Below are 69,145 nucleotides of genomic sequence, written 5' to 3' on the forward strand. Positions count from 1 at the left end.
TGGATGGGACCTCTTTAGCCTTGGAGAAGTAAGAACCATTTGATGACTCCTCACAACCCCCTAGGACTGCTTTACAGGCACGAGTAAGGAAAATGCAAATAAAACAAAACAAAACAAAACAAGCTGATCTGGAAACATAATAATTTCTCATTTGAACAGACCCTACAGCAGAACAAGTGCAACCTTTAGAAGCATCACCACCACACTTGGGCATTCACCTCTCTGGAAAGTGTCCCTTTTCTGGTGACCGTTGCGCCCCATAACTACTAACTCAGGTCATAATTATCTGGGGAAAGACTGCAGTTTTTAAAAAATTGCTGGTTTTAAACCAAAAGCTAAAACATTAAGAGAGATTCATAGACTTTTAAAAACCATAAAAAACATTTCTCAGATACAGGTCTTCAGGTTTTAGCATGGACTTCAATAACTGAATTCCTAAGAAGGCTTGAGGCATGACTGGAATGACTTTGGCAAGATTTCCCATCCTGAGCAATTGGATGTGAATTTTTACTCCCCAAACACAAAAAAAACTCTGCTATTGACTAAAATTAAAACCAACCCCTCCCTCATTTTTTACCCATCACTAACTAAGAGAAACAGGGTGAGGTTGAAGTGTTCTTGCAGCATGGCAAGAGGGATACAGAGCAACAGAAAGGGGATAAAAGTCATCATTTTGTTATCCTCCATACTGGCAACCACACCCCTGTTGCCCAATATCCTGCCTTCAAACCCACATCCCACTAGGGGGGAGCACCTCCAGCTCAGACCAACCTGTGCTAGGGGGACTACAAGAACTCCTCTGCATCAGAGCATCATTAGGCGAGTTTGGGATTTGGGAGAGGGCAGAGACTGTTGGAAATCACAGTTGCCTCTCCTGAGCAGTGAGATTCAGAAGGCATTTTTTTCTCCTAAGTAGAATGCTTTAAGAGGATTTTTAAGACCTGTTTACGAAAAAGAGGAATGGTTCTCAACGTTCTCCTTTTCGTCTTGCTATCCACCAAATGAAATACAAATTAACTCTAATCTGTAGCTTCCAATTTACACCTGCTTCTTTGATGTGCTTAGCACTGAGGAAGAGAAAGACCAGGCTGCCACCACCCTATGGCCAGTGAGAAGGTCAGACGTGGAGCTCTGCCAAACTTGTGCCACCGTTCTGCCTGCTGAAACCAGCCGGCAAACTTGGAGTCACCAAGGGTTAAAGCACCCGCCGGGACACAGGCTTGACTAACTGCTGTTATCCAAACAAATTGGCAGCAACTCCCTTTTCCACTGAAAAGAAAGGCTCCTGTGTTAGTTTTGATAACTTCACCTTTCATTTAACAAGTCTACTCAGTACGAAATGAACTGAAATGAGAATCCTGCATTATGGACTTAAAGCCGCCGGCTTTTTCATCAATTTTTTGTTTTTTAAATGATACAACTGGGCAGTACAGGGGTGCAGTACATTAGGCCTTAGGCAGCACCTAAGAAAGATGGGTTTCTAAGTCAGGCTCTCAGTTTGATCTGCTTCCTGCTTCCCAGCTGCTATATTCACTGTCTGTTTTGTTTAGCTTTTGTTGTAGTGTCTCCTCAAAGGGTGAATTCCTCCGCCCAGAGGTTGTCTCCCACTGTGTATGTGTGGAGCCCAGCAAGATAAACTTCCATCCAGGTCCTGCTGAAATACAAGGAATCTGCTAGTTTGATTGTAGCTGGGGATATACATCACGGAAACAATGGGATATAAACACTGACTTTCATTTAAAAGGGCTTGGAGAAATCAGTAAATTCCTCTTTGAGAACTGGTACTTGAAGTAAGAATTTCCAAAACATAGCACACAAACCCAAGGAGAAATGCAAGCCTAGCTAGAAACCTGAGCGTGGCAGGAGGTACTTGTCCGAGTCCTGCCTTGGGTAGGGTGGCGTGTCCCTGGGCCCTCCTGCACACGTAGGTGATGCCAGAGGGCCATGGAGCAAAGAGAGAAGGAAGCTCACCCTGAGCAAGTGTGGCAGCGTAATCATGAGAAACAACACCCCAGCGAGCAAAGGAGGGTGTTGGCTGTAGGAGCAGGGGCTGACGGTTTCTGCTCCAGTGGTTCTCCTGTGCTCAAGGAAGGACAACCAGCTTCTCAAATAAACAAGATCTGTTCCTAGCAGTACCTCTCTCGTTCAGCAGTTTCTCTTAAGTGAGAAAATCAACAAGATCCTGATTATTTGGCTAGATACGCACATCAAAGAAGTATCAATATTAACATGTTAATATTAATATCAATATTAATAATTTTTTTAGTGTAGCAGAAAAAGAAATGTCAGGACAAATAAGCCAAGAGAGATACACATGTGCTGTTTTTGTCCCTGAGTGACAGCAAAAAACAGGTGGCACAAATCCCAAACCCCCACTATTTAGAAAGCTTCTCTCCCTTGATTATCTGCTGCACTGTGACTTTTATTCTGCCTCTGCTGCATCAGCTCACACGTGATCAGTCAAAAAGAAACAACACTGATTTTCTGAATCTGTAAACACCAAAAGCTCTCCACGAGCACAAAGGAATGAAGAGCCACGGGTTCACGCAGCAATCCAGACCTGCAGAGACACCACGTAATTCTGCTTCTTTTTTCTCCCCTAGCAGGACGAAAACTAGACTTCCATCCTGAAAGAAGAGTCACCAAAGGGCGTGCTGGGAGACCCAATGGACCGTTGGCACCCAACGTCTGATTCAGTGCAAAGAATGCAGACCTGTGAATCACGACACCCAGCTGAACAAGCAGCAACACGGCAGGAGCCAAAAGATCTCCAAACATTTCCACTCTATCCGATGCCTTATCATTAGCATATAATGAACAGAAAAAGATGATGTGTTTGAGACAGAAACACAAACCAGAAGGTGTTGTGCCAGCCTGATGCCTCCAGCGCTATGTTTCCCCACCGAGGTAGCAGTCTTCAGGCTAAAGACTGCGTGGGCAGGGGACGGAAAAGAATCCCAACTGCGGTACCTTACAGGTAGGCGGAGGATCTGATTCACATTGCAATCATTTGTAATAGCCTGCAGCCACGAGGCCAAATACTTTCATCTCCTCGGGTCTCATAAGCTAAGCAGTGTTAGCCAGATCACTGTTTGCAGTGGAAGGTCTCCAGGTGGCACCGGCGCAGGCAGGAAGCGATGCTGATGGGAGCTGGGCTCGACCCAGCGCTGGGCCAGAACCGCAGGACGAGGCTTGGAAGGAGTTACTCTGGCAGCGTCGCCACTTCTTACGCTGGGCTGTAAAGGGCAGCCCTGGTGATGTGCGGTCTATAAAGGCAGCAGCCCACTTTCCCTCTGAATGGGGCTTCCTGATACCTTGGACAAAGTCCAGCCTATGCAATTGCGTCCTAACCCCCTGCCGCAGCTGCAGCTGGAGACAACACGGCTTCTCCCCGCTAGCAAACCCCATGCAGGTCCCTGGGCTTGCTTTATTTGATCTAATGCAGTCCAGAACCACAACGACCTGCCGTTCTAATTAACTTTACAGATTTAACAAGCTAAAGCTGCTAAACTTGGTCTGAAGTCTCAGACTGATTTCAAGAAAACACAAAGGATATGCTTAAGGAATGCGTTGGTTTTCTTGAGCTGTTGTTTCCAGTTGAAAATAATGTGTCAATAGATAATGCTAAGTTTGAAATAAGAATCTTTGCATATGCTTCAGCCTATTTTGTCTATTTCGGGAATAGCTAAAGAATTCAAGACTGAAAAAATAAATACAAGCAAAATACAGTTGTCTCCTTGTTACTGAAACAAACACCAAGTCATATATTATCATTGTCATAAAAAAGACTTCATCAGGACAAAGAGACTCAATGCTACAGCCTGCAGCAAAGATACCATTAATAAAATAAATCACATCATTCACAACTACAAGTGCTTCACTTTAAAGGCAAAAAATAGGGAGAATGGGACTGTGTGTACTTGGATGAAACAGTACAATCTGTATCAGTGTACTGCACACGTCAACACTGCTCATACAATGAATAAAGAGGAAATGCAACACAGCGAAATAACTTTATTAATCTTCTGCACAATGATCTTCTACTAAACTCATATAACCAAAAATCTACATACTATATAACCTATCAAATTGCTCCCCCGTGAATAAATAAAATTCCACATGAAAAAAAAAATGAGAATAAAAGCTCAATTACTGGTATTTTTTAAGGCTACTGGGCAAATAGTTCAATAAAATACAAGATGACTTGGGGCCAAATAGGAGCACACTGAAGTTTTTCAGCATAAGAAGCAAACTGATACCCCTCCTGTTAATACCAATTTCAGCCAAATTTGACATACTGCTTCAGATCATTTTTTTCCCTTCATGCAAATCACCTGGGTGGAGGACAGAAACCCAAGCAAATAGTCACAGAGAGAGGAAAAAATGGATACAACGAAGGAGTAGCCAGCTGACTAACAAGCGCATCAATACTGACCTGCCACTCAGCCCATCCATAACTGTGAATCAGCCAAAACGCTGCTGCTTGCCCAGAGGCATACAGAAAGGGAACGAGAAAGTCTTATTAAAGCAGAAGGAAAAGCAGTGTGGATATGAGCAGGTGATGGAGATACAGAACACAAATACGTAGGAAAACTACACTAGCTCTGCTGTTAACAGAAAACTTGCTTTTCTCAAGGATTTTATGGTTATGCTTTTCAACTCGGAAACGAACAGGCCAAACCCCTCATCCTGCTAAGGAGATTTGGTGGCAATATAAAGTGCACTTTTAGACGAGACAGAGGTTTCCGCATAGAGCATCCAGTGTCCAAGGAGACTTGGTGCCAGCCATCCTACAGCCCCCTCAAAGGAGGAAGATACGATGTGACAGGAGCAGGCGTGATGTGAAACATGGCCAGTCTTCCTTTAACACCAACAATTTGAAGTAGGTTAATTTTGGAGGCTGATTTTTTTGGACAGGAGAGGTTCTGAATTGCAGAAATACAATAATCTCCTTCCATTAGTTCTGAGGTATAGACTGGGACTTAGCAACATCGATTTTGTTACTTACATGCTGTCAACATGAAATGTGTAAACAAATACTTTTAAAATACTAACCAAACTCCCAGACAGTTCACAGGCACATTCGGAAACAGTGAGAAAATTTTAAAAAAAGTCCAGAGGAGTTGCTGAGAAAGCGGGATAAAATTGTCAAAAGATGACTTTACTTGAAAAGAAAGCTCTGCATGAAGTTTGAAGGCATAAGTAAAAGCTGAGGGCACAGCAAGCTCAGGAAAAGATGCCATCAATTAATTCTTTAAACAAGGAAGGCTTCTAAACTTTTCTAGATGAGCCCCATCAGGAGACGGAACAGGGCAAACACAACCCATCTTTACTGCCTTGCAGGGATGTAGGGAAAGAGACGGTCATTCAAGTGTCTTGGGTCTGGGACACTACAAGCACACGGGCACACGCAATTTCTGTGCCCAGCAGCAGAGGTAAGGGCACCCACCGGGCACCTACGCACACACGCGTGCAACTCACCCCCAGAACGGCTCTGCTCTTCACCCGACCTCTTTGTACTAGCAACAGCCCTTCCCAGGAGCGAGAAGAGCCCCCAGCCCAGAGTAAGGGAGCAGCCAGGGGCGTCTTCATGGAGGAGAAACAACCCTCCAAACCTCCCACCTGCTCCAAAATAGGATAAATGTGTTTTAGCTGCATTGGCTTCAGATGAATTAGAAAAATAAGGAATAATTAAAACTGACTTTAAATCAGTAAAGCAAAGAGCTATGATTACATGAATATATATGGACAATAGATCTGCTACAAAAGGGCCTGTTTCAAAGTCCATAAGGAAAGCTATTTCAAATAGGATTCTTCACAGCAGCATTCCCTTTTATAGCACAAGAAGAGATGTGCGGCTGTATTTAGGATATCCAAGCAGAAAGCCCAGAAGCAGAGTAAGAACCAAAGAGTTTTTATGTCAACAGAAAGGTATACTTTTTTCTCCTCTCCTTTCTTCTTCTTTACACAAACACATTATGCAGTGCCGAAAAAAAAAGAGAAGGAAATGAAAAGAAAATGGATCAGTTGAAGCCTCCAGGAAAGATAACCTTCAAAGGAAATTTAGCGGAAAATTGAAGAAAATAGAAGCTGAGATTTCTCTTATACCTCATGGCTACAGAAATAGATAAGTAGGAGAAAAGGCTGCAAGCAGTATTGCTCCTTTTTGTGACAAGAGAGAAAGCCCCAGATATATTCAATCAATTCCAAAGGGAGAAAGATAATGAGAAATTAGAAATACCCATGAATAGGTTTGAAGTCTACTGCTTCTGGACACACATCATTGACAAGAACATGCAATTTCGACACAGATGAGAGAGAGCGGGAATCAAATGATCCATATGTGACACACTTAAAAACTCATAGAAACACCCAAGCAAACTTTTAGAAGTTACCAATGTTATCAAACCTCCATTAGGCTTTCAGAAACTTTTCCCTTTTATTAGAGATCTATCTGTGAATAAGTAAAAAAAACCTATTACTTCATCTAAAACCCAACACTCCTGAGATCGTGGCATCTGAGTATAGCTACACAAACGACCAAAAATCAACGCTTCCTTCCATCAATTTGTTGCTGCCTGCACGGGAGAGGGAGAATCTGGAAAAGGAAAAAATCATGGGAAAAATCTGAGGCAGAAACATTTAACATTAATATTTCAGTTTGAAATTAAGAGCGATTCCAAGAGACAGAGGTTGTTTTGTTTTGGGTGGGTTGGGGTTGTTTTTGTTTGTTTGGTGGGGTTTTTTAGCAGAATACAGGCTGATCACTGGGTGAGCAGAGAGATTGGGTCAAGAACTCCGGTGTTCCCTTGGCTATCCCATCTTGATTTAGCATCAGGGAGAGACATCAGCATTTTCTTTATGGTTTCTGGGCTTAATTAATTTGCTTGTTACAGTGGTGTGTCCCTGAAGTGGGGGAAGCCTGCTGGAGGGTGAAGAAGGCAGAGAAAAAAACGTTGAGATTGCCTTCTTTAAAATGAGGGGGGAGGAGGAGGGATTAGCAGAGCCCAGAAAACAGGCGCTGCTGGTTTGTGCAAATATCCTGCCCCCGCCCCCTGCCTGAGACCAAACTGTCCCACCGCTGGGCAGCCTCTGGTACTTGCAGAATTAAAGTTCATCCCAACAGCAGGAATCTTAACAAACCGTAGCCATGGAAACAAGGCACTCCTACCAAAAAAAAATAAAAAAAAGCTTTTCTGCAACATCAAGGGACTTGTTGGTTACACCTCATTTTCTTTCATGCATTTCCACTGTAAACAAGAAAAATGAAGCACCTGCAGTTTTAAGATGACATTTGCAAATGACCTGAATCCTTCAAAACAGTCAGGTAAGGCACCCAGTTGGAGAAATAGTGGGCACTCCTCCCGTTGTCCAGCTTCCTTCCACAGATCCCGGCCTGTGATCAACGTTGTCAGCAGTCTCGCAAAACAAATAAATCTTTAAACAATAAGCTACAGATTAAAAGCCTGAGAGCCTCCCCTGTGGCCCATGCAGAAATAAGAGCATTACAGAGAGGGCTGGAGACCGGTGGTGCAGAAAGTTAAGCCACCGAAGACATGAGTTCATATTTGATGCATGGGTAGAGGTGAAACGGGCTTACGGCCCTCAAACACTTCAGGGATTTGTTCTTGCTGCAGCGCTCGCGCCGTAGCTGTTTCCTGATGATCAGTCTAAGGACTGGAATAATGGATGTGCCGTGGGCAGAAATAACTGAGGCTCAACAGCCGCGTTGTCTGGAAATCTGCACTCAGTACCTGCTTTGTCTGTTGTCAAAAGTACCATAAAGGACCTGTCATCTTGGTCTTTAAACGCCAGCTACCCTGGTGAGATTAGTGTAATACTAAACCTAGAGTGGATCATTTCTACCGCTGACCAGTGAAAGATGTGTATTGCCCTTTCTCCTTATTTCTTGCAGAATCAGATAAAGTGTCTGCATCGGCTGGTAACCATCCCTCTCAAGAGCGCAACTATATATTCCCCAGGACATCCAGAGGTATATAAGCAGCACAAGGACACGTGCTGTAGGGGACGGTGTGTATGTAAAGTAAGGTGTGCTGTCCCTGACTTTGCAAAATTAGAAAGGGAAAACGCAGGCAGTCCACGCATAGCTGCCATTGATGGGAAACAGATTCCACGCCAGCGTGATTAGAAAAGAATTTCCAAAAAACAGGGGAGTCAGTTGTCTTCTTCAAGAAGCTGCTGTTTCTACTGACAGCACACACAGCAAAAGGGAGAACCACAAGTCATTTTGGCAGCGGCCAGCCCTACACCATGACCTCGCCCAGCTCCAAGCACAGGAGAGGAGAAACCCAACCAGAGCCAGCGGCCAGGAGCAGCAGCGCTCTCCGTTTCTTTCATACGCACAGACGGCACCATCACGCACAGCCCAGTCCTCAGGGGAACCCACCGTCACATCCACTGACTCCAGAGCTGCTGCTGCTCAGGACCTCAGGTGCATTTGCCTGGTGACATAAGAATAATTTCATTTAAAATGTACTAACATCTCAAATCCAACTGGCTATGAAAAAGGAACACTGTCACAGGACTCCTACCTTGTATGAGGCATCGGATCAGTAATACCAGGTTCCTTTCTATTAAAAACAAGGCAAAAAAAATAGAGCCAACAATGTGGGTGCATAAATGGATTTTCCCCTACAGCTGACACTGAATCTAAATTAAACTAAATTGTTTTCATAATTTGCAACCTCTGGTTTCTCCATAATTACAATGTTGTGAAATGAGCAGGAACAGCTAGTATATACCCACAGGGAAGAATTACATTTAGTGACCCTATAATGATCCAGGATGAAGAAGATGCAATAAAGGAACCCACGGTATTCATTAATGAATAAGGTCAGTAAGAAAGTAGGAAGCTAGAGTTAATGAATGTATATAGGATTTTGATGTAGAAGCTGCAGGCAGAAGTAGCCAACAGTTTTATTCTAGCCATGGTCTTACTCATAAAACACTTCGTTAGAGACAATCATCTTCTAAAAAATCCCCAAACTCTCCCCATCTGCAGAATGCTGGACAAAAAACTATTTAAAAATATTTTGCCTTTAAAATGCAATGTAAAGAGATGTTATTAGCTATTACAGATGAAATATTACAGATTCTGCTAAAAGCTAATCTTAACCTCATCTGATTGCAGAATTGCTGCTTCCATCGGTTTTTCCCTTGCACTGCTGAAGTGTCTTTCTGTTGACCATCAAAATATAAACAATTTCTCAGTGATACTGTGTTCTGCTTTTTTCACCTGCTGTTATTCTGGAGCTATTCAGTGTTTATTAAAAAAAAAAAGTATAAACAATCCACTAACACAGGTGACTGGAAAATTACAGAATTACAGAAAGTTATAAGGAATTTCCCTTCCTACACACAGTCTTCCCTTGTTTCTTTCTCACAATCCTTTGCTCCGTGGAGAACGAGAATATACATAACACTGGATAAAGACAAGGTCAAAATCATCTGAAACTTATATTATGGTATCACTCAGATAACCCAGTCGTAACTGATGGCACAGCATATTGTGGTCCAAACATGTCTAGCACATGTTACGTACATACCACCCCTGTCTCCATAAGCTCATCTGACAATCTAGATAAGACTCAAACCACAATTTTACGGTGGGAAGAGCGCATCTAGTTAACACAGTATTCTGGCTCAAGCACAATTTGAGGGGTACCTCGTGGGAAAGGCAAGTTCCCCTTTGCCACCATAGTTTGCACTAATTAAATTGCGGTTGCACGTTTGCACCTGTGACTGATCTGTACCAACAATAATTTTGATTTGTGTTCACGCTTTGACATGCAGGTACAAAAGCAGAGAATAAGCTTTAGCCTGTGCCAGCATCATTAAAGAATGCAATATTTCATACGTGCGAACTCTATCCTGCCTACTTAACACTCCTACCTTACAGGATTAAATATACACTTGCTTCTAGTGAATAATTGCATCTGGTATCAAAAACTTGACGGTGTACTCTAACTGCCTGATAAAACCTAAGAGAAGGATGAGCATCATAGCCGCTGTTTTCTTACAAGTCCATCGCTGAGCAACTACATGGGAAAAACTTCTCCTTACCCTCAGGGACTAGGCATCCACCCGTGTTCTGAGCTGCTAGAAAAGACTAATTAAGAAAATAGTATTTTAAAGGCTTTTCAAAAAAATCTTATTTTTAGAAAATTATTCTTAGAAAATTTTCCTTCATTATTAAAAGTAATGTTCTGTTGATACAAAACCGTATTAAAAGCAGCAAACAACTGGATTAACACACATTTTCATTGTGTGCTAAATCTCCTCACTGATAACTAAAGAGAGTAAGACTTCTTTTAGAAAAGTTGAAAGCACAGGCCTTTCTTAGAGTCAGAGCTACCAACAGAAGTTAATAAGTATCTCCGAGACTCATTTAATCTCTCAGCAATCTGCTAGATGAAGGATTGCGAGGCCATTTATTTTGCAAAATCCCATTAGTTATTGATAAACTCTTTTAGACGAATGGTAATTTTGAATGATTCACCTGAACAAAATAACGCGCCCACACTTTCAAAATGCCATTGGGGTGAGGTCAGGCAGAGAATGAATCTGCCAGTGCAAATGAGTGCATTTGTCTCCTGCCAGGGTCCTTCACTTTGGGCACAAAAAGTATTTCCATTAATGGCTTGACAGAGATCGAGAAAATGGATTGATTTTTCATTTTCAGGAAGATTTCAAGGAATTTAGAATAATAGATCCTTTTAAAAAGCTTCAGATGCTCTGAGAGTACGTGAGCCTGTGCACGCAGGGGGAATTGCACCGCCCTGTGGGTTTTACTGATGTAGGAGAATAAAGGACCCCCCTTCTCTCAGCTATATATTGGTACATTATGTACAGTTGTGAACGTTTGCGGAAGTAAACATACTGTACCTGGGTTTCAAAATACAACACAGTCCTTGGCAGAGACCTCTAATCCCCTTTGGATGAGGGCTGCAATGCTTTTATCTAGAAACAGGCTTTGCAGAACAAATCAACCATTATACCCTCCCGAAACACACTCCTAAACCAAAACAATCTTATTCATTTAAAATTCAACCCTGCATTAAACCCTCTTTAGCAAATTTGCAAGTGGTACCAAAGGTTGGTTCTAAGGATATCCACTAAGGCCCTGGGACTAACTGCTATTACAGCCATGGGTAGTACCAGCAGATATTACAATAAATGCATCAGAGGGAGAACCATTTATGACCTGCCCATTGCCCTCAGATCCATTCCTCCTTGTCCTTCTCTTGTGGGGAGCAACAGCCCAGCCCCAGCTGACCCCGAGCCTCTCGGGCTCCACGTTTCAAGAATCCATCTTGCTTATATTGCTAAGAAGCTCTAAGCTAAGAAGCTCCAACTGGGACACCAGCAAGCCTCCTTGCCACTTCAGGACCAGCCTCTAGCAAATGGCAACCTTCCCTGTCTGCCTTATTGATGATCTGAGGTGCTAGTTCCAAATCTAGCACTGAAGAAACTTGAATTAACACTCAGTTACAGCATTGCTGACGTTGCAGTGTAGCTATGCATGAGCTTATATTTCCTTGGATGCAAACTGCAGGGCAGAGATGATCATCAGTCAGCAGTTACAGATCCTGTTTTCATCCCACACCTCAAATTCTGCATGGAGAGAACTAACACAAGACCCATTTCTCTAAGCAGCTGCTTAACTTATGAAGGCTGAGGTTTAGTGGAACTTCAAAGAGACAGGTATCTTTTGCGCAGTCATAAGCACCAGAATTTATTTCAGGCACAGGAACATAACATCTATACAGCAGTCAAACAAAAACGCACTGGATTGCCATTGCGCAATCTACGCAGTTTGGCTGGATTTTGAAGTGGTTACATGGAGCTCATCTACGTGAATGGCACCATTTCAACATACTTTTCAGATGACTGAACTTCACTTGATAATCTATAATGTTAGAGCTACAACACATTTAAGACTGTCACCAAAAAACACAGAGACAAGTGACTGTAATACCTGCAATTGCTTGCATCACCCAGGAAAACTTTCATCACGATACAGACCCGCTCCACAACAGGACCCTGTTGTCACTGTCATTCACGCTCTTGGTGTAGCAGTGGTTTAGAGCAGAAGCCTTCATGAATGAGCACTGCCAGGAGTTTAGTATCAGCATCATTTCTTTAGATGTCATTGTATTTCCAAGATCCCAATTCATCAAATGCAATTTCAGGTTATTTTAAAATCTATTGCGTACTGCAAAACATGAAGTTAAAAAGCCACACCTGGAATCCAAATAACTGCAGTGATCAGGCACAACATATTCTAGGCTCACAAAGTATATATTCCCTTGCTTTGGAAAGATTTGGGCACTTAATTAGTGGAGGACAGTGCCACTAAAGGATTCCTGAACAATTCCACGATACTAATCTTTTTTACGAAGATAGTTATAGGATAATATCATACAAAGCTGAATAAATTAACTTCCCCAAAAGCTTATCATAATCTAATCAAGCAGAATCAGATAGACCTTTCAGGGGCCATTTAAGAGTTCTTTGGAGAAACACTTGACTCCACTGCTCTTCCCCTTTTCAATGACTACAAAGTCCTTCTGTCTTTCCTTGATCAAAGTATGTCAATTTGCAGATTCTCTTTACAATAGCAAGATCTGATCCTCTAAACTTCTCTAAATCAGCTTGGTTTTTTGCAATCTGAAGCAATCGAAGCTTGATGCAATATACTGAAGCACACAATCATAGAATAGTTTGGGTTAGAAGGGACCTTTAAAGGTCATCTAGTCCAACCCCCCTGCAGTGAGCAGGGACATCAGCTAGAAAAGGTTGCTCAGAGCCACGTCCAACCTGACCTTGACTGTTTCCAGGGGTGAAGCACCTACCACCTCTCTGGGCAACCTGTTCTAGTGTTTCACCACCCTCATTGTAAAACATTTCTTCCTTATATCTACCCTAAATCTACTCTCTTTCAGTTTAAAACCAGTATCCCGTGTCTTAACTCTGCAAGTCCTATTAAAAAATTTGTCCTTGTCTTTCTTAGAAGCCCCCTTTAAGTACTGAAAGGCCACTATAAGGTCTCCCTGGAGCCTTCTCTTCTTCAGACTGAACAACCCAACTCTCTCAGCTTGTCCTCATAGCAGAGGTGTTCTGTCCCTCTGATAATTTTTGTGGCCCTCGCACAAGACCTGCTCCAATAAGTCCATGTCTTTCCTGTGCTGATGACTCCAGAGCTGGACGCAGTTCTCCAGGTAGGGTCTCACCGGAGTGGAGTGTAGGGACAGAATCGCCTCCCTTGACCTGCTGACCATGCTTCTTTAGATGCAGCCCAGCATATGGCTGGCTTTCTGAGCTGAAAGCACACATCACCAGCTCATGTCCAGCTTTTGCCAATCTCCTCAGCCCCCGGCCTGTCTTGATATCAGGGTACCCCCAACCCATGCTCAGGACCTTGCACTTGGCTTTTTTGAACCTCATGGGGTTCACATGGGCCCAATTCTAGAGTCTGGCCAGGTCTCTCTAAATGGCATCCCATTCCTCAGACGTGTCAACCACCCCACTCAGCTTGGAGTCATCTGCAAATTTGCTGAGGGTGCACTCGATCCCACTGTCGATGTCATTGATGAAGATATCAAACAGTACTGGTCCCAGTACAGACCCCTGAGGGACATCGCTCATCACTGATCTCCATCTGGACACTAAGTTGTTGACCACTACTCTCTGGACGTGACAATCCAGCCCATCCATGAACAGTCCACCCATCAAATCCCTCTCTCTCCAATTTCGAGAGAGGGATGTCGGGGCGGGGGGGGGGGGGGAGGGGGCAGTGTCAAAGGCCTTACAGAAGTCCTTATAGATGACATCTGTAGCTCTTCGCTTATCCACTGATATAGTGACTCCAAGATAGAAGGCCGCTTGGTTAGTCAGGCAGGACTAGCCCTTGGTGAAGCCATGCTGGCTGTCTCGAATCACCTCCCTGTCCTCCAAGTACCATAGCTTCTAGGAGGATCTGTTTCATGATCTTCCCAGGCACAGAGGTGAGGTTGACAGGTATCTTTCACTAGATCAGGTTGCTCAAAGCCCCAGCCAGCCTGACCTTGAACACTTCCAACCATACAACTTCTCTGGGCAACCAGCTCCAGTGTCTCGCCACCCTCACAAGCAGAGGCAATTCCCTCAGCCTGTACCTGTGTGCCATGTGCCCCAGCCCCCCGATCTCGAAGGCCCTGGGCTGGGCCCACACCCCATGTCAGTGTCTTTCTGGACCAGGGAGACCAGGAAAGGACAGAGGAGTCGAGATGCAGTCACCAAAGCACCAAACAAGAAAAGAGGAAAGCATTTTTACAGTTATTTGCTTGGGTGAGTGGTGGTGGGTTTGGTTTTTTTTAAATAGGGGGAAGAAATAGGGGATGGGAAAGAAGGGCTCACACCAGCCATGGCAATCAACATAGTAATTGTTGATGCCAGGAGATGGAATGAATGAGCCTGGAGGATGGCCAAGTGCGGAGGCTGGACCTCCCAGCTAATGGCACGCACTGGGCCAGGTGCTCCTGCGACATCTCTGCCATGGCATCATAGAGGGGAGCCCTGGCACGGCATAGTGGTGCCAGGGGAGCCATGTGGGAGGTGGATCCACTTCCATTAGTTGTTCGTGATCTTCAGATGGATCCACCTCCATGGGCTCCACACCACCAGACAGTTAGTACAGCTACTTGCCCATTTATTGACTAGGAAGAAAGTGGGGACTGTTGACCGGGTTTTCAGAAGCAGAACAGCAACTGAGCTTTTGTACAGAACTTTTCACCAACAGATCTCAGAACACTTCACAAAGGTGGCTGCACATCTCCACTTCGCAGTTATGAGAATAAGGCCCCAAGGTGATTTCCTGGACATATGAGAAAAACTGTGGAAGTCTGTGTGATTTTCAAGACCTAGGCCCATGTACCATCCATTAAATACTGCTATAAAGATCAGTTACAAGCTTTAGAAAACATGGTTGCCCCAATTACAAGCCCCAATTATAAACCCCAATAATTTCCAAGAAAACTGGTAATTCAAAAATACATGGGTAACAAAAAAGCAAAGGTTAAACAAGATTTGCAGCTTCATTATCTATGTGCTTTAATATATATAACTTGGGAAGTTAGGGATTACTTTATGCTTCCAGAAATATAAGAATATATTTGTTAGGGCTTGCCTCTTCATGCTCTACAGTAACACATGAGGAATTAGCTGGAACACACACAATTCCTGAATTTTCACTTAATTAACAAATGCATTCCATAGTCTCACATGATCTGTATTTTCCATAAATAATAAGCTTAGCTGATTGACTGATAAATGTCTTCATCTGCTTTTAGCATCTGCATGCTGCAAGAACAGGTTTCTTTGGCATTCCATACCTCTCTCAAAGTGACAGTGTTTCTACGGCAACGTTCACATTTATTAAGGCTGGATATAGTATCACTGCTGAACTTGTGCGCCTGAAGTGTAAGTGAGAACAGGCGTAGGAAAAAAACACCTGTTCTTACTTATGGAGCAGGCATACAAACCCTGGAATAATTATATCTCGTGTTAAAGATGCATTAACATAGCGTTACATGCTTTAAAATACAAGCACTGAAGTATTGACAGGTCAAACACCTTAAGGTTTTAATAGCTTATTTTCTTGCACCTTTATAAAAGAAAGTTTAATATGGCATTATGGCATTAAAAAAAAATAATCTCATATGGGAATCCAAGGCAATTCCTCCTAATTTGAGAAAAGGTTTCCATGATGGAAACATTTATATTATATAAGTAAACTACAAGAAACAAACAGGATTTTTTAATCACCTTGTTGGTCTCTACACATTAGAAAGTTAGGAGAGATATAGCCACATGCATCATGGGACAATGCAGTATGGCACAGGGAGCCAGCTACCACACGTAGGGTGAAATCACTCTTCTGAGACAACTGCTACCAAGCCTGTGTCAGATGAACCAGAAAAGCAGAATGCTCCTGCAACAGGGTTTTTACTGGCAGGTAGGTGCTCTCTGAGCAGGTGAACACCTGTCTGAATGCAACCTAGTAAACCAGGGAAGACTGGATTTACAGAAACAGGGGTTTTAAGAGCGGGTGCAGCCAGCGAATAAGTAGAGATGAAGGGTGAGCTACAGGATCCTTGAGGATGACCACATTTCAAAGAACCACATCTACTGTAGAATAAGAATTCACTCTTTCTCCTTAGGAAAATAATACATGTCAATATGGATCCAATTGTAAGGAGCCAGTGAACGCCATCACTTTCTACACGGTGACAACATCAGCTATACTAACCAAATAAACTGGGACACTTGCCTTCCAGGCTGGTATCAAATCTGTGCGTAACACACAGTAAATTAAGTGGAGCATTTCAAATTGCAGTTTTCAGATATTAGAATATCGTAAACAAGCAGAGATGCTGCTTAAGACCTAATAGATCGAAGCCTGGAGCATAGCTGCCATCTGGCACAAAGAACTGTACACTTGGTCTTTGTGACAAGATGTCTCATCATGTAGAGTGGCCTCCTACTGACAGGCACAGGAACAGCCTGAAAGATGTCAGAGCATGGGATAAGCTCTAGCACAGGCACGTACTTCTCTGCCAGCAGCCACTGAATGAGGTAGGAATGACATAGATAAGTTAACTGTTGAATCACAGAATCTTCAGAGTTGGATGGGACCTCTAGAGATCATCTAGTCCAACTCCCCTGCTAAAGCAGGATTGCCTAGAGCACATTACTCAGGGCTGCATCCAGGCGGGTCTTGAAAATCTCCAGAGAAGGGGACTCCACAACCTCCCCGGGCAGCCTGTTCCAGTGCTCTGTCACCCTCACCGTAAAGAAGTTTTTCCGTGTATTTGAATGGAACTTCCTATGTTCCAGCTTGCGCCCGTTACCCCTCGTCCTGTCACTGGGAACCATTGAAAAGAGTCTGGCACCATCCTCCTTCAACCCGCCCTTTAGATACTTGTAAACATTAATAAGGTCTCCCCTCAGCCTTCTCTTCTCCAGGCTAAAGAGTCCCAGCTCTTTCAGCCTTTCCTCATAAGGGAGATGCTCCAGTCCCATAATCATCTTAGTTGCCCTTCGCTGGACTCGCTCCAGTAGTTCCCTGTCCCTCCTGAACTGGGGAGCCCAAAACTGGACGCAGTATTCCAGTTGTGGCCTCACCAGTGCAGAGCAGAGGGGGAGAATGACCTCCTTCGACTTGCTGGCCACAGTCTTCCCTATGCAGCCCAGGATTCCATTGGCCTTTTTGGCAACAAGGGCACATTGTTGGCTCATGGATAATTTACTGTCTACCAGGACCCCAAGTGAAGTGAAGCTTGGACACCAACTTGGAGATCAGCTTTGATTTGGTGTGACCTGTTGCCATTCTGGTACCGCGTGTCCAGGCTCAGTCCTAACTAGGAATGAAGCTGGCACCAGGTCCCAGTCCCAGGTGCACATCACACAGACCTAAGAGCTGGAGGTCCTCGCAGCCACGTTGCAAGTGAGGCACCGAGACAGTGCTCTGGTTCCCAACTTCAGCGTGTGTCCCACCAGGAGTTCAAGTGCATACTGCAAGACTACAGCTATAGACGCAAAGCAGATTCACACCTAAACCCATGCACTACATTATTAAAACAGATGAATCCAGTGGGTTTTCATTGTGCCCACAGGTCCCACATTCTTCTGTTTTACAGGTAAAAAAGAGAATACTTTGCAACAAGCTGGGAAACCTCTGAAGTGACAATGCTACCCTCCAGAGTCTGAAGGGGTTTATGCATGCCTGCACCCTTCATTCACTCTTCCTGGCCTCAAAAAAGAATCTACTGCTACATGCTATATGCTTCTGCATATGAACAACCCTTTCGCGTGTTTCAGCAGGCACAGCTCAAAGAGGAAACTGGCCCCCTAGCACCACTGAATTCAATGGATATTGGAAAGAATGACAGAATCGCATCTGAAAACCAATTAAAAGCAGGGATGCCTATGCAACACGTCATGTTAGTTTTGGACAGTACATGAGATCTAGAGTTGTCAGCCACGTAAGTATTTAAAATCAAGGAAGGAAAAAAGTAAAGGTCATAGGCAATCTCATCTAGAGTGAAGTTTCTACACATTAATAAAATATTTACGATTTCTTATATAAAGTATAACCTAAGGACAACTAAGTAGAAGTAATTATTTATTCTTGCGTCTGAATATGAGTAACAGCAAAGTTATTCTAAAAGATCAGACTAAAAACTCATTGCTGAATTTTGAAATTCAAATTATCATTTCTGTAAAAGAAAATGGTTTCCTAACATTTCTAAATACAGGAGTTACATGACATTTCCAAAATTCGGAAGCAATTAAAATTCGAAGCATGATAAAATTTTTACAACTCTTTATGGTACTGTAAGATCTTAGAAAGAAGAGACCACATTTTTAATGAAAAGATGCTAGTGTGACCACCTGTTGTAAAAGTCTAGACCTTTGATCAGATATTACAGGGCAAACATGAAACATCAAACCTGAAAAACGTGAATAACATGTAGGAACAGTGAGAAGCACTATTCTGCTCTTGTGTTGGATAGGCTTAGTTTGTTCTGCTTCCTCCAAATGAAATTACAGTGAAAGAAAGAGCAAAATAGGGGCTTGCAAGCCACATAAACTGCAGATTTTATACCTATGTAAAGTAACTGTTTCTGACAACATCCAAATTCATACAACTCAATTATAAAATGTCTACAACCTATAGCTATAATAATTATGCTAATCTTCCAAAACAAAAGAACTCGCATTTTTGCTAGCAGCTCCATTGTATTCTTGGCAACTGTGGATCATTCTGGTGAAATATATTGCACTGATGCAATCAAAAAATGATACTCAGCGTTTCGAAAAGGTTAAAATTACAAGCTACAGAATACACAAAAAATCAGGCGAAATATCTAGTGAAATAAAATGGATATTTATGGCTTTGCTCAAACAAAAAAATGTACAGGCAAAGTCACAGTTACAATTTCCTGTATTTCACCTATATCCCTCTCTTAATGAACTCATTATCATGTCTTTCAAACAGGAGATCCTCCCTAGGCCAGCTGTACACAGCCAGATCTATCTCATCATGCTTTAGAAAAGTAAAATCTCTAGAGAAAAGGCAGTGTTGAAACAGATGTACTGTATTAGTAATCTGAGCTGTCAGCATCACCAAGCACTGGTTATACATAGCTAGGCAACCTGAAAACATACAAAAAACAACTGAAAGTAACCCCAAGAGTGGACCAAAATTACTCTGTATCGCTTTTATGACGAAACCTGCAGCACATCCTTTACATTCTTCCTCTCAATACTTTTTAAAAAAACCTCTATCAACATTTATTATCAGTTGTGAGACAGCACCCCCTGCTGCAACAACACATGAAAACTTAAAAAACTACCTTAATTTGTGACAGGGTGCAGCTAACTGACAGGTATTACTATGCGGATTACCCAAGATGTGGCTTAACTGGCTGGGTCTCTCCTCAACACTTTCCTCCAGCTGCAGCACTGTGCCAAAAAGCGCACGATGCAGAGCAAACGCCCCTCACGTGAGGCTTCACATTTCTGAGCGCTGTATAAAGGTACCTCTACAGAAACCACTTACAAATCTTTTTAAAGCTCAATATACAAACGAGGTTCCCCTATGGCCTGATTTGTTTTATATTACCTACCTTTGTGTTTTCTTGGGATGACCCCTTCCTCTCCTAGATAACCGAGAGTTGCCTATATCATGCCTGCCACCAGATAATTGTTCCTGTTTCTCATGTATCATCTAAATAAGACAAATATAAATCCTCATTGGGCCCTGAATAAAGAAATCTGGCCCTGACTGGAAGCAGTTCTACATTAGGAGCAGGGGCACAGGAGAAACCAGCTCCCTGCTACGCCAGCACTGCATCACGCAAGGATTTTCAAGAACTTTTAATGGAAAAGCAGCAAGTTTTCTTGCTCCATTTATACCTACTGGGAATTTATTCCCATTCTCATACAAGATTCTGAAATCTCAGGTGTGGAATAACACTACCTTACCCAAGCATAGTGTATGCAATGCATACTTATTGCTGCTCAGAAAATAGATTAGTAACCTCCTTGTACAAAGCTTTGAACTATACAGCATAGCCACAGCTTTCACTGAGTCCTGCTGTAATGAAAAAGCTGTAAGTGGATCCTAAAGTAGGACAGTCTGTTTAAGATGCTCCTTTGTATATGCAGAACAGTTCTCTGGTATCTAGGAAATGTTTTGCACCCCACTGATGTTGATCAGACACTTCAAAAACAATTACTTAAGAGCTCCCGTTCTCCTTAGAATGGCAGATTTTAAAGTGATCAGTGGTGTATCTGTGGTTCTCAGCTCTCCTATTTGCTCACAAATGCTAATCCTCAGGGAACAACAATAATCATACATCAACTTTCCTCCTATTCCCTTTCCCTGTAAGTGGTTGTGGCAGTTGTCGCAAGTCGGTTTTTTTAAGCTGTGACAAGGGAACTGACCACATGGCCCTGCCCAGGAGTGGCTAAAGACGAGTGGACCACCACTTTCAAATGACACCACCTAAGAATCCCGTCTGTGGGCACAGGCAAACACAGAAAATCTCTCTCAGTCATTCTTTAGAAAGAGGTGCTGTGAACTAGAACCAGGCTATTATCTGAGCTACTGAGCAAAAGCTTAGCCAAAACACAATAGGATATACACAAAAGGATAAAATTTCATCTCTGCATTATAGACATGAAATACGCATCTAACTTTTTTAGTGTTCAGGCTACTGAAAAAAATGCACACCACCAATGAAAACTTCTGTACAAGACCAATTCTGCAGGAGAACTACTGAAAAGCACGGCAGATGGAAAACGAATCCTAAAGTCATGGTAGCTTCTGCTGAACAGGTGTTTTCGTGTCCTTGCATAAAGTTCAGACAGCAAAAGATATCATAAATGAAGTTAAATTATGTGCCCCTCCCAGCTAACTACAAGTCACAAGAAATATGGACATCTGCACGTGCCAGGATGTTTTTCTATTCTCCAAGAAGGACGGCACATTGTGACTGAAACAGGGCTTGGATAACAGATACTGCAAGTCATCTTCCTCCTCCAAAAACATCCTTTCCTTAGCCGTGGTACGCAAGTCCATCTCATTCACACCAGTCAGTATACTGGTATATGCAGTTATAACTCAATCTCTTTGGTGTCCTACTAATCACAATGTCTCTGTGAAGAGATGAAACCATTCGCTGGAGTCCTAGGATTTTCTTCTCTCTTGATTTGGCTTAAAGTGATTGGAGAATAAAATGCCCCCCACGCACCCCCAAGCAGCATAGCAATATCCGTGGAATTTCACAGGAGAGCACATACCACATACTCCTATGCTTTTTTCTCCCATCACCCCTCCCAAATTATGAAGCACTAAGCAATTAAGATCACAATCTGATTATCTCTGCGATATCCTTGTGAATCTGGCATAACTTCACAGATGGCAACACAAAACTGCTGTCAGATCATGTAGAGACATAACTTCATTATCAAGGCAGACCGGCATATCCAGAGCTTCAGCTCCTCCTGGTATCATGTGATGCAGGGGTTGCAGCTCTCATTAAAAAGTAAAACAATGGCAGAACCAAAAAGGGATTTCAAAGCATGCAAAACAAACAGCTCACTCAGCAAAACCGTGTGCACCACCTCACTGATTTACTGTATCTAACATTTGCTGGAGTAAAAAAAACTGGACACCCCCCACTATAGCAAGTAAAGGTTTTAAAAATCCCATCATCGCAATAGTGTCAACAATATCTACTATTTATCCTCGAAACATACATTACTGTCACCTGTACATTTCACGACCATATTTGATGCTCACAGAAACGCCCAAGGTAATCAGAGCCTACAGAAGCTACTTCATGTTTTTTTTCTCTACTCAGACAAATTCATGGCAACAGCCATGCTTATCCTAAGACTTTCCTTTTTCTTATTGTATGTAATAAGCGTGAGGTGCGTGCCTGTAAGAAAATGGTAAAATAAACACACCATAGCTTTGGAAGTCGCATATTTCAAATCTAGAATATTTAACAAAATACATAGCCTTAGTGGGTGTACAGACTTGTCTGTACTAGAGGTGTGCACGCTGGAGTACAGTAACACAGACTTTGGTACTGTTAGATACAGCATGGCTTTGATGAATATGGGCTTAAAAAGTAACTACCACCAGCAGACTTCTATTGATTTTATTATTTTTCTGCACTAAAAATTCAGAATTGTGCAGCTGCATCAGTGCAAAGTTTTAGTCGTTAACAGATCTGCCCCATCTTTTACTATGGGCAAGCTACTTTCTTCTAGTACCTAAGCTTAAGGACAGGATTGGAAAGAAAAGTGAACCTAACACTTATCAGAACAGACCAAAGCTGGCAAAAAAGTAGTATTGAGAGGAATAGGTTTATTTATGTGAATGTCATATTTATGAGTGTCACTTATTAGCTCAGTTTTTGCATTGTACTTCTAGGGCTATTGTTTAGCCAGATAAAATACAGAAGCCTAGACTCTTTCATTTTAGAATTTACATGTGTGCTCCTTCCTGTACTTATTCAGAGTAGAAAATAAGTACTTTCATCACTGAGGCCTTACATGTTTTGGGAATCAGCTGTTTGGGATACTAACTCAGTTCTCTGCTGTCCTATTGGAGCAGGGCACAGCTGTTCAACTTCAGCAGCAGGACTTGCTGCCAACTGGAAGAGTACTGTCGGCTCTGGGGACTCTTCTGTAGAATTCATTGCTTACAACAATTTAACAAATTCAGAATTAATACTTAACAGATTCAGCAAGAAGTATTTTCAATCTAGCGGATTTATGTTTTAAACTACTGCTAGTTTGCATAACATTTAGTAGCCAAATGGCGTTAACTCACTTCCATATCCTGACCTGACCGTCACTCACAACTCCTCCTTTTCCGTAATTCCTCAACTTGGTTCAATTCCCTGCAAGATCATAATCAGTCTGAATCCTTCCTTCCTGAGTTTACACACGTGGCTAATGGCTGCATTCACTGAAACCACTGCTTACGTTGCTACGGCTTTAATATTGCACTTGTCTGTCTTTTCTGTATTAACTAAAAAATAAGAACACCACCAGCAATGTTATGTTACTGATGATAATGCTGTTAGGAAAGCATTTCCAAAATGAAGTTTAAGGTTCTACTACTTGCTGGAAAGAGCTGAATTTTGACAATCTCTTTTCTGATATTACAAGTTTGTCTGTGCCAAGTGATTACATTACTAAACCAACCACCTAGAACACCTAGAGCCTTTGATTTAGTTGTCAAATATCTACATTCTCCTAGGTATACCAGAGTATTTCAAGTATTTTAAGAGTCATGATCACAGATTCACACAATTCAGGCCTAGTCACTGTTGTAAACGCTTAAGCTATTACACACTCCCACTTTCTTAGAGTATCAAAATACCCCTGCCAGATATTCAATACTGATCAAACAATACAGAGTTTATAATTTACAGACAAAACAGTACTGGCATAATTTGTTTATTGTACTATGAGCATCAGTATATATTAGAGACAAAGGAAACATGACTTCCAGGACAAAGAAAAAAAACCTGGAGATTTAAAATTTTGCTCAGTATCAATCATGGAGAACCTATAAATTATCTGCTGGAATGCTTTCAGCTCAAAAGCTTGGCTTCTACAATTACAGAACACTGAAGAATATAAGATGTTCTGGATCCCAAAAGCCACATACCTAAGGTTAAATTGTAAAAGACCTGAAAAGACATTAGGTAAAATTTATAAACTTGTTTTCTTCTGAGACAAATTGATCTTATCTCCAAGACTCAGGGCCATTCCCTGTAGGGAAGAGAAAGAAGACATTCATGATACACAGATACTTCAAAATAACTTTATCTATATTAAAATGGAAGTTCTATATAGAGAAATCTATGAAGTTAGTGGCACAGAAATTAAAGTATTCCTAACTGTTCATGTATTTATATACATTATAGAGCACACCTTCTTAACACTAGGTAAAGGCTAGATCTACATGTGTTATTGAAATAATGAAATTTGAATGTGATCTAGCAACTGCTAAATCGTTTATCAATACAAAATGCAGAAAACAGAAAAAATGTAAGCCTTTTGACCTCCCACCAGCTGAAAGCATGCTGCCACTGAAGAAATAACAGCTGTCAGTCCCGTTACTGAAATTCAGCTGTTGGAAGTCTCAGTGCTGATGCTAGCACTCAGTGCACTAAAACTATAGAAAATAATTTAATCACAGAACCATATTAATATTGCATAGAAACTGAAGAAATCTCAAAAGAAACTGCACAAATAAATCCACCTAATCAACAACAGAATGATCAAAATGAAACTAAGCTGGCATATATAATTGAATGCAGTATTACGTAAAAATGCCACTGTAAACAAATCAGAAAAATTAAACCACTACGAAATCTTTAAAATGACATCCCAAACTAAATGGTTTTACAAGATGAATGTGAAAGTTCTCAGGCAGTCCTTTATTTAAAGGTCCCACTGTTTGAAATACTTTTATTGGTAGACTAACTTTTTTGCTATTAAACAGTTTCAAATTTTACACTCTTTTAGTCAGAACGTAGAAGTTCTAAAATCCAAAGCAGACTCATAGATGTACCTTTAGAAAATAACGCTGCTGAAAGAGACTTTGGAGTTTGCTTTGTTGTTTTTTTTTTAAAAGAAGCAGTGAACAGCAATTACATGCTGTAATCATAAAACTTCCTTGTTATATGAAATTGAAATATACAATTCAGTAGTAAACAGATCATGAAACCTTAGGGAGCATTTGCTCTTTATTTAAAAGCAAATCAAGTACATTATCTTATTAGCAGCGCTATGCATAAAATAAGTAAATCTTGGCCCAAAGGCCTATTTTGATAACGCACTAGGAGAGAAAGTGTACAATATGGTTTTAGGGTATGGTTACACCTAACTAAAAAGACTTTTTTGCCCCCTCACAAAATGTGTCTAAGATAGTTTTAAAAACTAAGGCTGAAGTTTCTATATTCTTCCCTAAAAACTTTCCCATTTAACAAATACTAGAAGCTATCGTCCAAAAGTTTGCAAGTTTTCTTAGGGTGCTCAGTACATTTTCTTAAAAATGATAAGGAGAAACAGTGCATTACCTGACTCTTGGCGCGGATTCGTATGTGACCAGTGACAGGTGCCTCTGGTCCAAGATGAATTGGCTTTTCAATGCTGACATTTGCAAGTGCATCTTCTCCAAATATGGAACGCGCATAAAGATTGGCTGCCATAAAGCCACAATAACCAGAAAGTGCCTACAAAAAGCCCATTTGAACTCTTTAGAAAGGCCAAAATACTTAAAATACATTTAATTCATCCTACATATAGCTAGGCAAATATCAGTATTTAACATTTAAACTTCTTTCTTTGCACACAACATTTTTTAAAGTGTGAGAATCGTGCGAGGGGAAGCAGTGGTGGCCTATTTCTAAAATTAATATTGAAAGATATCTAATCTACAATATTCACCAAAACAAGGTAGGATGGGATTTTTTGATCCAATTTAATGAACAGCAAAATGGTAAAGAAGCTAATTAGTAGCAATAGCCACTATACCTATTTTGGCTACTACACATATATCAGCTAATAACTATTATATATTTTATCTTAAAAGCAAATAGCTATTCTCTCTATATATTTTGCGTTAAAACAAAAAAGGCTAAATTGGCAAAAGAAAGGTAAATTTTGACAGAAAAGGACGGAACTTGGAGCTAATAAAAACCCCCACGCCTGTATAAAAACAGATGGTTCCACCAAATCTATACTCCAGCTTAGCTACTACAAATTAAAACAGATATTCTGATTTTCTAGCTGCGCAAGAAATAGCTAAAGTGATTAAGCAACACAGAATTTTGATAACATTAACTTGCTTTTACTCATTTCAGAGGACTCATTTAAAAACTTTTAAGTATATGTACTATTTCGTATTGTAAACAAATGTCTTTAATAATATTTATAACAAACGCATAACAAATTAAACAAAGCACACAAACTAAAAAGGGCTCACAGTCTTCAAGCAAATAACTCACCTTCTCTGGAGTCAGGCATTTCATATTGGTTGACTTCAGTATGTGCTGTAAGTATTCATTTAGATCAACGATGTTGGTATTCACCGTAACCTTCAAGAAGGGAAAAAAAAAACAAAACGGTAATTACTTTACTTGCCATCTCAGGCATTTCTAAGACCATCTCTTCTTCAGGACTCTATAAAGAAGATTACCACATTTCTTCCTTGAGGAACACCACATTCAGTAAGCTAGCTCCAAATCACAGTATGTGGTGGCATAATATAAAGTCTTCACCTCCTGCCATCCACTTGTTAAAGCAGGGGGAATTCCATGCTATTTCTAAAACGTACTAGGGGAATATGATACTTTGCTGAACACGTAGACTTCCTATAGCAACTAGTATACTTTTTGCCTGAATATAGCTTACACACTGCCAGCACAAGAAAAAATGGTATCTAGTCCAAAAGCTTGCTTTTAACCAATGATAAAAGTTGCTTTTACATTTCCCCCTTCTAGCAACAAAGCTCTCTGAGTTGCCTTGGATTCCTCATAATAAGTATTGTAGGTCTTGTTTAAGTTGCTATTTAATACATCTTTTAGGAGTAGTTTACAAATTGCTAAGGCTTCACATATTAAGGATCAAACTTTACTGTTTACAAGTTCCCTTTGAGGGAACTTAAATCCACTGTCAAGTGAATACACATAAATACACGTAGCAAACAAGGCTACAGTTTGTGTAAAAGATCTCCCATTCTGTTTTAATGTTTCTGCTCTGTTCTTAAATTACATTGCTCTGTTGCATTAGATTATCTCCTTTAAACCCTTTTTTAACAGGTACGTAACCAACAGTTTGGGCACCCTCTAATATTAAGTGTAGCTATCACTGTGTTGGTCTTACGTAGCATGCAGAACCACTCTGTGTGCTACAGCTGTACTGCAAGGTAACAGAGTGAAAGATGTCCCTGCCCATGACACGGGGGCTGGACTAAATGATCTGTAAAACATCCCTTACAAACCAAAACATTCTACCATTTGGGGGCGGGGGGGGGAGGGGGAGAGGGGGGGAACCAACCCCCCAAGACCCCCGACAACATAATTCAGAACCAGAGAGGCTAAGCAGTATGACCAATGCTGCAGTCTCAGCATAAATTTATACTTGTTGCTATCTCGCCTTTAAGCAAAAATACACAGCAATCACCAAGCAATTTGGACACTTTCTGTACAGGGGGTAAGGCTCAATGCACGTACCTCTTTTGTAAGAAAAAAGAATAGTTATTTCATCACTAAGCTTGTGAAACAGGTAAGATAACAATAACAGAATGAGTTACTTGACGCCAACATCCAACACGGATGTTGAATGAGGTTTATATTACAATGTTGATGTAATGAGCTGATGTCAAAACAAGACACAGAATTATACCTCATCAACAAAAACTCCAAATAACATACAAAAAATAAAACTAACTTTGTTTTCCCACTCAAATTCCGCCCACATCTGTCTAAACTCCGCATCCGTACAAGAAGCAGGCTGGATGTAATCCATGATGTCAATGTGAATATCACTGAGAACCACACAGTTTCTGTCGCTGGCTGCTCCAGAGACATCATACACTGCAATAAAACACACAAACCACCTTAATGGTTAAAAAAAAAAAAAAAAGTGAATTTGCACTAAATAAGGGTTACCACCTGCCAATGAACAACAGTCAACACTTGCTCAGCCTCATTGCTGACCTGGCCTCTTCAAGCGCTTCACCCAGTTGCCACAGAACTTTACGTATATTGGTGTTTCAGGCCAGGCTGCCCAGCTCATTGCAAATACAGAGACTCAGGCTCAAGTATCACGCTGACAATTATTCTAAAGGTACCATGTTCTACTATAATTCTAAGTAAAAGCAATATAATTTGTTTTAAAAATTATCACAAAAATATTCATACATTGTAGACCATTTCATTTCCTCTTCCAGTATGAAGTGTTTTAATTATTTTGAGCCCATTAAGCAGTTAAGAAATGGTACACATTAATGTTAATTTTGCACAATGAATTGTTTACTTACCAATATTACCAAAAATTATTCCGTTTTCTGTTGAAGCGACTTTGACATTGGCTTTAATGTTTGCAAAGTCATGTGGAGCGAGTGTCAGAGGAGATGGTTTTTCCACAAGTTTCAAGTCACCTGTGTAAAGCAATTGGGAGATGGGGATAAGGGAACATTAACAATATACAATGAGTTTAGCTTTTGGAACAATTTTTTTTATTTTCTTGTTATTCAATTCTAATGTCTACAGAGTTGCACTAAAAACCACCATAAAGGGATTTGTTGATTCGGATTTTTTTTTTTTTTTTTCCCCCCACAGTTTTCTACCTCCAAGACAAAATAATTTAAATGGGCTTTGGATGAAGTCTTGTATTAAATTTTTAACAATCAGGAAATGGTTAATTCTACCTTGTGTTTTAATCACTGAAAACATCATAATACCTAATCCTACAGTCAAGTGTCTCAGAATCAAAGTTCAATGTCCAGTATTACATGCACTAAGCTATTTATAAACAGGTCAATGTATCACCTTGATTTTGAATATAATTGCTCGCTCCCAGGAAACAGTAAGAAATGTATTTTTCCTAATCCTTTAGCAAGTGATTGTAAAAGACTCCTTGGTTCTATCAAACTGTGCAGTTTGAGAACAAAGCATGAACAGCTTCAGCTCTACACTCATGAGTGATGCATCAAGTCAGTTTTTGCAATGTACCTGAAGACACCAACTGGGAAATACAGATTTCCACTTCACTGAGCTGATAAATAGAAAATTACAACTTATTAAGACAGTCATTTTATTTATCCCCATCATTAGTCTAATCAAATGATTAACAAAAGATTAGGAGGAAGGTTATGCCCCTCCAGTCATATTTACGTCAATTAAAAGTACGTAACATGTTCTCCTAGTACGTTGTAAACATATTTCAATGCCTGACTGCCAAAACCGAAGACAACTAACAGGAAACTGGTTACTGTTCTTGGACTATCTGTTCCGGTCCCTCCCCTCAAAAGTAGCTAATGAAGTCCCAGTATTGTTCAAGCCAGTCTCTGGTACAGCTGTTGGTACAGGGATGGTTTCAGGTGAGTAAATGCAGTATTTCAGTACTTCAGGCTGAGTGCAAGAACCACCTAGGGCAGATGGCTCTCCGTTGCCTGACATTTGCTCCATACCAATTTGGATTTTACCCTCTTACTCTATGGTAACAGAACAATGGGGAATAAGTGTATCAAAAAAACTGTCCATAATTCAGGAAAAGGGGAGAAGGGGAAATGGAATGCTATCTGTCCGGTGAAAAAAGCATGAAAAAGTTCAAAATCTGACTACGGTTTATATCATCAGACAGTATTATCAGTGCCAGCAGATGTAAGTCTTCCACCTTTTGAAGGAAAAAAATATTTTTTAAGGCATTCAAAAACATCCTTTCAAAATGACAGCTAGGTGGCATAAATTTGTAAGTATTTAGAAGTGTTTCAGAACCTCCTTACGAGCGGGTGCCAATGCCCAGCACCTCACTGCTGCTCAACAGTCGCTTTGTTTCCGCCAGCACTCCTTACCTAGCGTGGCTAGTTCCAGTGTGCAGTTCTGCAGAGTGTCACTGGTCTGGTTCACCACAAGCACATCCAGCACAATGTCGTACTGATTGACATGGACATACGCTTCCGCATAGACAGGGTCTGAGAAACCTGTCAGTTGAGTAACCTGTGGAAGAAAAAAAAAAAGTCATCAATTTATAGCTAAACACACAGTAACTATCCATATCATTCATACAAATAAATTTTACTGCATCCTTCCTTCACATGTCTTTTTGCGTACACACTGAATTATAAAACCTTTCTAGATGAAATATATTCTGAACGGAATTTACCTAAGTTCCTGAAATATGGACTGTAGTGACATTTATTCTTAAAATGATCAGTAGGACAAAGAAATGCTGACTTAAAATGAAAAGGTAACTTTAAACAGTAAAAAGAATTCATCCACACTTTTAAAGAATAAAAAGCCTGGTTTTTTAACCGTAACTAATGATTGAATCAAGAGACTTCTTCTCTTTGGACCTTCTCTGCAGGTCCTAGTAACCAGCAGCAAAAAAAGGTATAAAGAGTGAAACAAGGATGCACTGCATTTGGCAACAGGATATGGCAGCCAAAGAAAGAAAGGGTTCTTAATCACTTGCGACATCCCTGCTCTCTTCCCTGTGAAGTTTACTGGGCCCTTCAGACCAGCGAGCAAGCTTAATTTCTTCTCCACATCCCACCAGCTCAGCACTCTCCAAGTCTCCTTCTTATTCTTCCCCTCTCACGTGAAGAAAGTAACAACTTCAAGCACAAGGGCCTTTCTCTTTCTCCCGATCCGAACCAGGAAATATGTGAGTCTTTCCAACCAACCAGCATAGTCTGGTTCATCAGTTCCAGCCTGCGATTCCCAAAGCTGATCCCGTGCGTGAGCAGCACAAAGCATATGTAATTAAACCACTGACTTTCACATTACCTTATTAAGTTTGGATGCAAGAGGATCAGCAGCCTCTTTCCTCTGTGTGTTTCCCATTGCCGCAAGAAGGCTAAGCTGAAACTGGTCTTCTTTTGAGCTCATTTCATTTTTAGCAGTAAGCTGCATGAAGGAAATGGGATCGTCTGGCTGAACCGTCACATTCCTCTTCTCAGATTCTTTCTGCAGGAAGAGAAACACTCCAGAATTCATGATGAATTTGATTCCTTAGTGCAGAAACACCATCAAAAACTGGCCGACTTACAGTCCAGTGGCAACATTTCTGGGACCTGCTTGGATGTGAACATCCATAAAGAATTCCAAGTGTTTACAGTTACCCACTTAAAATAGCTCACCTTCTGGGAAAGTTTCTCCTCTTCTAGCTTGGCTGACAGCATATGAGAGAGGGACTGCCTGCATTCTTTGTTGAAAATGTCATTCATGAGAGGAGAACATTCTGACAAAACTTTCAGACACAGGGAAATACGATCCACATCGTCATCTGTAATCGGCTTCTTGGGAAGAGAGGACTTTCCCAAATGGAGAATAGTGGCCATCAGCAGCATAGCTTCAGCAATAAAGGACTGAGAAGGAGGACAAAGGAAAGAGAATGGAAGGAGGTTATTGCATTTTACCCAGCTTTACAGAAATATTTATTTCTGACCGTCCTGGTTTCAGCTGAGAGCGCGCTAATTTTCTTTCCAGTGGTTCCTGTGTTTTCAGAATTGGTATTAAGGCCAGGCTGGATGGGGCTTTGAGCAACCAGTCCAGTGGGAGGTGTCCCGGCCCATGGCAGGGAGTTGGAACTAGATGATCTTTAAGGTCCCTTCCAATCTAAACCATTCTATGAAAGGAACGTCAATAATGCATATTGGTTTAGTTGTTGCCAAGTGACGTTTATACTCGTCAAGGACTTTTTCCAGCTTCCCACAGAAGCTGAGAAGGAGCATAGACAGAACAATAGCATGGCCAATGGAATATTCCATACCATAGATGTCATGCTCAGTATGTAAACAGAGGCTGGCCCAGGGGCGTGGAATCTGCAATCTCTGCTTGAGTCAGGCTGGGCAACCAATTCACTAGGCAGTGAGAATGACTTGTGTCTTGTATATTCTTTTTACCATTATTATTACTGTTCTTTTCCTTTTCCATTATTGTTCCATTAAACTGTCTTTATCTCAACCCATGAGGTTTTTTTTCCCTTTCGCCTCTTCTCCCTACCCTTCTTGGGGGGAAAAAGGGACTGAGAGGCTCCATGGTCCCAGTTGCTGGCTAGGGTTAAACCACAACACCGACTTATTTACAAAAAGGTGTGCATTAACCTGCTCAGAGATTTTATCATTTGATTACTTATTTTTTTAGCACTTACTATCTAGAAACTAAGCAGCATGATTTAGAGACTTTCTAGAGTGACTGGAAAGCAGTAGGCCCTGTTTGTGACCCAAATTATCATTATTATCCAATCATGTAATTGACACTTCGGACTTAATCCATTTTGCATCTGTTTAAAAGTAGAGGCAACAACCAGCTCTTCTTTGCAACTACAGTGAAAACGCAACAGATGACTTACATTCTGTTTCTTCTTTTCCTGAACTAGTGACACATATCGTAAAGCAATCTTAGTTAAAGTCGTAGCAAGAGAAGCTGCCACAAAGAAATCGCCATCAAGCAGGAATCCTCGTAACGGAGGTCTGCAAAGACAGATGATAATCAGAAAACTATTTTTGGGTGACACTCTTTAACCTGCTTATCTTCATACCTTAACATCAATACTGTACAAATAAAACAAGCTTGAAAGGTCTCAGAAGTTTGGTTTTTTTACTCTAGAAGTAATTTTCCAGATATAGAGATATTCACAAGTCACATAGCCATTTCCACACAGAACAGGGAGTGAAAAGTGTAATGAATAACGATTTCATTGTGGTTCTGAAATGATAACGACTAGTCAGGATGATGTAGCCCACCTGCAGTAATTAAGGAAATATAGCAATCGTTCTAGCTACCGATGAAATAAACTATAGCAAGTATTGAATAGTGCAAGGTGATATAAGAAAAAAAAAAAAATGTTTTCATCTAAAGGCAACAGCTCTGTATGCAATTAAAATTGTGAGGGGACTTTACGTATAAAATAATGTCACTTTTGATATGCAGTAAGCTTTGATTACAAATCCTAAGCATTTAGGCAACTTCCTATCAAATACCATCTACTTGGGATAATACCTTACAACAGGAAACCACCTCAACCACTAAACTCTGCACAAGAGAGAATAACACTTTAAAAAATAAATTAACCAAGTCACTCCTGGCCTAGTACGAAATCTTAAATACCTGTCTTCTTCCTTTTTGGCAGGTCGGGAACTACTGAGAGCACTCTGTGTTGCATAAGTGCCCATCTCTGTCACCAATTTTTGGGCTGGACCCACAGACACCTCTTCTTCAGGTTTTAGCTCACCAGTTTCTTTCTTGATTTCAGATTCTACTATCGGGATCTAGAAACAAACAGGAAACAATTCTTACAATTAATATAAAAAAAGATGGGTTTGTTCTGCAGAAGGTTTTAATAAAAATTATCTGCGCGGTTAAGGTTTTTATAAGTAAAAGGTGAGTTACAGCATAACAGTTTTGAGAAAACTTAAGGTGATAGCCAGATGTTGAAATATATACAGAAGCCCCCTAGCCATGCAATAAAGCTCACATCGCAGATTGTCTTAGATCCCTCTCAGAACAACCCAGACTTAAAGCACACTTCTTTCGTTAGTGGATATAATTAAATTGTACCTTAAAACTGCCATAATTTTCAGAAATAAAGAATTTCTTATCTCCCCTCTTAACAGATATCACTCATTCTCAGTATATGCTAGCTTCAGCTATGCTACTTAAAAAAAATATAAATTAATAACAAATGCAAAACTCTAAACTAGTTTTTACTTTAGATTTATTGTGCTCACACCGTTACACATCACAAGTGCCCAAAATCCTGCTGCATCTTACTTGATGTTTTTAAAATATCTTTTCCTTAGAAAATACACTGCATAACAGTAAGTAAAACCACAAAGAGCTAGCCCAACGAAGTAAACACACCTCTCCAAGTGATCTGCGAACTTCTGTCATAACACTTTGTATATCCTCCTTTGTGCTGCAATACTCTCCAAGGATCCATAAAGCTCCTCGATAAATCCTAAGACAAGAACAGTAACTTAAGTCATGCTTTCATGATACTACTCAAAGTAGCATCAAGGGAAGTGATTTACGGTCGGGTGGTAAAGGCCAGCCTTGACAAATTCAAGAGGATGCAACTGACAGAAAGCAAGTTTGATCAAGAATCATCCTTTCAAGCCTTAGTAAACTAATGAACAAGTATATCAAATGACATGTATTCTCTGCTAAAAATTTATTCCCATCTGTGTTAATCTTGATATTCACAAAATTAAATTGCATTATCATCATAATGAAGTAACTTTACTGTATGTTAATAAAGTCATCTGCAATTTCTCCAGTTAACCGAGACAAACTAACTTTTCCTTCATACAAGAGAAAATGAAAAAGAGCGTGAATGAAGGTTGCGGGGAAAAAAGTATCACAAAACTTCAAAGGTTTTTTTCCCACTTAAGGAGATGACGATGGAGATAGGACTCAGAGCTTCCGGTGTACTGGAGGAATGGCAGAGTGGTGTCTTGATACATATGACTTAACCTTTGCAGATCCATCAGAAAACCAAGCCCTGAAAGGTACTGAAGAAGCTTTGGAGATTGCAAAGCCCACTCTATGTTAGACTGGGTTTTCTAATAAACGTACAGTATTTCCAGTTGCCTACAAGCGCAAATTCCTGCTGCAATAATCCCTTAGTAACTCTCTTTTAACAAATACATCACTTTACAGCTGGCCTTCATCAACAATGATATCCCCTAGCAAGTGGAAATACAGTTATCAATTGCATCATAAAAAAGAAATTTGAATTTATTTTCTTCATTCAATGCAACAAGCACCCAGTATATCTTTTGTACAAGCAGACAAGAATGAAGCTGTACCCAGAAATCATCTACCCTCAAAATATGTCAGCTTCAGTTGTTCTTTGTGCATGGGTTGCAAGGATTTTGGTACATGTTTAATGGCAATATACATTCAACGCAAGTGAGCCACAGGGTGCTCTGATGTCTGTTTGATATTGTATTTTGGACTCACTTGACAGATTTAATAGCGTGAAAGACTTCAAGCATCTTCTCAACAATAAGAGGTCTGAGGTTGTCAAATCGCTGGATCGCTTCCCGCACAAACTCCAAAACATCAGCAGCTGCCGCTTCATTATTATCACTGAGGAACTCCATCAGCTACCACAAAAGAGTAAACGTGAGCACAAATAGCAGCAAGGGTAAGTTTGTACAATAGCATTTTCCTTTTACATTCAGAAAAATAAAACTGCATATATATCTCCCGTTAAACAAAGCTGAAGTCAAAAAACGTTAGGTACATTCCAATCAATTACCAATTATCTCAACCCCCAAATAATTTTTCTAATGATAAAAAATTATTGCACTTTTAAGTAAAGGTACTCTTCAGCTCATGTTCTGCAAAAATATTTTAAAATAAAATCTTAGAAGATAAATAACTACAGCATCAAAAATCCCATATTTCTTTAGGGATTAAAAATAGTGTTGTTCTGTAGGAGGCCACTACTAGAAACACCTCAGCTTCAGTTATTCTCCAGGTTGTGGGTATAACTAGAACATAGTTAATGACAATATAATTAAACATTTGCATACCACTGGAATAACATTTGCAGCCATATCTGGAAACCGAACACTACAGGAATGCAATGTACGAACAAGCAGCTGTCTATACTTGTCCGTATCTTCATGCTCCGTCACATTATTGGTTTTAATCACTTCCTTCTTCAGAACAATCACAAGCTGCAGAAAAGATCAAATACAATTGAAGAAAGTCACATATTTTTCCAAAGAATAAAAAAATAGTGTAATGAAACAAAAGTAATATATACTTTACCTCCTCCACATTTCTTGAAGAGACAAGATCCAGAGCCAGTTGAAGGGTTTTTTTGCGCACTTCTAGATCTGGGGTACTCAACACTCTGAGGATGTCCATAACTAGATCCTGGAATAATAACAAAATGGTAACTACTTTGCAGCTTTCAATGGCTTTCTTTTCATACAATTCTAATTTTCAGTACTCAATGATTTTCAAAGACTTTCTGGATACATTATATATAGTCTACTGACAAGCAAGCAAGATATTCTAGGCATTAGGAACTTCACAGTGTTCATTTAATACATTCTACATTTACACAAAAGTCTACCATGCAAGCTACATCATTAAGTCTTACAATCAAGACAGCATTTTACCATTGTTAATTCTTATGCAGACAATAAAAGCAGCAAGTCATAACATAAAAGTCTATCCAATACATTTATACCAAAAATATGTTTTTCCCAAAAACATATCAACAGAAATTTACACTGCAGAAGTACACTTTGCCATAGATCACAACACCTTTAAGTTTCGTTTAGGAAAGTAAAGCCTTCAATAAGCTTGCAGGAAAACAGACAGTTCACATACCTGTAATACTCGTTCGTGGGAGGGATGCTCCTTTAATTCAATCAGCCGATCCAAAACAATCAGTTTCACATTATTATCACTTTCTTTAATAATCAAATCTATGTAGCATTGGGCAGCTGCCTAAAATTAAAAGGATCAAAAATATTTTTTAAGTAAAGGAGAAACTGGCAAGTTTCTGAGAGAAATTCAGAAAAACACACCTTCTACGTTACTACCAAAGAACTACTCAAAGAGTTGGCACAGAAATGAACCCGAGAACAGTCTTTAAAACTTTCTGGTCCACAATAAACACCGATTCCACCACCGTGTTACAAAAGTCACACAGGATGGCTCACAATGCCATTAGCTTATAATACACAGACTCAATTTCAAATTCAAAGAAAGTTATAAAGAGTTATAGAAGTTATGATTTCCTGGCACGCTTTGGGTCAGCTCTTAAGTACGCAACAGGGCATGAGAACCAATTTAAGAGTTGCCAGGTTTGCCTATCTAGATACAGTTTTAATGACAGCTTCTATGTACAATATCCCTACTCAACAAAAAAGACTATGCTAAAGCAAGAATGTTGGAATTAATACTCCTCCTGATCTTTTGAAACTACTATTTACAATGCTTTTACTCTAAATCTAGATTTGCATATTCTACTTTTCAAATTCCATACAAGTTCAAAATGTCTGTGTGATCTCAAATAATCAGCTGTACAAATGTAATTCAGTAATCGGTGTAAATCTTCACTGCTTTACGTTCCCACCCTAGTCCGAAGAGAGTAATATTTACGAGTAAAGAAAGTACCTCAGGCTCTGCAAATCTTCAGCTTTACCCTGCTTTGCTAAGCATGCCAAGAAGCTCGCAGGTTGGTACCAACTGTGGTACAACAGTTTGCACAGTCTTCAAGCTTCTGCCCTACCAAAGTGACATGACGTCTACCAGCTGCAGGTTTGCAAAATACAGTCACAATCTTTTTTTGTGACCAATTTTAAGAGATAGATTCTAAGTCAGCGTTTCACATGTGAGGTGAAACGCTCACCTCATAAAGCACCCTATATATTACTAAAGCCTTCACTCTTTCAGAGTGCCAACGTACAGCATACATTATTCATTCTAGCGCATTAAAAGCTACTGAAACATCTGGAAACATCACTTTTATACCTTGATTGCTGTTGGTGCACTGGAAAGCGTAACTAGAGTACCTGCAGCTTCATACTTCACTGCAGGACTTGACGACTGCAGTAAGTTGTAGATGCAGCGAATAAACCGAGCTCTCTCTGATGGATTTGCGTGACACACCTAGATAAGAAGAACAATGCATAGTTGGTACATAAAGAAAAAAAAGAGCGATCATACAGTTTAACTGCTCCATTATCTTACAACAAGGAGAAAATGAAGCAAAAGGTGACAACCTTTTCTGGGGATATGAAGCGTCATTCACAGTTGTAAAAATCTAACTACAAAAGCTATTAAAAAGCTATTACTGACAATTCTATGCAATTCTATGCAATCTTAAAATCTCAGATCAAAAGGAAGGGCACAGCCTCTACTAGTCTCTGTAACAGATGTCCTGCTCATGTCCATGAAGAAGAGTCTGATCATACACAGTCCACATCACAGCAAATCAGGTGAGACATATTGCTCCATACTGTGCACACCAGAGCAGTTTATTGTTTCAAGAGACAAATCTTATTCAGCCCTTAGAAACAATCACATATTGCTGACATGGACTAAATACCAGCTATAATGCCTTTTCCAGCAATGTTCTACCCCTTTTAAAAAGCAATCTAATGTAATTTAACATGTATATTTCTTTTAAATGTGCAACAATATTTCCCTTTTACCTTATAAATCAGTTCAACAATAACCAACTGCAGTATGTCACCAAATGTCTGGACTTGGTCAATACAGGTACTCAAATAATCCAAAGCTCGATCCTATACAAATAAAAGATACATTATTCTAAATTATTCTGAGTTTGCTCACTCAGCTATGCTTTAAATCAAAACACAAACCAGCATATATTCGACCCTTCAACTTGAAATTTTAGAAAAAAATTACAAAAACATTGTAAACCTAAAGAGCAATTTATCCATTCTGTCTGTCAAAAGGGGAGACAAAACTAATGGTAATCAGGCACAAAAGGCAATTGCCTGCAGAGCAAATAATCCAAAACGCTAAAAAGAAATTGTAATTTCTTCATCATGTGACTACAAAAGCTATAAGCCAGTAGGTAATAGAGCCCTCCTCAAACTGGTTAAACTCACCTGGCAAAACTAATTACAGTTTTTGGCACCAACATATGCCTTCACCAAATACAGTAATTCTCCTTTAAAACAAAGACAGCACTGAAGACCTACTTTAATTTTTTCAGTTACCAAATATTCCACAAGTGGGTTAACACTACCATATATGTTTTTTTATGATATAAATAGTTTATACTACCCACAAACTACTGGCTAGTTACCTAGCACATTTTCAAGTATTTAAACCAAACAAGTTTGAGGACAAGTATCCTCACCTGATCTGCATGAATTAGCATCATAAATGCATTTCTTTTGCAGCTTGCATCTTTCTCATTCACCAAGAAATCATGGATCAGTTCAGGAGCATCAGGTATAAGATGTTCAAAATTTCTTTAAAAAGAAAAATCATAGTTAAAAGAACTACCAGGAAGGAGTAGAACCAAAGGCTTAAGTGCATATCCTAAAGACAAGTGTTTACAAAAATTTAAAAAGCTGAAACGGCAATGCATAGCTTTTGTGTAGCTCCTTGAAATGGTGAGCAGACCAAGGTGTTTTAAAAAAATTGTTTGTTATCATGACAGCTACAACATCATCCCATCAATGACTTCTGTTTAATTGTAACATTCAGCCACATTGTGCAGGTAACAACTGCAATAATGTTTAGTGTATAACTGCACTCCATGAAGAATGTCTCGCTTCAAATAAATTTATATATGCACATTCCTGCAAGGATTCTTCTAAATTTATGGTTGTGGACAATGTTGTTAATAGCATTTAGATCATTAAGAAAGGCATTTGCCCATACAAATTAACCTGCAATATAAGGACCTCAGTCACACTTGAGAAAGCAGCAGTGGTATCTTTTGCTTTCACAAAGAAGTCCACTAGATAGAGGAGAAAAATCACACAGATGCAAAAAAACACAAACACCACACCAGTGATTGATAAATGCTTATGAGGTCTCAAAAACTATCCGGATCACTAAACCTAGTCTTGGTCTTCTGCACCCACAACTTTAAACAGTTTCTGGTATTTACCTATAAATCGTGTAAATTGCAAGAACTGCATTTCTGCGCACGTAGCTGTGACGATGTTCTAGACATGCACGAATGGCCGGCATCAAAGGCTCCAACAGTTCTGCTTCTTTCAGCTTACAAAGAAAACGGAGAGTAGAGCCTCGGATAAATTCATTTGGGTGCTGAAGATCCTAAAATCAACACGAAACATTTGAAATGTCAGACTTCAGCCTAACTGTTAAGCTCAGGTGAATAAACTTGCTAGATGTGTCCCACACTCAGCCTTCCCACGGTACAGGTTCCCAACATCCGTGATGACACTTCGCTGTCTCATCATGAACTATCTTCTTAAAACACTGCTGCCCCAGAAATATTTAAAAATCCATACTTCTGTGTAGTAAAACTTACAAAGCCTGTAGGATTTTTTTTTCTGCATTGTATGTGTTTTCTCTGATTACTAAGGCTGTGAAAGCTCACCCTGCAGGCATTCCTGCACACTGGATGCTACGCTCTAGTGTATGTTACTTAATCAGCTTCTGACCCATTCCCAAAGAAGTTGAAGGACCTTATTATCTTTGTTTAGGAGTGTCCCAAATACACCACAATGAAGTTATTCCAAAACCAGTGTCCTTTCATGACCCATGGCTTGCTCCAAGACACTATGAAGAAGGTAATTAAGTTACCCCTCACCTTTGAGGTTCACCAACTTAGAAAAGAGCAGCACTAAATTTCTGTTAAGTTGTAATAGTAAAAGACGACACAAAAATTCCTCCTTAGTAGGTCTGCTGGTTATCTACAGTTATCCACCTCTGAAGCACTGAGACATAATGGTCAGGAAGGAAATACTGAGCATAAACCATTTTTATATTTATTAAAGAACACAAAATTATATACTTTTTATAAAGATCCTGTATAGGAACGCAAGCAATGAAATAAACAGTGGGCTACCTTTCTGTATGCATCGCACACAAGGATCATTTCTTGCAAAAGCCTGCCATCTGGAGTGGTCTTTGGCACTATCTCCCAAAAGACAAGCAGCAGTTTTTTGATAGTATGATCTTGCAGAGGCAGTACAAAACGTATAATGGTCATCAGAAGCCCGGGTAGTTTTTCACCATTCAGAATCATAATGATTACTTTCTTCAAGGCCTCCGTCTTCAATTTGACATCTCCTTTTTCTAGAGAGGACAGAAAAATCAAGAAAACAAATCACAGTAATTATGAGATCAGGAAGGCTAACACGTCACAGTTTAACAGGAATACTGATCTTCAGCGTCAGAAGACACAAATACCCTCTGACGGGGTGCAATATAGCCTATCAACAAAATTCACACCCTTACTTCTACTAAAAGAATAAAGAAGCAGCAAGAGATATTTAAAGAAAAAGTACAGGGTTCAGACTTAATTCTAAGATCAACATATTGGAATTAACATAGTTCAACAAATGTCATGGCTGTTGCAATGGTTAAATTTAAATAGCCTCTTACAGCAGGATACTACAAGGCACTCTGATGTCATATGTATATTAAATACTAACACTGCCATTTCTGCCAGCACTGAACAAGGGATAAAACAACTTGTTGCTTATCACTGCATTGTTTGAATCTGCCTGAGCCCAAACAGGTATTACTTCAAACAAAAAGACAGAAATGGATTTCAAATTTTTGCACAGTCTTGGGGGGCGGGGGGGAACCAACACCAAAACATGTAAGATAAATATTACGAAGTTTCTCAAAACAGAAAACGAAGGAACATACACATTTCAAGAATCAAGAGAACAAAATAAACATCAAATTGACTTGTTTGAGTTGATAAAATGTAAACGATATTCTAGGAAAGGCACAGAATGTGAAAATAATTCAGGTAAAATGGAATATCCTTCAAACCATCATCCATTACTTGCCTAGGTCATTTTTTAAGCTGATTTCAGAAGGTGGTTCTGAATCCATCGGAACATTGATTAACGTGTAACACACGTTCTCTGCAGCTGTCATGGTTCTTGATTACAAAAGTTTTCTCAATGGAAGAATTATTTTGACACAAATATCAGACAACCTAAAAAAACAAGCGAACAAAGCCATCCCAAAGTTAACAGATTTTATTAACAAACAACACAAAAATGTTTTACAACTGACTTAATGATTTGAAGGGATTGCTGGGTTTCCTGAGAAGCCACATTCGAAAGCCTTCTCAATTTTCTGTTACGCTAAAACATTCCTGTTAGTACCAAAAAAATGAAGAGCATGAAATTTCCCAAAGACAAAAACCCCCATAAGTTAAAGAAATCTTTTCAATGCTTAGGCACAGTCAGAGATAACAGACGCATATGGGTACTTGACTGCAGCTGAACACATGCAGCAGCTTTTCCTTCATCTGCTCACCCCCCCGAGTCCTGGATATATATTCCCACTACCTTCCCTGCAGTCCTGTGCCCCTCCAGGTGAACTGACACAAGGTGCAAAATCAGCTGAAAAACATCACAGAAAATAAAGAAAAAAAGAAAAAAGAAAAAAAAAAAAAGAGTTTTTGACTTGTTTAACAAGTTGAATCAGCCTATGAAGGGAGCTTTGAAGATGAGCAGAAGATCCAACAGAGCAGAAGCCAAGGATGAGAGAAAAGACAACACAGTGGAGAGTGAACCAGCTCAACTCTTCTGTCTAACAACTACTTCATCAGACACTAATGAAGAAAGTAAGTATTTTTATAATGAAAAAGTATGAGAAGGTTACAGAGCTATTAAAGCTGCTGTGTGGCTGGCAGTTCAGACAATAAAATTGGCAATTAAGCTCAATCCTTATTCTCATGTTTGTTTCTTCCCTATATAATAGACATCTAGGATCAAATCGAACTTTTTATTCCATTTCTTAAGTAACGAAAAACGCTTAAGTTTGAGCTTGCTCAGTTAATGCTATGATACCGTACTGACAACTAAAGAAAATTATTTTATTCCATGAGCAATTTTGTGTTTTCTACAGAAAACGTGCCAAAAAATATACAGAAAAATTACTTCTCTGTGCTTTTATTGCTATTAAATTTCTCGAAGTCTTAAACTGAGTTTAATAAATCTTTAAAACAAGGAAGATGCCTTTCTACTTTAAATTATGATACTACAGATCGGTCAAATATTGTGTAAAAGCACACACTTGTTTTATACAATTATTATTACTAACTAATAATAAAGCCAACATAACTGAACAAAATGATCCTCCCATCAAAGGTTGTGATTTACATAAAAGACTAAAATACTACACTTTCCAACTCAACACTATGCTTTCACTGAAGATCACTTTTCCCCTACGTTTGATGATCTTGAGTAGGGCCATACTTTCAAGACATAATGCTTTCAATGTTGTGCCATTTTAAGAAGCTATTGTCCGGGGACTACACCCCATCACCATTTTTATCAGTGCAGACTACTTCTGAGACACAAACCCTGTAAACCCTCCATTCCTACTTTAGTTTTGAAGCAGTATGAAAACCAAACAAAATCTAACTGACGTACAAACTCTCAGCCTGGTTAAAAAGCGCCACCCCACAAATAGCTCTGAAGAAAGATGAGGAAAAGTGGGACATGGAGTTGCAGCATTTGAACGAATGACTGGGACGCTACACAAGGTGGTACTGGGTTCAAAGTCCCTTTTCTCACCAAGCAGGCAGCTTGAGAACCTTGGGCTGCACAGTGAGCAGGTAAACTGCGCTATCTTGGCCTGCAGCCTCTTTCTATACAAGAAAACAACACAATTAAAACAGTACCGCAACTACTACTACTAAAAAAAAACCCAACACACAAATCCCAACACAACTTTTTTTAAAAAGCACCTTTCTTATGAATTTTATATTTTTAAGGATTAGATCCTTCGACCTCGTTGTTTATAAATATCCACATAAATGACTCCTGTTCATTTTTAGAAATATAACTGTTTTCTTGCCTCAACAGCAGCTTCTTGTATACTTTTTCCATATTCTTACCCAGAACTGCCTCAAAGCCCTGCAGCTGGCACCTTCATCTCCAATAACTACTCAAACAGACCGTAAATTAGACCTGTGCAAACAGCAGACCAGGTATCTCTACTCATACAAAGATCTCAAGCGCAAAAACTCCCTCAAAAACACCAGCCAAACAGGTATGTGAAGCATAAGACTGTGCTGTGTCTTTTTAGTGAAAAACAATTCTCCTAAAAGGCAGAGCTGGGAGACTTGGCAAGGGAGATCCACGACCAAGTCTTCCTCCTCGTAAGGCACCCAGCCTTAAAATCACAGTTTAACGTTACTGAGAATCCCCCAGACACAAAAGTAGGCACCACTCTGCTTCTTCGGCAGTAAAATTTCACAGCAGCCATATCTGTACAAGGAAATTGAAAGTTATAGAGTTTCTACAACACAGGAAGACAAAAAGCCACGCCTGCTCTCCAGATACATCCTTACGAACTGTAAGGGACGCCTTACAAACAAAACCCTGAGAAAGCATCGGTTTATCGATGCACGACCTAAAATATACAATGTAAAAACGGTCATTAAAAAAAAAAAAAAGCAACGAGCAAATTCACAGCCATTTTGGGTAGATTTCTGTCTTCATTTCTCGGGTGACTACTTTTTGCTCAAAACGCCTGGCATTTTTAGCTAGGAGTTGAAAATTAAGACACCCAGACGCCACCCTTCGCCTGCCATTCCCCTGAGTGAATTCAGACCCGCCACACCGGGCCACCACCGCACCTCTCCGGCGGGCCGCGCCACAAAGGCCGTCCTAAGCCCCCGCAGGCCCGTGGCCCCCCGTTAGCGCCGCTGGGGGCTCGCCGGCAGGGCCCTGAGGCCTCGGGCCTGCGGGCCCCGTCGGAGCGGCGGCACCTCCGCGACCCCTCCCTTCCCTCACCGCCCTGCGCTTATTCCCACCCAGCCCCGGCGAGACAGCTGCTCCCCAAGCGCCGGGCTCCGTACCCGGCGGCACGGGGCGGTGGAGTCGGGCCCGGTGCGGAGCTCTGCCCGCGGCGATCCCGCTCCAGCGATGGCTGACGTGGAGCCGCGCCCTCCCCGGGCCACATCGATAGTACGGCGGCCTTAGCGGGACACGCCTCTCGCCCGCACGGTAACGCGAAAGGGGCGGGGCCGCCGGCCGGCGGCCCCGCCCCTTTCGCGTTACCGTGCGGGCGGGGGCCGGACCGCCACGAGGCGGGGGGAGGGGCTTCCGCCTCTGACGTCATGGCCTCGTGGGAGACAACGTCAGCGCTGAGAGGAGGCGGGTTTTCCTTGCGCAGGCCGAGTGGGGTTGGGAAGGGGGGGGGGATCAGTAAATCCTCGGGATCCCCTCCCTAAAAATAATAATAGAAAAAAAAAACAAAACAAAAAACCCCCAAACAAACCAAAATAATAATAATAATTAAAAAAAAACCAAACAAAAAAGGAGGGAAAAATAAATGCGGGGGGCGGGGAATAAGTGAGGGGAGAATAAGCAGGGGAAAAAAAAAAAATAAAGTAAGTGGTGGGGAGGAATAAAAGGGGAGGTAAAACAATAAATGGGGTTAAAACCAGACAAAAATCAATAGGGGAAAAATAAAAACCATGGGAAAAATAATAAGAGAAAAATAATTTTTAAAAATAATAGAATAAAAAAAAAAATTAAAAGCAGCTTCGTCTAGTGCTTAAAACCAAACACACAGCCCTGACGTTATTACTGTGTTAATGTTTTCAGCCCTGACACTATTATTTTGTTAATATTTTCAGGACTGAAGTATTTAACTGGACTCAACACAGTATTTAAAGCCTGTTCAAAGCCGCAGCGTGCTTTATATTAATTAATAATAACACAATGCAAGTTTTGGGTTTTTTTCGTTTTGTGTTTTTTTTTTTTTTTTTAAAAAAAAAAAGTACATTGCACAGGATATCAAGCCCCTATGTGAGTCCACCCCAAAAAAACTTGTTTCTTACCCTTTTCAATGTATGCATTAGTGAGAATAATTATAATAGGATGCTTCAACACAGAAAATGAAAAGAAAAAAAAAATATAATGCCAAACTTTTTTTGCTAAAGATACAGCGTTATCCCCATTTTGCACCCACTCTCCGGGCTTCCTTGCCAGGCGTTCCTAAGGCAGGCGCCGTTTGTCCTAGATCCCGTGCCAATCTGAGGGGGCACAGGGCACCCCTCACTCCAACACGGGGACAAAACCCCAGCGACCCGGTTTGTCCAGCGGCAATGCAGAGACTCCGGAGCCCAGGGGACCTGTAACGGGAATTTTGTATGCTTCCCTCGTCGCTTCACTTTAGGCCATCAGTGAGCTAAAAGCCCTTCGCTACCCCACGGCCGGCTGATGGCTCTAAGGAAACCAAAGTGATTCATTCTGGTTCCACATGAGCTGGGGGTTTACTAAAGCAGAGAACTCAAAAAAACAAGGCGGAGAACTCAAAAAAATAAAAAATCCAAAACCAAAACAGAAGGTGGTTGGCAGCTTCACAATCCTTCAGCCTCCAATGTTTTTGGTAAATGCTCATAATCAGAAACGTCCTTCCAAATTGAATTGGAGAGAAGGACAAGGCAACGCGGGGAAACACGCTGCATCCTATTTGTTCCACAACTGTTTCGTAGTTTTGTAGGCATTTTGAAGTCCCCTCAGTCCAACAGCTTCCAAGAGCAGCACATTTATATCCAGTAAGTAAATGCTCACTCGGACAAATGGTCAAACACGTGATGGCACCTTGATATGACAGACGTGTTTGAATTGTTGTTTGTTCAGATTAAAAAAGCCAAACCTGCAACGGATTCCAAGAAAGTGATTTATTTCCACTTGTCCTTACAAGTTAAAGACCGTATGCTTTTCATTAAAAAACAGTATCATGTACTATTTAGAAAATGATTACACCTTTCTTGTCAAAGAAAATACACCCAGTTATGACCTCCTGTCTACCTTTTAAGGATAGGTGGGTTGGTTTCTTTCTTTTTCTTTTTTTCTTTCTTCTTTTTTTTTTTTTTTTTTTTTTTTAGAGTAATCCTCAGAATGTATCGACAGAAAACACATATAAGGTGAGGATAAAGTTACCAGCAAACGGATAAACGTTCCTGTATAATTAGACATACGTTAACACAGAGGAACTCATCCACCAACTAGTGTTCCATGGGCTCTTCTGCCTTTTCCGCAGGTTCATCAGCAGGTGGAGCAGGCTTAAAGAGAGAAAAAATATGTATTATAAAAGGGCAGAAAACAACACTTGACAAATCAGCTTTGTCTCATGAGTGCATCAATGCAGCTCACGTCAGCAAAGAACTTAGAAAGAAGTCTTATCCAAATTAAGCACGGAGCAGGACAGAGCTGGTGATTAGGAGACTAAGGATGCATCTTGGGGCAGGCATGAGAAACATACGTAGCCACTTCTGTTGCAAAAAAATGAAATCCAGGACTTGATCATAGATGAGGAAATAAGACAATTTTGGAAAGGCCCGTCACCAATTCAGAACAAATTGATTTAATAAGCATCTTAGTCTCCAGATAAGATTATATGGTTTTCATGCAGTAACTTCAGATTTTACAATCACATTCCTACAACTCTACAGTAACAGTAGAGTGTGTTAGGAGTTGTAAACATAAATGCGATAGGTCATATATCACGAAATGTTGTCTTTCAACAAAGCCTATTTATTTCTATCTAAACCACTTACCTTTCTCTGTGGTCTTTCCTCAAGACCTTCTAGGAATGGTGCTACGTCGTCATCATCATAGATGGTAAACTCCATGTCTTTGCCAACAATTCCAATGGAAACATTCTGTTAAGCAAAGTTTTGAAAGAAGTGAGAAGCATTTTTTTGTGAATAAGTCAGTGGCTTTACAGCTTTTGCCTGTGGAACAGATCAAAGTTTCCTCTCATGATAAAGAGACTCATTGTGCTGTTTGTGTCTACTTAAGGAAAAAAGGAAATTTTGAGAAACGCCCTCTTTGGTAGATTATACTAGAAAAGGAAAGGGAGGCAGATTTACTCCCTACAAAAGCTATTATGTTTCCAAACCTTGTAAGTAAAAGCACTTTTCAAGGATTTCAATTTCTTTCAATTTTTTTTTTTTGCTTTCTTTTTAAAAACACACATGATTTTTCAAAACCACATATTCTAATCTTATTTTGCATTTTCATTATTTTAAGAGTTCTAAAAACCAAGGTAGGCTAAGAATAAAAAAAACCCCAAAACTATATATGGAAAAGGGCAGATTAGCCCCAAGCAGAGCATCAACTAATGCTTAGCATTTTCTTATTCAGCAGTTCCTCAATTCATTGTCAGAAGTTCCTGCAACTTTTTGATGGTAGATACTCAATCAACTGTTTGTGCGTTACCTTCCCTCACCTCCCAGGTGAATTACTGACGGTGCTTACGATACGAAGTTGTGATTCTAGTTGTATGTAACATATCTTAACACACTGATCAAAGTTTAAACTAGACTGAAGCAACCAGGGAAATAATGTCTTATTTAGAGAAAGTATAATTTTTGTTAAGAAAATTAAATCTGAGGTAATTAAAGAAACTGTAGATAAACTAGTGACATGAAATGAAGATGAACCCGTATTCAGCTTCCAAATTCCCGTGCCAGCCATACTTCTCATGTATTCTGTCACAGTAATTTCTAGCGACGGTAGCAGTAAAATTTCTTGTTAAGAAAACCTAGCGTTTACCTTGGTGGTCAGATCCTGTTCAGCAGGAAGAGTCTCTCTCAGGGCACGCAGTCCATGTTTAACTAGCTCATTTAGATTACCTTAAAATGAAATCAGAAAGACATTTACAAAATGTATGGTATTATCTCTAGACACTCATTTCCTCTTCTCCCCATTCCCAGCTGACAACTAGAAAATCAGCTTCCCAGAACTCCTCTCCTTAGGCATGTCTGGTACTGATCACAGAGTTGGTTATAAATGTGTACCTCGGGAAACCATCCCTTCCCTACATTTGTGCCCAAATGTGTCTGGTTTTGGTGTCTGCCTTGCCTCCAGTGCAGTGATAATCACACTGGTTTTTTCCCCAAGCAGCCATTCAGTAGCCTCCTCATCACCATTTCATAGAAAAATAAATCCACCATTTTAAATGCACCACCTACTCGCCCTGACGTACTACCTCTGCTCTGATACGGAAAGAACTGCTCTTTCCCTGGGTTAAACAGGGCAGAGGCCTTTCACTTTTTCCCCTCTGCTTTTCTGAGCACAACTTCTCTTTTCATTATTATATGCAATAAACATCCAGATGTTAGGCACAGGATTTGTAACCTTTTTTCTACAATTTTGTCTTCATGGAGATTGACACTTATGCGAAATTTGGCTCACAAAATTTATCTTCCTATCTTACTAAATGCAAAAGAACAGTACAGTAGCAGAAAACAAACTGCACAATTGAATAACTGATGAACACCATTAGGCAGACAGGGCTTCATTACTCACAGTCAGTAAATTCAGCCATGTGCCTCTCCAAATAAGTTCGCGCTGACTGTGAACGAGCACCAATGGACATTGCTTTGCAGTCAAAATAGTTTGCAGAGGGACAGGTCTGGAAGATGTGAGGACCCATATCCTACAAAGAGAGGAAAAAAACCCACAGAACATAAAACAAATGTATAAATTCATACCAAGTCTGCTGCTGGAACATGTGATTTTTTCTAAAACAGTCCTGCTTCATGGTACATCCCATAGCTTATAGGTATGCACTACATATATATTTTTTATATTGGTTATCATATTACTGTTCTTAAGACAATTCCTTAAAAGCTACTGTAAAAAAAAAAAAAAAAAGGCAATAATCTACAAAAAAACCCCGAAGAAACTTTCTCTACACTTTGTTCATTAAAATGCAGCTTTTATGTGGGCAGGATAGCTGACACCAAAAATGTTTCTGTCTCTCTTCCATAAACTGCACTGTGCTTACATACGCTTCCTACTTCACAGCTTGCGGTAGATATTTTACAAGCATTCTGTCTTATCTGCAGAAAAGTAAAAACTTGCTGTAGACTTGACCATGCCATGCAAGATTTCAGGCAAGACAATAGTTTCTTTCAGCTTTCCTCATGTCAAAAATCTTGAGGGCAGAGACTCTGTGTGTGCTGCATTAAGCAAACTGCTGTTGCTAAACAAGTAAGAGAGAGGCCAGTGATGATTTCCACATCCATTTTTTATAAAAAGTATTTAAAATAATAGTTTGTAAAGCTCCATAATCAATAGTAAAATAATTGCTGTCATCGTGGGATCAACATTTTGATCTCTTAAAACACAAACACACCTAAATTTTTTCAGTATCTCATTTTGCACCTTAAAATAAGTAGTTTTACATTTTTGCAAATGTACACCTTAATAGTGTAGGTAGGATTAGCTATTAATTACCATTTTTAAAAGTTATGTTTTAGGGTAAGATACAGAACATTACCTCCTTATTCAGAGAATTTTGATGAGTCTGCCTCTTCCATCTTCCCCTCTTAACATCTATTTGTTGTATAAAATTGCATAAAGCACATTTTCTTTTAGATCAACATTAACTAGTACAGCTTACTTACATCATAACCTGCAATGAGCAGTCCTACACCGTATGGTCTTCTGCCATAACGCTGCGTTGGTATCTGGGTTTCTTAAGTAAACTAAGGAAACAATCTCAAAATAACATGTTAATTACCCAAAATATTTTCCTAAGCCAAGCAGAGATGCACCAAAATCATTACATAGGCTTTGCAAACCCTTTTGCAGGAGCAAAGGTTATGTTCAAAAGAAACGGATCTCGCAACTTATTTGCAATACCAACTTCTTTTTCACCAAAAGAAAATTCAACAATTAGCTCTCCCGAAATAACTGGGTGGTGCATTCAACCAAGTAATATAAACAGTTCACCTAATGCTGCAAAGCCTCATTTCATTTCTTATTTCTTTGAACTTTTTCTAGGCACCTGACAGAATACAAGGCCTCTGCTGTGTTCCATGCAGAGACAAAACAAATATCTGAGTGAGCAGCTGCAATGCAGTAAACGATCATATTTTGAACAGTGCAATGATCTTTCCTCCCCCACCTCCAAAGGCATGGGGCTGCGTAAGAGAAAAACAGTGCTATCTTAAATGTTACATAGCCCTTCATTGCTTCTCTACCAGTTCCGTGCATATCATGGGATATTCTCTGAAAGAATGCACAAGTCATGTGAAAAAAGCAAGAGTAACTTCAAATTAACTTTTTCAATTTAATACAACTTTTAAGCTGTGATATACTTTATGAACAAGTAAAAAGCTATAGAAGTGTTCCAAGTGTAAAAACAAAAGGATACTGCTTCCAATTAGTGACACTAGGCGAGAAACTGGAAGAGGTCTATCAAACACAAATCTAGAATCCAGACACTCCTGACGCATGAAATTGCTAGGAGGGGAAGAAAAAAAAAAAAAAGAGAGAAAAGAAAAAAAAATAATCAAAACAATGCACAGATGAAAGTCACAATGAGTTTTTGCCTCAATACTTGTCTGTTGTGGTAAGTATATTTTTGTTTCAGCTCTGCTTGTTGAGAAAAAGGGTCAAAGGCATTACATAATGTCATTTTATCATGACCTATAATTGTTATTTAGAAAGTTGACCACAGGTTTGAAAAAGTATTATAGTATTTCAACCATACAAATGCAAAGAAGGTAGAAGTTCATGGAGGCAACAGACAGATCATCTGGAAAAAAGCCACGGTTAAATGGTAACATTTCTTTGTAACATTACAGCAATTAAAATTTCCTATCAAACTGAGGAACACCCTTCCTTTCCTGTACATTTACCTCATGTGATGAAACCACGTGGCCAGCAGGTAAAAAGCAAGCCCCTCTGAAGCCCAGACATATAGCAGTGTTATGTTTTAATAACTTTCTTCAATGTGCGTCCACAGAAGCAGCTGCTAGAGGGAAATAAGTGATGCACTTTCTCAGACTGCTTGGAAACCCCATCACGCTGAGGAAGCCAGACAGGACTGTCTTAGTAGTAACAAAACCAAAGAGCAAAACTCTAGGCCAAACAAATGAGATTTCTGCCAACTAGTGAAAAATCTGCCAGAATTTCACGCTGAGGTCTTTGGCATAGTACAACAGAGCAGTAACTCAAGACTGATCCTTAGCTGACCATAAAATTTAATTTGCAATAGCCTACAACTGAACTTTCCCTCATTATTGCAGAACTGTGTATGTATGTCAACAACCGAGATACTCACCACAAGAGTCTTGCATCAGCAGTAAGTCCAGCAATTGAGATTCCAATATGGTTGTCAACGTACAGGATTTTTTTCTGATGAGCTGCCAGCTCGGACTGTGCTCTCTATGCATAAAAGGAGAAAGTTATGTGGCAGACTGAACTGTTGGCCAAGCACTGTGGAGAAATCTGCTAACATTTATAGCAAGAACTGAATATGATCATGAAACAATAAAAACAATTTAAAAATTTATAAGCTTGCAACAGAAGACAAGAAAAACCTAATTCCACTTCAGTAGGAGACTGTCAGAAAGAAAGACGAGACACTCACTCAAGCTTTGGGAAAATAAATAATTTAACTACTTAATAACTAATTTAAAAAAAAAAAAAAAAAAAAAAGAGGAACACATCTTTTAAGGGGAAAAAATCTTTCATTCATTTCCCTCACCATTTTGTGAAAATCTGCTTTGCATAGGTACTGAAAATATTTAAAGTTCTACACTGGTATTCAAGCAACAGGAAACTGTGATTGCATTTACATCATACATAGAAGGTTAGACTGCGCAAAACTAATCTGCCAAACCAAAACTTTTTTACTAACATTACTGTCCCAAGAGCACCGTTTTGAAGTTACCTTTAGAGCAACCAGAACAGCATGCGTTTTCGATTTCAGCCCCACAGTAGCTGAGCCTTGTTTCACAGCTTCCATGGCATATTCTATTTGATGAATTCGTCCCTACAGAATAAAATCAAAGGTAATAATTCTAAAATTAATCCTCTGTATCAATTTTCAGTGGTTCTTGATTTTCAGGCATTTGACTCCCTCACTGCAACAGGTACACGGACTACATAACACAGTTTAAACATACAACCAATAGACTTCCTCAATTATCTTTTGCAAACACCTCACCAATAACCCACATAAATCTGGCCATCTTGGAGCCACTCACTACCGCATACAAAGAAACAGGAAAGCTAAAAAGAAAAGGCGAATAATCCTAACATTATGAGAATTGCAAGACTTTTGTCATTGTCTTCAGAGGAATCACTATTTGACCCAATGTGATTCAAAGATGGAACTTCCAACTGAAGTTGGACGCTTAACTTTTAATCGAGTTTCCCGAAGAAATGAGTCTTACGCAATTGTTGTGTCTCACCATCCATTCCCCAATAACTTCTGAACAAGTTATTAGTCAACAGCAGTGAAGTCTGAAAGAGGAGTAGAGGTCTCAAAGACAATTCAGTCCCAAGTTCTGCAAAGGCAGCCAGGAGCTTTGCAGGAAAGTGAGACAACATCCTTTTACTGCAATCACTGAGGGCAAAGTAGCTAATTTTCTGCAGTCTAGTTGGCCAGGCTACGGCAAATAGTCAGCACATTTGTTGCTACTGTGCAAGTGCTAGAATTAATAACTGCAGCACACAGTTGCCTCCTACCAGTTGTCACAGGAGGCATCTAGTAGCTGTTAGAGTGGAATGTATTGGAGATAATTTACAGGAAATCACCTTCTATTCGTTCCAATGTTTGTAAAACTTCATTACTTTTTTTTGGTAAAGGGTTTTTGATTTTATTTGTCTAGATGTCCACTAGATGCTTAAAATACCCTAATGCTCCATTTCACCCGCTAAGTTATAAATGGAATTTCAGTAACATAGGATATCTGCTGCCCAAGAGCAGTATGGAATCACTGCGACCTGTCCAACATGTATTTATGAACATTCACGAATGACTTGAAAGGCTGTAAAAGTGTGAAACCCCTTCTAGCCTTTAATCTCGTATTTCCTTTTCTTTACAACGATATTTGAAAACATCCCCTGATATAATATGATTACTCTTTGCCCCTGTACTAACAATGCCAAGAATCATTACGGTATCGTATCACTGCCTCACCTACAGGAACGTATGGAGCAGTAACTGAGGCACAGTAGCAATTTTAAATGTCTTTTTTATAAGAGAAATCAACACTATTAAAATAAAAGCAAAAATAGAAATTAGTGTCATTGATGACTTTACAATAGCTACTAAAAGTCTCAAGAGAATGTCAGAGTTTTAAAAGTAATTTTTAAAGTAACAGATAGATTAAAAAATTGAAAATTAAAGTTCCTGATACAGAATCTGCTGCAGAAGGAGGATGAAAACAATTCAAAGCCATCTACAGCTATCCTGGTATTTAGTAAAGAACATTCAAATATTCAAGGTTGTCTTGATATAGGGTGGAAATTATGAAACTTGCTCTGTTACAATGTACATTGAAAATGTATCTTTTAAACAATACTACTACACGATGAAGATTTTCAGTAGTAATACAAACCTACAAATTAATGATATATTAACTTTAAACTAATACAATTTGCTATTTGCATTTAAAATAAATCTTTAGTTTTGCTAGTTCTAGAAACAAGCCAGTTTTCAAGACTCTGATCTTCCATAAGTGTCCTATCTTAAAAAGTCCATACCGAGAGAAGAGGCAATATTAAACACCTGAACTGACACTTGCTTTTTAAATTCTAGAATATTTGTTTTGAAGTCAACACAATCCGTGTACATTTTAGATCACACAATGTATGTTTTTATTAAAAATACACAAGGTGAAACTGGTTCCGAGGTAGCAAAATTTCAAATTCAAGTGCAAATCTCAGCATAATCTTAAGTACAGGGATAGCGTGAAGCTTCCCTAACATTCCACAACACAAGGAACTAGGAACACACAGCTCTACGGACTTAATAACTGAAGCACAATGTAAACTATCTTACAAATTGATATGACATTTAACCACTTACATATTCTAGCTCTCAATGTTATAAACTTTATACATGGAATTTATTCAACATGGATGTTTGTGACCATTTCAGTTTAGAAAATTAAGATCTGTGAATTCATACTTCAAAAATCAGTATCTTGGATTACCATATGGGTACAGTCATTCAAATAGGTGCTAACAAGGTAGTAAAAACTGTGTGCGCAAAAAGAGAAATAGTTGCTGTTATGCCATAGTTGAAGAAGCCAGCATATTCTCACTTAAGCACTAAATACTAACTTTGAATAATTTGATTTTGTTCTGAACAATTTGAATACAGTAAAGCTCTTAATAAAAACCCAAAGTTGTTCTCAACTGTAAACTAAATAGTTTCTTTCCAATATTAGCTAGTGAGCAAGATGGAGAATGACCAAGCAGCAGCATAATATTGGGGAGATTTAAGCTCAGTTTCATGCTTTTTCATACCTTCCTTACCAACTTTTTATTATAGGTCTGTCAACAATTCATAGAATCACAGGATGTTTTGGGTTGGAAGGGACCTTTAAAGATCATCTAGTCCAACCCCCAGTGTTGATAGCATCTATTTTGTACCTCAAAGGTACATTCAGAAAACAACTGCCTGAAGGACTGCAAGGTACCAGGGCCCACCTCAGCAGCACTGGGGTTCAAACACCAGAGGATGATGTGCTGCTGGCTTTCCAGAAACCCAGCACCTGCAGAGGAAGGCATCAGACTGCAGCAAACTTTAGGCGCCTGGACACAACCTAGGCCATCGTGACACTGCTGCTGCAGGAGCAAAGGAAAAACAAAAAGCAAGTAAAAAGCCAGTTAGCAAGCTTTTAAGATCTTTACCTGCGGGCTCCAAACTGTGACATCGTTGTCATACTGGTTGCGAAACTAGGAAGAACAAAGTAAAATCCATCAGTATAACTAACGAGTCATACTAACTAACATACATACTCAACTAACGAGGCAGAAAGAGCACTCCTAAATGAAGTTCTGGCCGCGTTCATTACGGGGGCAGCCGTGACCCCCCCTCTCTGCCGGGCCGCCCTCCCACCTCGGGCCCCGCCGAGGGGAGCGCGGCCTCCCCTCCGCCGGGCAGCCCCGGGCCCCGGCAGCGAGGCCCAGGCCCGAGCCCGGCCCCGCATGGCCCGGGAACTGCTTACTCACGGCCCCGCTCCCTCCTTCTCACTCTCCCCGTCCCCCCCGCGCTGGCTCAGCGGCCCGAGCAGGGGCCGCGAGGGTGCCCAGCCCCGGCCCGGCCCGGCCCGGCCCAGCCCAGCCGCCCCTCACCATCCTCCTTCCCCCGACAGCGACGCGAGCTCCGGGGCAGCGAGGGGGGGAAGCGCTCCGGCAGTCGATGGCTCTGGACTGGCAGCGGCCAAGCAGCGCTAGTCGCACTTCCGAGTCATCGATCGAGCGCACGGCGGCTCGACTCGCCCCGCCCCCGGAGCCGGCGCCGCCGCGCGGGTCCCGCCCCGCCGGCGCATGCGCCGTTCCTCGGCGACCGTTGGGTGACGGCCCGCCGCCGGCAGCCCTGAGGCGCTGCGGGTCGTCCCCAGCACCCGGCCCGTTTGCCGGAGCCGTCGCCCCTCGGTTTACAAAACCCGGGCAGTTTCTCGGTGGGGAAGGTCCCGAATGGCCTCCTGCAGCCTGTGATTAAATTACTGCCCCGTATTTCTCTTACCCAAGACCACGTAGCTCGGGGCCCTTAAGATTCCGGTGTGCGGTACAAAAATTTCATTACTTGAGGAAAATTTGCATTGGGTAATTTGAAATTCTTTTTTTTTTTGTTACTAAAAATCAACGTTAGACATTTTACTGGGTGTGAAAAAGCTGTAGCAATTTTAAAGCCGCTGAAGACAAAGACACTGACGTAGAATAGGGTGAATGTGGTACTAATTGTCTTTTCTTTGTACTTTGAGAAAGTCCCCTCTTTGTTCTTTATATTCACAGGATATGAAGAGCGTGGAAACAAACAATTGTTACAGCCACCGTTAGGAATATGTTTTAGGTTACAGAAAACTTTGGCTACGCATAGGAGTATGTATGAATAAATTAAATGGCTGTTAACTCTTTAAGAGTTGATTTAAAAAAACCCCACCACTAACTGCACAAAAGCTACCTCTCAAACAGCTGTGAGAATTTGTTCACTGCCTCGTGATTTTGTGCGCAGCTGCCCACAGGCACCAGGAAAGATAACGTCGAACCATTTGTGCTGGTTTCCCCCTGGCTTATTTCTTCCACTCGGAGGCAAGCTCCATTGCTGTGGAGAAGGGGCTCTCCAGCGCGTGCGTGCCCCGCGCCAACCTTGGGCAGGCAGCGACCGTAGAAATGGGGCCGCTCGCTTCAGGAGGCTACAGAGCCCAATCCTACCTGTTCTAAAACCACTAGAAGAAGGTTTCTAAAGCTGAATTTCAGTCGTTGCCCTTTTATCACAAGCACGCGGTTTACGAAGTGGTGTGCTTCCCAAAACTGCAGTTTTCATGCAGCATCCAGGCTAACAAAGGCTATAAGTTTAAGCAGTTTAGGGTAAAAAATGAATACGGTTTGGTAGGAATAAAACAACAGTCACTGGTAATCATGATGTAGCAGACCGGAAAGTCTCTTATATTTCTGTTTTGTAAAAAAAGGGTACAGGAAGTCTCTGAAATTATATAAAGCTAAATGAGAAGCACTATTATGAATTATATTAGAAAAATATTAATATGTCTTAATTACAGCTGTGATTAAATTTCTGAATGGGTCTTTTTGCTCTCAAAAAACTACATGTGCTCAACAAAAATGAAGCTCTTATTTTGGACAATGTAAAATAATTTTATATAGTTGTAACTGAAAAGTGAGTTAAAAATTACTATGAGAACTCTAAAGGATTGCATGGCTCGGGCGTTAAGACAAAAGAGAATCAGTTAATACTGTATTGATATGCTTTAATTTTTCAAACAAGTATGCAGCTGCTGAAGTCACAGTCATTAAAAGTCAAACTAGTATTCTAACACCTTTGGATTATTGCAGGACCAATGACATGTTTCTCTCACCACTGGAGAATCTTCTCGTTTTCCCTGGAGAGGGCTACAGTGTTGTCTAAGAAAAAAAAAATCTAAAAATCTAAACAGACTGACTTAAATTACCTGACTTGTTTTGTTATTTTTAAGCTCTCTGATTAATAAAAATTCATTTGATCTGAAATAACTTCCTCTCTTCAACATTGTTTGGTATGCACTGCAACAGGATATATGAACATTTTATTAAGTGAGCTGAACAGCTTTCAAGTTTCACTGAACTTTCAGTAAATATTCCCGTAGCCTCTGCTGTAATGCCATTCTGTAATAACTTCCCACAGCAATAAGGGACTCCCTAAAGATCCGTTTACTCCACCTACAGGAACAGAACAATAGACGGTTATTTCCTCTCTTTTGTGAAAAGAGTGTTAGTTTTGATAGAACGCTAAACTATGCCAAGACTCTCTATTGTTCTGTATACATACAGCAAGTAATGTTAGGAACCACAATTTTAGTGATAAAAAGGATTTGTAAAATTTCACATAGAAAAATGGTAAAAGCTGTACAAATGAAGAACTTTTGGAAGCTATATGAACTATTGTATAGGTTTATTAAATAACAACTTCAGTGTTTTCAGCAATCTTTTTTCCTTTATTACATGCGTAGAAAAATATATTCAAAACCAAACTAACCAGATGTCCAGCTATTAAAAATTTATTCTAAAGCAAACTGATTCAGGTCATGTGACAGGAGCAGGGGTGGCATGGAATGGAGTTCCAGCTGCTCTCCAGTGCTCCAGGCAGCGCAACTGTTACTGTATTCCCGAGGCAGCAGCACAAGAGGATGTCAGAGGCAAGAATAATCTTTAGAAAGGGGAAGTGCTCACAGTGGAAGTCATTCACGCTCCTGCTTGCCCTGCAGGCTCAGTATCAGCCCTCTGTAGGCAGGGCTAAAGCCAATGGGTTTGTCATGTACTTCCGATGACATCTCAGTGTGTTGGTGTGAAGAAGCACCCGACCTATTCCCCACTGATGTATTTGAACCAATAGTATAATATTTAAATAAAAAATGAGAGAAAGGAATGAATAAGGCAAAAATCAAATAGCTCTTTTTCAGATAACAAAGGCATCAAATCAGAAAGGAGGCATTTTACATGTATTTTGCCCAAATATGGCAGTTACTGAAATCGGTGTAGTGGTTTGTCAGTCATCCAAAGATGTTAGAAAATTTGAATGAAAGCCTTAAATGAGAGTTTCAGTAAATTTTAAGTGATGCATAAGCATTATGTTGACCTCTGCACCTGAGAAAATGTCACCCTTGCTATACTTAATGGTGGTACAGTGGCTTGCACAAAATGATCTGACAGTTTTAGACCACTTCATAGAAGATAAAAATCCACATGACAAAAGGCTCCGGCAACACAGACGCAGTTGATTGATAGACACAGCAGAAAAAACAGTGGTGAGTGACCACAATGATCAAAAAACTGCTGTTTGCTCCAAGCAGTGGTATGAGACTCATTGATGAGACAACATGGGACACAACTTTACACTGATTTTGCCACTGCTGTATCTGATCCATTATTAAATATCTACAATACTATCCCAATTTTCTGTATCACAGGCATTAATTTTATAATACTAAAAGCTGTAAGAAAGTGCATCAAATATTTTCTTTGGTGACAGTCCTAACACCAGTATTACGATACGCTTGCATAGGCACGTAGCAGGTTTGAATTAATAGAAAAAGAGGATTAAAGAAATACAAATTTAATTGTAGAGAAAAAAGTGAATGACAAACAGCAATCAACATACTACATCACAAAATCACAATATAAAAGACTACAGGACTGAAAAGTAAAACTAAAGCTATTCCCACATTTAAATAATCTACTTATAAAACATCTGTGGATGTGGAGCAAATATTATTTTCTCACTTTTAATTTCATGTTGGCAACCTGATAATCAGGTTCACTTCAGAGAAATGAATACCCAATAGATAGCTCTAGGAAAATATGTTCAATGCTCAATGACAGCCAAATGAAATGTTAGGAATTACTAGGACAGAGAACAAAACATAAAGCATTACTATGCCACTGTATAAATCCATACTGCATCTGACACCATTCAGCCTCAAATACTGGCTGTGATTCCTGTTTCCCACCTTAGAACAATGTGGCAGTACTGAAGGCACTGGGAAACGTGGAAAGAAGGATTCAAATTATGGAATAGCTTTATCTGAAAGAATGACAGTAAAGAGTAGAAGTCTTCAGTCTAAATAACAGATAGACAAGGAAAGGTGATGAACACTCGTCAAATCACAACGGGCAGATACGCTGAACAGGGACGATGCTTCTCTCCATGCCCTAGCACTGGCACTGGGTGTCATTAAAAGCAGCAGATTCAAGCAAAGGCGGTACTTCCTGAGATGTGTTGTACCTGTGCTGTGAAAACCTTTGTACCTGAACACATGGTCTTTTGGTCATGTATTGGGAGAACAACTGAACAAATTCATGGACAAAACAACTTTTCAAGCCATCTTACAATACTGCTGATACAATGTTTGTACTAAGCGCAGCAGTGAAAAAATAGCTAACCTAAACCATGCATATACAGTCTCAAGAGAAATTAATGATACTATTTTGTTCTATGTAACGTTTCCAGCACAGTTATAAACAGCATCTGACATCTGAGCAATGTCAGGCATTGCTCTGCGGAGATTAATATACAGGAACTAAAAGGCAAGGCCATTATGCCTCCTCTTCTGCTGATTCACTAGAGGAAAAAACATTCCACCCAGTCGCCCTTTGGGATACCACTCACCGTCAATCTACATTAACCACTGTGTTGCTGTGTACTATACTCCTCTAAAGTTGTATGGCGTTTTTTTGGTAAAAGATTGGCTCCACTGGAGTCGGTGATAACACTCCTAGGGACTGCACATTTCATGCTACCTAGGCACAGCAGATTGCAAAAGAAAAAAGGCTGTTGTGCCAGAGTAAGAGACGGACTGAACGAAGGCAGTGTCTCCATCCCCACAGAGAAGGGGAAGGACAGGTCCCAGGGAGATCATGGAGCCACTCCTGCCAGATGGGCAAGTGGTTACTGGCAAATAGCAGCGCTGTTACTGCTGAGCAAGTAGGAACGGGCATATTACTGTAACATTCAAAAACCCTACTTTAATTTCTTTTGCCAGTATTTCATGGCCCATGCAGTATAGCTTCCTGCACCAAGTAGCTGTTTATGTATAAGAATAAAAGTGTTATCAATTAATCTCAATCTTCCTCAAATTAAAAAAAATAAATAACAATCCATTACTTAATATCTAGCAGTTGTTGGGAGTTTGACTGTTACTCTTGGGGGAAAGAAGTGGTCAATATTAGGAGACTTGAAGGTACCATTTGTGCTGAAGAGGAAGGATGCAGTTCAGCAGCCAAGCAAAAGTCCGACAGCTCCTAGAGTAGGTGGCATAGGCAAGAACAGGTGGTAACAAAAAGTGAGCTGCATTAGGCAAGTAACTCCCAAAGGTTTTATAACAATGCTATCCCTATTTAAAAGAAATGTGGGGCACTGTAAGAAACTAAGGACAGCAAAATCCTGAGACTGAATACAATTTGTACAGTTAGCTCCCTTTTTTGTATTGTATGCTGAATGTCCATTTGATGATCAGTCATGTAGGCCAACCTGAGAGGAGGTGGATACCTTCTTCTGGAACAGAGTACAAGACTCTTAAAAATTATAACTGGGAGATTGAACTACAGAAAAGAGACCTTAAAACAGTGGTGTTCTTCCTTCCCCTATTAAAAGGAAAAAAAACCCAAAACAAAACACCAAAAAAATGTCATCCACTGTAGTCTACAAATACTGTAGGGCAGAAATGGCAATCACATTTGTTTCAGAAGACACTTCAATTTGACATGCTGTATTTAGTCGGACCGCATTGACACCTATTTTAGTGGCAAGTCACCATGGTTCATAATCACTTCACATTAAGTGGCTCTTAAACTTCTCAAGTCATTGATTTGTGTCTCTTGATTTTAATGCCACAAACCTGGATCTTAATCTCCAAAATAAAACTGGGTTTAAATAATGGCCCAAACACCCTTATTCCAGACTAACATACACATACACACAAGCTTCATGTACAGGGGTTGGTTTCATCAAAGTAAGATTACTTAAGATTAGATTAAATTGGATATTGTCATAAAACATTCAGGACTGAACATTTTGACTAGGTTTTTTTGAGAACTGTCTTACTCTCTTGACGATGTGAACAGCCCATATTTGGATTTAATGCAGGTAATAAATATACTTCATTAATAGATATTTTATAAGGCAAAAAGTCTACTTAATTGTAAGCATTTGTGTACAACACTGGTCATATTTGATGACATTGTCATCAACTATGTTAAGACCAAGGGCAGAAATTTGACAGCTGCTATAAACGTACATACTTGTCTTTAGAATCATTTAAAGATAATCTCAGAAGCTCACAAAGAAAAAAAAACTGTCATTTTGTATTTAGTACTGTAAATAGGAAAAAATAACTTGTCTTTATAAATGATGCCAAATTCCTTTCCTGTTTTTTTGCAAGTTCTCAGTAGAGGTGCAGACATTTCTTTCTCTACAACAGCCTTGCATTCATGTTGCCAAAGGCATTTTTTAAACTACTGACCAATTTAAAACACTGGAATATTTTGTCATGAAAAATTTTAACTATACAAATTTTTAAAGTCTATTCGTAATTTTTTAAAATCCATAACTTTTGTGAACTGACATTGTTTGCCCTTTTCAGGACAGGCCTTCAGAGCAACTAACCGTGTTTGATCATCAAAACTGGCTGGGAAAGCCCAGGCAATGCTGAAAGCAGGCTAAAATAATCCCTGTGGAAAGAGAACTGCGGAGAAGAGTCTGGTTCTTTTTTGTCCAACCCTGGAACAAACAAGGGGCACAGGTTTCAACACAGTAGAGTGGTTGTAGCATATCCTGGTCATGGAAATAGTTTTTATTTGTAAGTTCTTGTTTGAATAAAACAAAAATATATTTAGAGAGAAATTCACATGGATCTTGCTGTCAGTTATTTCTTGGACGTGAAATGTATTTCTTCATTCTGAGTGAGGGAAGGCTTCTGTATTAGACTAATTCTACAAGAAAAAATCTATTTTGAGCTGTACATTGTTTGCTAACTTAGAAGTTCTGATTAAACAGTGTAGATAGTACTGTCCGAGTCATCAAATGGTAACTGAAGGACTATTATCAGAATTTATGGGAGTATTATGAAATACTGGAGTTTTATGAAAATCTGTTAAGTTTTTTATTTCAATAAAAAATAATGGCAGTTATTATTTTAAGGTTCTGAGGGTGAAAGATGAATTTCAGTGTGCATATAGCTGCATAAACTGTTTCAAATATATTAATTGCTACTGTTGATTCCTATTGTCAGAATTATTTTTGACTATAACTGAATCGAAACCAAAGTGTCATCAAACACTCATCAGTGGATATATAACATTTGAGACAGACATCTATGAATGATACATGAGTTCATGAATGAATACTGTATCAATTATATTAGTGACGAAAATTTTCAAAATTTCTACCTATGAAAGAATTAAGTATAATTGTCAGCAAAGGTTGGAAATCACCGATGGAGTGATACAGGTATAAAGCCTTTGTAATCCATGAGACCACTAATGGATTCCATTTCCTTACGACAGACATTATTGTCATATTAAATAAATGGCTAGACAAAGTATTACCTTCTTAGTTATGCATTTATATTCCATAAATATTTTACAATGAGTACTTATATGTAGATCACACAATAAAACGTTCACAATGTGTTTTGCCCCATCTATTATTGCCAAAAGTTTCTTCTTGAAAAATGGAAATACATTCACACACAGAAATAAATTTGCCAGAGGCTATTAAACTAAGTACTTTAAAAAAAAAAAAAAAAGAAAAGAAAAGAGAGAGAGAAGACCCTAGGAATGACTCACTATTCCTGGCAAGACATTAAGGATTTCTGTGACGCTTCTCTTTGCAGGCATTTTCAAGTTCTATGGGAGTGTTAAGCTTATTGTAATAGTTATTATTTAAGCAACAATTCTGTTATTTGTGGACGACACTTTTCAAAAAGTGACTCAGGCCATTCTTAGCATGGATTCAGTTTTTGATTAGGAAAAACTACAATACAGAATTAATACGAGTAAGCTTTAGTCTTAAAAAGTCCTGCTGTCATCAGCCTTTTTTTTTTTTTTTTACTGTTTGCCAAGCTCCTAATTTTGCTACATGGATTTTAACAGCTTTGCTGTCATGCATATCCCTGTTTTCATAGTACAAATTTTATTTGGCACTGCCATCTTTATTGCATATATTCCTAAACTAACAACAATGCAAGCAGAAATCTAAGCCTGTCGACAAATATGAGAGCGCTTCTGGCAGTGTCATGTCCATTGTCTGCAATCGTTCTGACAGATCACTGAGCTCAGACAGTACATCATACATGCTTAAATCATGAACAAATTCCATTGATGTAAGGATAATTCTAAATCCAGAGTATTTGGCGCAACCCTTGGCTTCTAAGCCTGGTCCATGGAAGGATTCAGTGATGGGCCTGAAGGGCTCTAAATTAATAACAGACACCCTCGATAGAATAGGACCCTGCCTTGAAACTAGCTAGTCAGTATCTAAAAATCTCTGCAGTAGTTATTAGCATATCACTGTATAGTCAACACAACTGCACATCTGGTTTTAAGAAGTATATATATCAAATAAATTTGTGACTACAGATGTCTCATTCACAACAGATTCTGTGGCACCACAATATTTTTAAGCTGTGTTTATCACATCATTAAATGAACAGCAATAACAATTCTTCAGACCAAAAGTATTACCAAATGGAAGATTTCATACTTGGAATAGAGAAATTGAAAAAAAAAAAAAAGAAAGAGAGCATGAAATAGAAAAATAGAAGACTACTTTTGCATTTGTATAGACCCTTTCAACTGTATTACAACAATTAATAAAAACAGGACAATATTTTCCAGGTTGGAAAATGAATACATACCTTAAGATTTTAAAAAATGACCAGTGATAGAGGCTATCAATTTTTTGTTATGCAACTTGAAATCCATTATGCCAATAAAATTACCAGAAAGCCCTGGGTACCTCCTTGTTTCATAGAAAGCAGCAAATATGAATGGATTTGTATTTCTTTTGAATATTGTGCAAAATTACATAGGTGAAAGTTGCAAAATAATCTACTCTCAAACAGAATGCTCCTTTTATCAAATTATGTGTTCTCACCGTTCACACAATACTCAGCACAGGTTATTTAGTTTCTGACAAAATAGTCTTCTTACCATTAAAGCAAAACATTAATTTAATTAGTTAAGGATCTTATACAAAAAACACTTAAAGAATGTAATTTGAAGTATGCCCTGATACTGCTTCCTTATCAATAATTACCAGTCTTCACTCAGGTATACAGCTTGCCCTTTCATAATGTAGCTTTCTACTGAAGTGATATCAATATATATTTCTAACGCAAATCAGACTCATTAAACATTTCTTCAGAATATATTCAACCTGATTTTTAAAATCCAGTTTCTGAGTTACAATGTTGACATAATTATCAATGATTTTTTTTCACTGACTTCAGCATAGCCACAGTTTTACTTAGATCTTGAACTTGTAGTCAGTACTGTCAAATTTAAATCACATTAAGAAAGTATATAAAATATAGTTTATTTCTGCTTTTATTGAAAACTGGTGGGTATGTGTGTCTATCTCCAAATTTCACATAATAGCATTTGCCCTGTGAATTTAAAGGATTAATCTAGATACTGGGTATCAGCCTGCAGCAACATATTTGTGAATGGTCTTTTGGGCTTTAGCCCAAACCTGATTAGCCACAAAGAAGGAAAGACATTAAAACACATAACAGGAATTGACAGAATAACAACTTTATTATGCACATTTGTATTTTTACAAAAGGTTTCAATAATACAGCGTTGTACAACTGTAGTGTACAAGTAAAATGATAGCAGTACTTCATTGCTTAGGAGTAGCTTACCTCTCCTTTAAGAGTCTTTTGAGCATTGGTATCAAATTGACCAACTTTCTCTGGTTTCTAGCCAGGGATGAACTCATTACGTGATCACTTCTACAAAGTTAAGTGAATGTGAATTTCATAGAATGTTTCTCAGCTCAGGAAATGCCATTTCTTAAGTTGCACGGCTACATGTATGCATATCACCGTTGTAAGGTCTTTTCTTTAAATAGTTGATAACAGTTTTAATATATATCTAGTTTTGCATGTGTTGTTCTTCCATACTTTTTCGTTCTTAATGCATACCTCTTTCCAAGATTAGCCTAAGTGATGAAGGACCTGTGATGAACATTCACAAGCACTTTAAAGCTCAAGTACCATTTCTGACCACTCAAAAAGCATTCAAAATCAGAGGAAGCAACTATGATATTCAGATCCTACTTGAAAACTAGTACATAAAAGAGAAAAAAATATTAACAAACCCTTCTGGATACAATTACTATAGTATCAACAAAACCAAAGAAGCCACCAGCCTGGAAGTGCAGTGCTGAAACAGCTGTCAAATAGATTGAGCTGACAGAGGAACCCAGCACCACCCAGGAAGCAGAGCAGAATTCCAGACAATGAGGCCAAGTAAAGGAAAATCATCTTTTCTGTGTATCACATGGAAAATTACATCTACTTGGACAAAAAAAATTGCCTCTTATTTGTTCTTCTATTAATTAGGGTATTTCTCTGAAGTGAAAATAAAAATTCTCTGTGCATTAAAAAGAAAAAAAGGACTTCAAGACTTCAATAATGAAGTTGAACAGAGAAGTTCAAGAGAAAAGCTGGAATTATATCAGATCTGCCTTATGTTCATCCTTAGCTACCAGAACGATCATTATCCTATTTTACTTTTCAAAACATCTCTGAAGATTAGAAAACACATGCATGGTTGACATGAATGCATCTGTCTCCTTTAACAGTTGATTACAAAAGGGTCTGGAAGACACTCTGGAGTAAAAAGACGGCATTTCCTATTCACATCTATGGGAAGAATAGGTCTTGGTTAACCATATTCTTGTAGTAACGTCTCCAGAACATTGTCATGGACTTCCTGCTTGTGATAAGGATGCCTGAAATGACCTAATCTGTTTTCCAGCTCATTCAAGAACCCAGGCAATTTGCTAGCAGAAATGTCTGATATCTGATATACTATACTTCTGGGGAGGACAGCATACCTTCTTCTGATTTCAAGTCAGTCAAGAACAACTTCTAGCCAAGAAAGCAAGCATCTGTTACAAAGACCTGGAAGAATGGGTAATTAGAAGAACATTCTAATAATAACATTACTCAGACTCAGCCACAAAAAGTCTATACTTCGAAAAAAGGGCAAAACTTGACTAAACAACCAGTAGAAGAATAAGCTATTTGCTACCAATTCCGCTTGCTTCTGGTATGATGTTCCCTCTTACACCCCTCTGTGGTCCTCTGGAATGCTCCTCTGGAATGGATGCTGAAGGATCTCTTTCTTTATAATTGTTTTAGTCTCCCTGGAAACACAGAAGCCAAGAAAATTGCCTAAGAATTAAGGAGGAGGTGAAAGCACAGGCGGCTGTCCCTGCTGCATCAAGTGAGGCTTGAGGGATTGTTCTAGATGACATATGACCCTCAATAATTGGAGTGTCAAACTTCTGGCAAAAATCTTTGGTCAGTAATCTGATAAAAGTCACCAGATGGTCAAAGATCTTGTGGATATAGTTTCGGAAGTACACAAGGTAGTTCCAAATGTGGAACTGAAGGAAGGCTGAAGATTCCAGTCTTTTATGAAGCACAAGCAACTCAGAAATTCTTAGAAAAGTAGCCTTGGAAAGTACTCGTGAAGCACTTGAGGAAAGGTACAGATCTAGAACACAGGGAGATCTTTTCCTTAAGAATGTGATAATATGGCAATAGCCTGTGTTAAGGCTTTCTCAAAAACATGTCGTGTGATGCTGCAGGTCTGACAAGCTTCTCCTACTGCCACAATGCTCATGGAGCTGACCTACTACTACGGTTGTGCTCAGGAACCAGGGAGTCCCAGGTATGGGGTTTTGTCTTTGTCTGGAGTACAGCTCTTTCCCATCCTGACTGAAACAGGATGTTCAAAAGCTGTTCTCTGGTTGTGTTGATGGGTTAATAACATATTTTGATGCTATTTGGTTCTGAAGAACCCACAAACCTAATTAACAAATACTCCTGAAGCTAGTGCTAATGATCTCTGTGGGCAAAAAGAAGAAATTGCCCAGAAATATGGGCTATAAAAGCAATGGGAATGATTATCTGAGATTAAGAAACAATTGCGAAGATCAATGCACCTCTCCAAACCCCAAAGCAGAACCTAAACAAAGTAGGGTAAAACTATCAGCAGTAGCTAAAACTCTCTTAGCTGTAAAAAGTTTCCAAGTTGGGAGTCAGCTTTCCACACACCACAGGTACGGTATGATATGAGGAATCATTTTAGTAGACATTTAAGAGCAACTGAGAAGAAAGAGGATTGTGCATGAACGTTATGCAGGGGGCTGATACTCATGCACGCTCCTACTGCTATCAGTAAGATTATCTGACCTATGGTGCTAGGTACAGATACACTGTCAGCATCAGTGTAAACACAGATTAGGTGATAAAAGAGAATATTGAATCCTTGCATAATTCAAACAAAGTATGTTTAGCTTACTATTAATCATCAAGGAAGCTTCTTAAGAAAGCTAGCTCTTTGAGAGTCCCATAGCCTGTCTATGTGGGAAAAAGGCCAAAGGAGGGGAAAAAAGGTGGTGAACGAGGAAAAAGAGATGACAGATTTCTTAGCAGAAGAAATGGCTTTCGACTCTTGGAACTTACTGTTTGCATTCCTTCTCTAAAAAATTTACATTTGCATTTGAGAACTATGTTCAGTGCTTAACCTGATTCTATTGGTTCAGGTTCACGTAAGTTAATGTAAGCTAAATTTCTGCAAGTCATTTTGTCATTTAAGACTGACTTTCCAAGTAACTGGGAAAGTACGGCCTGACTTCACAAACATCTTATAAGATGTCCATCATGTCCATTTATAAAAATAGTTTATATATGTTTCAGATTAACACAAACAGAAAACAAATGTACTTGTGCATACTGCTCTGGCAAGTGGAATCTTGTTACCTTACATATAGTAAAATAAACTATTATATACTCATTTATGTCCCAAGTCATATATTCCTATATCTGCTATAAATACAAAGGCTTTTAGCTAGACCTCTCAGAAGCGTGATCCTGGTCATAGATCATTATTGCCTAAAGCCTCAGTATAAAAGGCATTAAAAGCCTCAGTAGAAAAGGCATAGGCACTGACGCCTGTGCTTTCTAAGGCCTTTATTTTGCTGGGCAGTGTACAGAATTGGGCCTCTCAACTCAAAACCTGAAAATTCCTTAGTTATTTTAACTTACAGGCCAGATTAATATATTTTCCAGCAATTCAACGTTCCTCTATTCAGAAAGAGGTTAATTGCACCATTATATTTTGTATGGACCTATTTGTGTAGGAGACCTGGCTGGGGAGGTAACTAAATATGATACATCCTGGGATGTCACTTAAGAATATAACAACTGCCCCATGCACATTTTAACAATTCCTAAACTACGAAGTATATAAATTGAGCCTGGAAAATGTTTGGTTTTTTTTTTTCCCCTAATATATCAGAAAGCATTGAAATTTTAACTAAACAATTACTTAAAACTGGAATGCTCCTCTTCTTCT

General features: G+C 39.6%; 2 protein-coding genes across 3 annotated transcripts; both read right to left on the reverse strand.

Annotated features, from left to right (window-relative positions):
* Window positions 1–23,528: 23,528 nt before the first annotated feature.
* Window positions 23,529–41,471, reverse strand: COPB1 (COPI coat complex subunit beta 1). The gene is made up of 21 exons (XM_063331318.1): window positions 41,333–41,471; window positions 40,378–40,607; window positions 39,451–39,620; window positions 38,689–38,803; window positions 38,012–38,104; window positions 37,329–37,466; window positions 36,180–36,299; window positions 35,610–35,717; window positions 35,369–35,515; window positions 34,791–34,936; window positions 33,690–33,786; window positions 32,937–33,097; window positions 32,179–32,299; window positions 30,965–31,192; window positions 30,612–30,791; window positions 29,678–29,822; window positions 28,142–28,261; window positions 27,550–27,695; window positions 26,106–26,195; window positions 25,176–25,331; window positions 23,529–23,862 (listed from the first exon to the last, which is right to left on the reverse strand). Exons 1-21 carry the CDS (start codon window positions 41,421–41,423, stop codon window positions 23,803–23,805), a joined length of 2,862 nt encoding a protein of 953 aa, XP_063187388.1. The 5' UTR covers window positions 41,424–41,471; the 3' UTR covers window positions 23,529–23,802.
* PSMA1 (proteasome 20S subunit alpha 1) lies at window positions 41,333–55,768 on the reverse strand. Of its 2 annotated transcripts, XM_063331320.1 has the most exons (11): window positions 55,631–55,768; window positions 55,187–55,231; window positions 52,212–52,313; window positions 51,600–51,703; window positions 50,688–50,776; window positions 49,936–50,006; window positions 48,833–48,962; window positions 48,077–48,156; window positions 47,077–47,181; window positions 46,498–46,581; window positions 41,333–41,484 (listed from the first exon to the last, which is right to left on the reverse strand). In XM_063331320.1, exons 1-10 carry the CDS (start codon window positions 55,631–55,633, stop codon window positions 46,525–46,527), a joined length of 786 nt encoding a protein of 261 aa, XP_063187390.1. In that variant the 5' UTR covers window positions 55,634–55,768; the 3' UTR covers window positions 41,333–41,484; window positions 46,498–46,524. The 2 variants fall into 2 exon arrangements, with proteins under 2 accessions (XP_063187390.1, XP_063187389.1); XM_063331319.1 differs by lacking the exon at window positions 41,333–41,484 and having other exon boundaries at window positions 46,341–46,581.
* Between the last annotated feature and the right edge of the window lie 13,377 nt (window positions 55,769–69,145).

This window comes from Chroicocephalus ridibundus, chromosome 4, assembly GCF_963924245.1.
Source record: "Chroicocephalus ridibundus chromosome 4, bChrRid1.1, whole genome shotgun sequence".
NCBI lineage: Eukaryota > Metazoa > Chordata > Aves > Charadriiformes > Laridae > Chroicocephalus > Chroicocephalus ridibundus.

What these genes read in the sequence shown, in the direction of transcription:
- PSMA1 (XM_063331320.1), bottom strand. An exon ending in TGCTCATTGCAGGTTATGAT is followed by an intron (nt 48,963 to 49,935) that starts GTAAGTAAGCTG and finishes CTCTCTTTGTAG; the next exon opens with GATATGGGTCCTCACATCTT. An exon ending in CATGGCTGAATTTACTGACT is followed by an intron (nt 48,157 to 48,832) that starts GTGAGTAATGAA and finishes TTTCATTTTAAG; the next exon opens with GTAATCTAAATGAGCTAGTT.
- COPB1 (XM_063331318.1), bottom strand. Translation starts at nt 41,423, where the DNA reads ATGACAGCTGCAGAGAACGTGTGTTACACGTTAATCAATGTTCCGATG. An exon ending in CAGCTTAAAAAATGACCTAG is followed by an intron (nt 40,608 to 41,332) that starts GCAAGTAATGGA and finishes TGTCCTCTCTAG; the next exon opens with AAAAAGGAGATGTCAAATTG. An exon ending in GCAATTTACACGATTTATAG is followed by an intron (nt 38,804 to 39,450) that starts GTAAATACCAGA and finishes TTCTTTTTAAAG; the next exon opens with AAATTTTGAACATCTTATAC.